This window comes from Hippocampus zosterae, chromosome 15, assembly GCF_025434085.1.
Source record: "Hippocampus zosterae strain Florida chromosome 15, ASM2543408v3, whole genome shotgun sequence".
NCBI classification, from domain to species: domain Eukaryota; kingdom Metazoa; phylum Chordata; class Actinopteri; order Syngnathiformes; family Syngnathidae; genus Hippocampus; species Hippocampus zosterae.
This window is the reverse complement of record NC_067465.1, coordinates 13,796,118-13,868,206: the sequence shown is the minus strand read 5'-3', so window position 1 is coordinate 13,868,206 and position 72,089 is coordinate 13,796,118. Positions and strand designations below refer to the sequence as shown.

Here is a 72,089-nt window from a genome sequence, read left to right as displayed (position 1 = left end):
GGGGTCAATAGTGAATGAGAATAAGGATTAGCTTCTTGAATAATTCCCATAAGAATTTTCTTAATTGGATAAAAATATGTTGCTTAGTTTGATATCACATCAATTTGATTTTCAAGAAATGTGAAATGCCTACGCCGTACTAACTTCAGTATCATTTATTGTGCGCTTGTGAATATTACGTTTGGGAATTGCAGAGTAACTCAAGACCATTTTGTGCTACCGAGAGTATCACAATACAGCGTTTGTGCGACAGTCAATATATTTAGATAAGAAAATTCACATCCAATCTCAAAATAAAAAGGTACTTCTCACAAATGTACCATAAAAATCATGTTGGATAAAAGGCTGGTAACTGCAATCATTCAGTTTTTTTTAATGTCCAACACCATTGCAATGAAGTGGGAAACGACATCTCAGCTTCCACATTTGCATACAAAAAATTCCAAAACAAATAGTTATTTCATGATGAAAAATATGTAAAAACATATAAAATATCTGACTGTTAAATTATATTTCTCATCTATTCCGAAGCAAGAAAAAAACACTTTCAAAGCTCAGTAAAAAAGAAAAAAATAGTTCAACAGTATTAACATTCATATACTGTAACTGGTATATATTTTCCTATGTGACACCAGAGAATAACCTGGTTCTGTGTGTGTGTGTGCGTACGTGTGTGTGTGTGTGTCTGTTAGTGCGTGTGCTAACAGCCCGGGACCCAACAGAAACAAGAGCTATTTATTTTAGCGAGAAGTCGAAGAGAGCAGAGACTAGGGATGAGATGGATCCTCTTGTGAACGCCTCCGGCTAACGACTCACACATCAGTTGATCTCACGCTGATTCCCTCACCCTCACCCTCACCCTCACACACACCTGCACACACACACACACACACACACACGCACACACACACACACACACACACACACACACACACACACACACACACACACACACACACACACACACACGCACACACACACACACACACACACACACACACACACACACACACACACGCACACAAGCACACACACACACACACACACACACACACACACACACATACACACACACACGGAGCAGATACAGTAGAGTGCAGCTAGCCAGTGACCAGCAAGCCTCCGTGGGCACACACATTTACACAGATGGTTCTTATACGAATGGATTAGAGAGCATATTTCCTCAATAAGTGGGAACAACATAGGCTAGCGCTGAATTTATTATGTCTTAATTGAGAAGACCTACGTGGATGTATATTTGTGTGCGAACAAGCCTCTGGTGTTTTTGGGGTCATATAATCTCTGTCAGGAATTGGAGATTGCATGCTGCCGGACGGACTAAGCTACACTTGTGGACCACCTCGGCCTCTGAAGGACAGGGAGTAGATTTGCATTGGAAATAAAAATTAGGTGCTTTTTTTTGCTACTCTTTTGTAAATATGTCGTCATGATGCCCTTTTAGTACTTGTTCGTATTACCGGTTTTGCTTTATTGGGCAAACAACTCATTATTGTGCCTGTTGAAAATGGACACTGGACAAACTGTGACGTATTTGTAAGACTGAGTGTTTTCTATCAATCTGTGAGTGGAAGAAAAAAAAATAATGAGAAGAATAATAGCTGAGATTTATATTGAACACATAACAGAGTTGGAATGGGGTAATTAAAGTTAAGTGTGTGTGTGCATGCTTGTGCGTATTCCAGTTGTACTAAGAATTCAACAATAATAAACGCTATTTTATAAAAGTCACATCAGTTTTAAATAGTATACAAAATGATGAGAGTGACAGATATTTGGGCAGAGCATTGAAAAATACTTGCAGGATTTACAATGACTTAATAAATAGTGAATGATTAGTTTCTGGCATTATTGGTTATTGTTATTATTATTACCACTAGTTTATTGATTCGGCTATAATCACAGAGCAGTAGTATTTTTTTTACAATATATTCTTGACAATGTTTGAATTTTAACTTCATCACATGCAATGATTGCAGCAAAACAACAGTCAAGACAATAAAAAAATGCATGCAGTACTGTATGAACATCTCAACTACAAAATACATAATTGCTTTTCGTCTTTTACGTCGATTATTTTGAATGAATAACCAGGAAAACAAAGCCAATATTCACCTGCATTTCTTCGAGACTCGAAGGCTATTTTAAAATTTCAAAATAACTGCTTTCAATAAGTTCATCTTTTGCACTGTAGCGTAAATGTCTGCCAAAGATGGCTCAAAGTGAGCGTGTGTGCCCGCCGGCATTGTGGAGGGGTTGGGGGAAGAGGGTTGCCGACCAAGGTGAGCCGCGTCTGGGCCAGCCGAGGACGAGCATGGGAAAGCTCGCGCGTCAATTTATCACAGCTAATGAGCTGGAACAGTGTTGCCTGAGCTGCCTTCCATGTCCGTCAACTCACGCTCGCACACGCACGCGCGGGCAAATGTGTCAAGGGCGGAATACATGTTTCACTCAGCACTCAGCCACTACATTCAAGCTCATTTCACACGTCTTTCCACGGTTTTAAACGCGCTTTTGTGTACTCAGTCCACACTATATGACCCTCATTAGTTACTAACAGAGGTGGCAAGATCAGTCACATCCTCACACTTTTAAATACGGACACTCCTGGGGAAAAAAAATTCTGTTTGGATTCTTTTACGTAGTTAAAAGTCAAAAAGTGGGGACTCTGAAACTTAAGTTCAGAAGTAAAAAGCACATATGAATTTTCACCATTATGTACAATATCGGTTTTGACAACTCTCATGATCAAATAAATAAATAAATAAACCAGGAGCTAGCTTGCGTTGGCTCTGGCGTTTGTGATAAACAAGTAAATCAATAAAATGATCACGTAGCGCTTTCTTGAAGTTGAAAATATCAAACAACACTCTCTCAAAAGGCTGTGCGATATCTTACTTCAGCAAAACTGTTGCGCCATCGTTGATGCTCCCTGGTTCATGTCCGATGTTGCCGCCAACTACTCGGTCAACCAATCAAGAGTCCAACTGCGATTTCCGTCATGTCAACAACCATTGAAAAAAAATGAACACGTCTAATTTGGTTTAGGAAGGAATCGTCAAGACATTGATCTTCAAACTCAGGGAGTCAGAGTAAAAAGTCGTCAGAAAAAGAAATATTCAGGTAAAGTACAGCTTCTTGAAAAATGGACTTGAATATTTGCACTTCAATCCCCATCCCCCTCCCACCCCGGGTGGTGGTGAAATCCTTTGATTGTCTTGCAAAACGTTTGCTAAATGTTTTTCCTCAGTAATTCTAACGGCAATGCAAATTTAGCCTTTGTGTATTATTCACACTTTCTTGGCATCAAAGTGACCCGCAGCATCGGCCGCTTGTAACGAACAGAGTTTAAACAAACAAGGTCGCAGAGCAATGAAAGAGCCGCAGGAAAACAGAAACAAGTGATGTCACACAAGGTGACTGACGACGGACTTCAGCTTGAAAAATATGCCGTCCCTGATTTTTTTTTCCTGCGCATGATGAATTTGGAGCTGCTTACAGCTTAACAAATGGAGGCGAAGCGGCACGGTTGTAAAGGAATAATATCCTTATTTTAAGTTCCGGCACGATGCAGCTGTTATCATTCGCCGTTATAAATGGCCGACTGCACATATCGTGAGGTTTCGCAGCTCCTCGCAGGCTTCTGCGGGAGCTCCAGCTGCGTGCCTCTTTACTGTAACACTAATCCTCGTGGCACATACATCATGCTATCAAATGTTTCAGTTATCATTTCTGGTGTGTGTGTGTGGATGGGATGGGTTCAAGATCGCATGACGCTCGGGTGGCAGCTGATTGCGGCGCAAGACAATTGTCAGAAAGTATAAACCCGCCTTTGTTGTCTTAAATAAATTGAGGTCATCTCTAGAGGGCCTGTAAATTATTCCGGCTAATCTATTTTACAACGCTCGAGGTATGAATGTGACGGCTGGCGACTTTATGCAACATAATCACATGATTATGAATTACATGTGTCTGGGCTGCCTTGTTTGGTTTGTAGCCTGATGCCCATGCATGAAATGTGGATCTTGAACTTGCATGCTGCAACTAAGGAACGGATACCTGCGCAGTGTCAGAGTAAATGCCCCCCCATCCCCCCCCCCCACACACACACACACAGTTCTGTACATGCTGTATGTCGCGGATACACACCTGTCCAAAGTCTGATGGGCGAATGATGAATTGGGAACTGAGCATGGATGTCCCTGCCAGATGAGGAGAGTTCAGCCAAAGTAACTTGTGGCACACATCCCACTGTGGAACATCTAAGGCAGAAGAATTCAATCAATCAGAAGAATTCAAAATCAATATCCCGGCCTGGGTGGCGGGAGTGGTTCGATTTTACACTCTGGTGTGCTTTAACATCCTATACACAGGTGATGAGACAAACCTCTTCATCGAAATCTTAAATCGTTATCTTGCAGGTACATTTTGTGGCAACAGTTGGGGTAAAGCCCATTTCTGCTCCGACTGCACATAGCAAGGTCAATAAATGCTTAGATTAGTGGTGAAGGAGTGAATATTCCCTGCAGACACACTCCAAATGGCGTGTCCCCGTGACCACTTATACTATTCATAACAAGCCTCAAATTCAACAAAGCATTGTTCACAAAATACTTAGCAGACACTATGACACTTAGAGCAGTGGGGGGGTCTACAAAATAGTTAGCAATAAATTATCCATCCGTCCATCAATTTTCTGATCCGCTTATCCTCACAAAAGTCACAGACCGTGCTCGAGCCTATCCCAGCTGTCTTCGGCCAGTAGGCGGGGGACACCCTGAACCGGTTGCCAGCCAATCACCAGGCACACATAGACAAACAACCATCTGCGCCCGCAATCACAACTAGGGACATTTTTGAGTGTTTTATTAACCCGCTACAAATGTTTTTGGAATGTGGGAGGAAACAAGAGTACCCAGAGAAAACCCACACAGGCACAGCGACAAAATGCAAACGCCACACAGGAAGGACGGAAGGAGTCTCTGCACTGTGAGGTGGACGTGCTCACCAGTCAAGCACGGTGCCGCGCGCAATAAATTCTGATATGTTTTTTGAAAAGTGCCTACAGACATACGGTAACTGGCTTGTCAATGAAGATCACATAAACCGATTGCTTCCCCCATACAACGATGCCAGCACCTATACGCGTTAGCATGAATTCCTTTCACGCTCTGATTTTCTATGGGACTCGTCCTTCTTGTGTTCAAGGGTATCTGAAGCCTATCTCGGGTGGCACCTATTGCCAGACAAAGGCTTCTCACTCACATTCAAGAAGTAGCATGATTTTGGAATGTGGTGGGGGAAACTGGAAGAGCTGAAAATAAATAACATGCATGCACCAGAAGCTCATGCGTATGCCACAACGAAGTGCTCTGCTGGATATTTGAACCCAGACATCCTGACATTGAAGCAGACCATTTTCTAAAACGGTTGACTAATGCATCTTCTTCCTGGTTCCACAGCGTAGCCCAAAAAGCCATTTCCGTCGAAACAAAACAACAGTAGTCATGCATTTGTCTTGTTTTGACTTGCTTTCGAGCAACAATTTGATGTACAACAATTAACCACGTCCAAAATAATACAGATTGGACCGGCCGGGATTATTTTGTGCCTGATCAAAGGAGCCTACCACCGTTTCCTTTTTCCAAAATTTTAGACTGATGCCCATCTCGATATCACCTTCCCGGTTCCACAGTGGTACGCTTCCAGCCAAGCCCTCAAAGACTTGAGCCACCCACGCAGTGACATCAATTGGAGAGATGGATGGATGCACAAGAATTTGTCACACGCATACCTTTTATGCGCAATAGCTTTTATAGGCCGACTACATCTGCGACCAGCTATATATTTGGTGCTACGTTCTAAAATCGGCTTGCTCCTTTGGTCCCATCGATGTGGGAAGAGAAGTGGGCGCGGTGACCTCACTGGTGTGTTTCTAATATCTTCCCAGAAATCCCTGCGGGCAGGATCATCTTGGGTGTTCTTGGGCGGACTCTGGTGTTGTTACATTTAACAGGTTCCCAGCACAGAGCAGAGGCAGGGAGGAGGAAGACGAGGAGGGGGAAGAAAAAAAAAAAAGAGGGCTACGGCGGTGGCGAGCCCACTGCCGAGAAGCCGGCTTGACCTGGAGGAAAAAGCACCCTCTGTGCATTGGCTTGAGGGGGCGGTGAGGGGGTTGAGTTCGACACTGCCCTCTCCCTTTTCTCCCTCTAGGTGGGGAGGAGGCACGGAGGTAATGAAGCTTAAGTGAGACCAGTGTCTGGTAATGTAATATACACAAAGCCCTTGTCAGGTCTGGATCCAATAATGTGTCATTTACCACGTCTGGAAGAGATTGGCCCAGATGATCGGCGTGAACCTTTGCCCGGGTGAAGAGTGCTACGCACTTAGCATCCTTCGGCCTGCAGGCCTACTAAATCGGCCCTCGCTTCACCTCGCTCCAACGCTAGCACCTCACCGCCCATCCCCTTGTCGAGGCTTTGGATGAGATACTTCATCCTCGTTTTGTGACCGCACTGGAAAGTTCGTCTCAGGTGGATCGTTTTGGTCTCAGCAGAGGAGAAGCGACGCTACTGAACTGCTGCTTTGAATACCGCAGAACCAACACAATTTTTGGTTACACTCCAACCAAAGAACTTCATACACTTCATTTACCAAAGGGGAATGAACAAGTGTACTGGGAATACAGGAAGATCATTGAAAGGTTTCCGACAGAATTTTCCCACACTGGAGACCAGACCACTTCTGGATTTGAATCGCGATTAAATACATACATTTGGTTAACCTGCCTTGCATACTGGGTTAGTGGTTATCAAGTCTGCCTAATTGCTCTCCATTCCTGGTTGGAGTTTGCAAGCTCTCCCCGTGCATGTGTCCCACATTTTAAAAACATGCATTTTAGATTCCTTGAGGGCTCTACATTGTCCTGCATCTGTTCGTACGTGCCTCGTGACAGGATGGTGAGCAGGTTGTGCCTCGTTTCTGCCCCAATGTCAGCTGAGATCCAGCCAGCGCATGACCATAATGACGACAAGCACTATTAAAAAAAAATGTATGGGGGCACTGATTGAAAGTCATTATATCAAGAGCAAAGATCAACTGGAACATCTCCAGAGTCAGAGTACTTTTACTTATATTTAGGTTTATCATCATAAAGTTACTTCCATAACAGTTGGAAATCCATTCCTTAATTCCATTATTTCTTCAGGGAAATTGTATTTGTTTATTTATTTATTTTAGTTCAACAACTGAGAAGTCAACCAGCACCACGGAAGGGATTGTGTTCAACTTGATTCAGCCATTATAAAAGTTTGGTCCAATGCCCTTCTGACCCTTTTCCTAACCTGCTCCATCATTTCAACCAATCCATCTGGCGTGTAATTTTAATGATTCAGTGCCACACAGAAAACATTGAGTGGTAATAAAAAGTCGTCCTAACTTAGCACTGATACCATCGCGATGACCAATTCACTTTTAAATCTAGCTTATATCAAACAATAACATAGATATTTTGAAATGTTTGGTGTTGCTAGTACAAATGATGTCGTGTTCGGAGTTCAGAGGGCAAGCTTGTTAAGGTTTAGGTGACGCAACTTTGTCAGCTCGTTGACATGCCACAACATGGTTTTGGTTAAAAAGCCTGACTCAGTTGCAGATCAGGTTTCACCTCACAGTAGTGCAGGTATATTTCTAGCTTCTGCTCTCTTGGGGGCCAGATTCAATCGCTGCTTGATCCGTAGATCATGACGGGGTGATTCTATATTATGCCATTTAAAGATTTCTAATGTTCCACAATACAGTGATACGAGAGGAATGAAATGAGATTTGGTGCAGGTATTAGTGTTTGGGGGTTTTTTTCTTCTAAAAATAGAATAGATAAGGTGAGGGGGTGGTCTCGAGTCACAACTTGAATCAAGTCGGACTTAAGTCACCAGGTTTAGGACTTATAAAGCAAGTATCATGGCAGGATATCTGAAGATGATTCGACTTGGATTTAAGGAGTCTGCTTTTGATCAAATTGTGAAAAAGAAAATTAGCGAAGGGACACGGGAATTATAACACATAAAGATCACCCAACACTGTAAACCGACAAATACAGGTAAGCTAGGCTAATGTTACAGTTTAGCTAACTGACACAAAGTCAAACATGAACTAAGCCTCATGCCGCTGAGGCATTTATTTGAGAACATAGCAAGGTGAGTATGTGATTGCGTTCGTACAGCTAACTATCTCAATTACAGATACAAAATGCCAAGGGACTCATGTGTGACTCAGCAAGATTGTTTGACTGCCCTTAGTACAACTGGCTGAGTACAAAGTCGCCCGCCTTGCTTCAAATTTAGTGGTTGAAGCGACACAACTTGTTTGATTTCTGCCACAGTAACGTGTGACTTGCTTATGACTTGCACATATGCGCCTTGCTTCCACTTCTGTACAGTACCCCCTTTCCATACTAGTCGCCCTCTGTGTAACAAATTCTCCGACTCCCAAAATGGTACCGGAGGCAATATGCCCAAAATGGTGAAGCGCCGCTCATGTGTAAGGAGCTGCGACCAAAGGCTGTTGCTGTTGCACAGATGTTGCCGTGCATCTAATTATCTGATTGTGCCACGCCACGAAGGCTTTGCAACAGGGCACGGACTGTTTTGTTCTTTCCAAAACGGACCAGCCACTATGCCTCTTATGCACCAATTTGCCAGAAATGCATTGTGAATGGGACTAATAAAAACAACAGAGACGCGCTTTTTGTGTCCTTTAAAATGAAGTTTGAGATGAGACAAGTTAATGATGGAGATTTGAAGTGGACAGAGGCGGATTTCACAACCGCGACTCTGCGCTTTTATGTTGTTTACATTTCCACATGCCTAATTACCGTATCCGAATGTGCACAGCCACAAAGGCCGCATCATGCGGCAATGTCCTGTTTCAGTCTGAAAGCAACGCGATGACAACGCGCAAGTGGCCCAGTAAAAACAAGAGGAACGTTTGCTTTTGTGTGTTGTAGAACAAAATTAGGGATGAGGTTAGGTCCCAACGGTGGGGAAAAAAAGTCAGTTAACTGTCTTGACGCTTGGATGGAAACAGGAGTGGAGACGATTTGAAACAGACTCCATAAATAGTGATGTCATCTGATTTCCTCATTTGTGAATGAGTGAACATCCTCTCCATTTTCTTTCAAATGGAACTGAGGATGCTATCGATAGCTATAGGATTACCGAACATAAATTCTGATTAAATTCAATATTTTCTCAATAGGACAAATGACCTGCATAGCCACTCACACATTTGCGTGTCATTTAGATTGTTATTAGCTATTAGCTCACACTGCTAATGATGGGGGCTGTGGGGTTTTTCTTTTGTTTTTTTTCCAAAAAGCAGTTTATCTGCACCTTGTAAGTGAGGGCGAGAGTGTGTGTGATAAGAGTGGTAATTAGAAACGCAGGGGTCGCCACTGTGGTTTGAAGAGCACAGGAAGCCTGAGGCTGGAAGGTGAACGGGTAAGGATTTACCGCTTCTACTTCCTGGTCGGCTTGGAGGTCTCGGGCCCCAAGCCTGAGGCCCACACAGGGCGTGTGGGGCTTGTAGAGAAGAGGCCCGGACGGCAACGGTACGAGGTGAGAAATACAAATCAAGCAAGAAGACAGTTGGGAGGAGGCACATTTCAACTTTTCCCCTCCCCCATGAAATGCATGTATTTTTTTTTCCTTTTTAAGGGGAAGAAAATGTAAATGAGGGAATACTGCAACCATCGCATCCTTTCCCCATAGGAGCGTTGTGGCTCCCTTTAGGCCTGAATAACTCTGATTTAGTGCGCTTAATAAACATGATATAGCGCTTCCAGTGATTGCTCAGACAGGCGCAGCATCACATAGATTCCCCTCACGTTAGCGTGTAGCCCTGAGAACGAAGCAGGAAACATGCGGGTTTCATTTCAGAGGGTTTCAATTACTTCAGCAGAGGACATGTTTTTTTTTTATTTAGACAAGATTATTACGAGCCACCATTCTGTCACATGAATTCTTGCAACATGGCGGGAGCTTGCACTTAATTAGAAAACAATATCAATGATGAATAAGAATTATGTTTTCGAGTTGGACAGAGAATTACACTTCTCACTAATTGCAGTGAATAGTGTACATTAGAAATTGTCTTTATTCGCACTTCAAGATTTTTTTGCGCTGTGGCTAGGGTTTACTTTCGTGAAATGTGGACAGCCACACTTTTCTTGAAACTCCATCGGATGCCCTCTCACTCAGCAGCACAGACACCCACTGTATGAAGCAGGGACTGCTTTTGATTTCATTGTCAAATATAGAAATGCTACCTATTAAAATATTGGTCTGTTTACTTTTGGCTAAGGATATTTGAGGGCCTCTGGTGTTCTGGAATGTGTTGAAAAATATGCCAAGACATTCAAAGTGCTCAAAATTGTAAAAAGTCTTCCAATTTGAAATATAATGACACCTTCAAATTCTATAAGCCGAAGCTGCCTGAAAAGTGTTGAAATAAAAATTCACTTTGAAATCATGTTGCTACAATTCCACTTTATTTGCACCCACCCCCCCAAAAAAACACTAATCTCCTTATGTATCCTAGTAGCCAAATGGGAAATTTTAGATTTTTTATTGATTTTTGGCTGTTCAAGTCAACATGTCTGTTTCTCAACCGGAATCTGAATTTCAATCAAGGAACGTTGTATGCATGTGTAAAATATTTGTGTGCCATTAAACTGTGACGAATTAATGACAGTGTGTACTAATGACATAATTTTCTTCATCAATCGCAGCGATAAATTTTTAGTTTAGGTTTTAGCTGGAGTGTGTGTACTAATCTTCCGACATGACGTCGTACACGCTTGCATAGGCAAATGTCACCAGTTAAATTACAATTTATTCAGTTCAGCGGTCGACGGAAACGGCAAACCGGCACAACTGGATGGATTTATGACGCGTCTGTCAGCTATTCCCTGGCCTGAAATCGTCTAGCAGCACACTGCCGGCTGCAGAGAGAGGCCTGCACGCGGCCGTCCACAGCTGGCTCTTATTACGCGCCCATACAGTAGCCATTCTTTTTCACTTACCCCCTCTCTGTTTTGTGATGCTTATTAGAAATGTAACATACTGGCCCGGGAGTTTGTTACAGATTTATGTGACACAGGTGCTCGCTTAAAAAAAAAAAAAAAAAAAGAAGAAGAATGGTACTGTTGCTGGTGCACAAATTACAACAGATCGGTGTGCGATGTCATGGTGACACTGCCATTTCTTTGGAAGCAGGATCTCACGAAAGCAATATACTCTTGAAGTAAAATTTTGATGCAGATCTGGGCAAAAGTACTTACATGGGGTATTGTTTTTTTCTCTTTTGTTCTTTTTTATTAACTTTGAAGACTACTTTAAAACCACTCTGCAAGCAATGATCTTTATTGAAACATTCTGAATATGTGCAAAATTGTTTTATTGGCCATTTTTTAAAGACAATTACGCAGAAAGTTCCATTTTAAAAATGTGACAAATCTTTTAGACAGATCAAAATAAGGTGTTTTTTTCGTTTGTTTGTTGTTTGCTGAATTCCAATTCTGTCATAATAATTTGTGAATGAATGATGAATGAATATTTTGTCGTGGTAGTCATTTTGTTAAAACAAAACAAAAAAAATCTGTCATTTAGTTGTATTCTATTAAAACAGGGATTTGTACTGAGCAAATAACCTCAAAATGACGTATTGATGACATATTTTGACATATTTTCAAAACATGATTCTTTTTCATGCATTTATTGGTCACGAAACGGGCTTTGTTTTGAGTTCTTTGAGGCTTGATGTGTGGTGGAGTGGGGGTGCGCCAACTGTACCTGACTATTGAAAGGGTGGATGCCTTAAAATGTTTGGAAAACACTCAACGCAACTTAATTTATAGAGCACTTCAAAAGCAACCATCGCTGCATTCAAAATGCTGTACATAGAGTAAAAACATCAAACAATACAAAGACAGTGAAGCCAATACACCAAAAGCCAAAAAGCAAGATTTTTTTTTTTTTTAAGATGAGCTTTAGTGGAAGGTCAATCGAAAGGGAGGGACCGGAAACGGAAAACGCCTCTGTCCCATTTGAAACTTCATTTAGTCATCAGTATCTCCTGTAATATATAAGACCATTTAAAGATTGAAAGGCAAATAAAATAATCTCTAAAATGTTCAGGTACCCAGTAAAGGGAGGTCAGAATTGGAGTTATGGGCTCCCACGTACGAGCTCCAGTTTGAGGGCGAGCAGCGGCATTTTGGAACAACTGGAGACGCTTGGTGGAGGGCTAGCTGACTCCCAATAAAATAAATGATAATAATCCATCTGAGATGTATTGAAGGCAGGGATAACTGTTTCTAAGTGCTGTTGTGAAAGGCATTACTGTAGCAGAGGGGTCCCCAACTACCGGTCCGCAGAGCATTTGGTCCCAGGCCGCACAGAAAGAACTTGCCTCAATTCCGTTATATTTATTTCGGAAAACGAAAGATGTTTTATTTTGAACAATACTAATTTGTTGTATTATTTCTGACACACCTTAGTCGCCTTGTCGCTAGTGTAACAACAAAGAGTTCCCTTGTAATGAACAAATGGACATGCAACAGTTGTGTAGAAATGTAATTTTGAGAAGAGTGTCATGTGAGTGCGCACTGGCAGCTTTGATAATATTGTGTCAAGGCGAGTGGGTTTCCACAACTTTCTCTTGATGAACTCTGACTGGTACCCGGAGAGTCTCCTGCTCGTCTGTCAGCACCAGATGAGCGTGAGCCTCCGGTGTGCCAACATGTTGGAGGTGGATCACGCTCACCGTGGGCATGACGGGGGTCCTGAAATGACTCCTGACTGATTCCTGGCTCACGGAAAAAAAGAAACGGAAAGCATTCTGCCGAGCAGAATTGACGGGTTCATGGACCGGGCTTTGAGTCGTAAGCTTTTCTCCGTCTTCAGGTTTCCCAGGCCGCTCGCTGTTAGGAGCGTCCCTCCCCTGTGCCCGTCTCGGCGCTCTCCAGTTACGTGGCATCGCGCCTCCTGGTTGTTATCCCTCAGCCTCCATCCTCAGCCCCGCATGCTGAGGAGGGGACACCCAATTCCTTTCATGTGGCCCTGGCCCCGTGTTCCTCCCGCGGCTCGGGATGATCTGCGGGCAGTGGTCTGGGCTCTAGCCCTGAGTGATTGATGACGGGGTCGCCCTCGCCTCTCGCCCTCCGCAACCAACCCCCGGCTCGGCGGACAGCATAGCGTTTCATGAGCTCATCCGTGTGGCGCCCAGGAGCTGCACCTCCAACACAAGGCACCGCCCGTCTCATCCCACACGACTCCCTGGGGTCCACAAAGCATGTGTGACCTGCCTTTAACCAGCCATCTGCACATGCGCCTCAAATGCATCACCATTGTTTCCCAAACATTCTGTAGCTCATACTTACACTCGGTTGTGATCTGTTTGCAGTCTCTCGTGATCATTATTTGGGCCTTTTAGTACCGTTAATTCTCACTTCATTTTCACCAAGTAACAGGGGTCTTCACTTCAGTTTCTATAGCTTCCACGTAAATCTGGTTTGCACATGAGTTGGGACCAATTGCAGAACAGCAGAAGTTCAACACAAAAGTACTTATACTAGTCAGCAGCGAATTCTATTCAGAGATGGCTTTATGTGTCCCCAAATGTATTTTTGACACAGTTTTCAAAAATGTCTTATTTTTCTAGCACGTCAGGTTTTTGAGATGTTTTCACTTTTAAAATTTTGACCTATAAAAACTTGTGCAATACAGATTTTAATGTTTATAGTTTATAACTATGATGTTGCAGAAAAAAAATCCAACTGTGGCAGATTGGCAAGAGTTTCATCTAATCAGTTGACTTGCATTTCTGATGGAAATAAATATTTTTAAAACATGTGTTGACCAGTGTTATTTAAGACAACGCCCAGTGGCTTCCTGCCTCTATCAGGATATTTAAAAAACGTATGAAAAATTAGGGCATCACAAACAGGTTCCGTGAAGGAGTCATATGGCCCTTTTGTCCTGCCGAGCGCAAATCGCAGTCGAACTGTGTGCAGGGGTGGAGTTTTCTTTGTTTTGGTATTTTGGTAGATGGGCACATGTAGGAAGGGGAGTTTGTGCTGTTGTGGAAGGGAACATGGCCGACTTGTTTGCCATCCAGTGGGAGCGGCTCTTTGTCTTTAAATTCAGCGCAGAGAGAGGCGTGCGGTCTACATTGCATGTAGATGTAGGAAATCACCGCGTACATTTATGAGGAACTGCAAGATGCCCACTTGCGGATGATAGTTATGGTGAAAATTTGGCTAGTATAGTTGTTTGCTTCAACCACTTTGTCATTGAAACAAAATGAAATACGTAAAGAGCACATATTATGCATTTATTTTTGTCTCTATTTAAAATATCATTTTTCTTATACATTTTCTTCAGAAGTGTGTGGTCATATGTGGCCCTCCAGTTGCACTGATAGAAAAATTGTGGGGCCCCCACCAGCATTTAAATTGCCCATCCTTGATGTAGGTTCTCTCAAAATGTATCCCACTGCTTAGTGGCTCTTCATCTTTGTTGAGCCACTGCATACTGAATTGGTTGTAACATGTCTAATGAACCAAAGTAAAGAACATCCAAATGCACCACACACAGGCATCAATTGCTCTGTATGTAACCCTGCATTGAAAAGGTTTGGCTATCCCTCATTCCAGACCTAATATTAAAAATCAAACCTGTGAATTTACTTCCTTTTCACTACAACTTGAGCACTTTTCAGAACCTCAGTTTATCAGGTCAAGTCTGTCCTCTCAAGGAGATAAAACACTTGGCGTGGATGACACGAGTGTAATCCTTTTGCGAAACCCTCTCAAAGCTAACGCAAACACAGCATGTGAGCAGTTCATACCCGACGAATGACCCTGCGCCCTCTCATCCCGCCGCCTACCTCGCCTCAGGACACCAGGAGAGCTCGGTCCTCCGCTGCATGTGAGACATTCCAAGAGGCAAAGGAATCTGGTTGAGGGGCGCAGCCGTGATCACCTAATCTCTCCGAGGCGGGCAGCACCTGTCAAGGCCAGAAAAGAAAAAAAAAACTGCACATCAGTGACAGCGCTGTGTGGACTTGAAACATGGTCTTCTGTATCAGATGATGCAGACTTAACAGCGCTTATCGTTTTACACAGCGTGAATGATGGTTATCCATAAAAACTGAACAGACGCACTGTCATAGCTGCGTTCTGAACTGGGAATGAAGTGAAACCTTTCCAGTCTAATGCCAACAAGGTAGGCTGTTGACTTTGAGTTTTTACAAGGGTCAACTACATTTTACACTTGTGTCACAAGTAATGATGTTCAAACTTGAGCATGCGTGAGGTGTATCTGTGTCGAGGTTACAAACAGCCTGGCCGCACAGCCACGTCAGAATATGTGCCACAAGATGCTCAGTTACCAGGGTACGTCTTGTTTTGATACGATTATTTTACATTACAAGCGTATAAATGCTTGTCATTCAAACATTCCAGCTTTGAAAGTTGAGAGTTTGACTGGGTTTTTTTTTGTTTTGTTTTTAATGTTAACATAAAACACATTTTTACATTGATCGTACAGTTAAGTGTCTACTGTGCACCATTTGATTTAAAATGGTCTGAACAGTCACGACAGGTTTTGAGATGGTGACACGGATCATTTTTATGGCATATTTTTGCAAGTGGAACTAATTAATGATCAACAGTTGTGTCGCCACCATGGTTTCAGGAGCACAAGAAGTGTAGCCGTTTTTATGTTTTATTTCTTCTCACACTGTGACAAGAAATTAATCATCATGCACAGAAAAAAAATGTGTTTAAATAAAATCATCATGATCCATATACATTTTTCAGTATAGATCGACTTAACTTGACAAAATAAAATTGAGTACCCGGTAAATTCAACATCCCGTTTTTTTTTCAGTGTACATTTCTTAGTACTGTACCAGTATTTTGCTTCTTTTTATGTTTCTGTGGCATTGAAGAATGTTAAAAATGTAGCAGTTGAGGCACATACTGTATGCAATGCAAATTTCATTCACATTATGCCATCATTAAAATGAAAGCATTTCTTGTTGATATGTTTTATTATTAACAGCAACTAAATAGCTTTGTTTTTGACAGTTAAGAATTGTGTCGACAGTTCAGTTTGATTGTGAAACATCGTATCTCAGTGTGGTTGTTTTCCCCCCCAATTTACAGAGGACAACTTCCTATTACACTTTTGTGACAGATAAAATGTGACTTTAAAGATTTCTTGCACAGGTATGAAAGGTTTTCTATTGCTGGCAGTTCATTATTTATTTAGATCTGTCAAAAAATTCTCCCCAAATCCGAACGAACCACAATACATTGTGTTCAACCTTTGAGGTTCCAATGTGTTAAAACATAGCTCGCAATGACACAAATGCTTTAGAATTGGAGGGACCTGGGCGGATGATGTCTAATAAAGCCTCACTGCTCTGTCCATTCTCATACTTGAGAAATGCCAGTTTCCTGGAAACACTGGCGAAATGACCCAATTGCTGCGAGAGCACAGCAGAGCGAGTCATCTGACCCAAATGAAACTCGATCGTCTGTGTAAGAATAGAGAACCAATGAAAAGACAGCCAGTCCATGATTCCTGCCTGACAACCAATCAAATATCTCACTCAGCTGTTCATGAGGGAGTCATGTGTACATGGGGACTGCCGAAGAGAGGGCTATCAATCAGCCGGGGGAGGGGGGGGGGGGTGCCCCCGTTGCCGTCCGCGTCCGCGCGTGTCCGAGGCGTCGGTTAAGTTTGCCACGGTGGCTCTCGGGACCTTGTCGTCAGACGTCTTACTGTTCTTATGGTGTTTGTGACGTGTCTCGTGCCGATAAATCGCTCGCTTCGCGCTCAAGTACAGTCCGTCTCAAAATGTCATCTATCACACTCTCTTCAAATCGACCACTTCTAACCACCGCAGCAAGCATCAGCAACTGGACAAGTCGAGAAGATGAAATAGCAAATGTGGGGGGGGGTTTCTCTTTTTTTTTTTTTTTGCTTTGTGATAAAAGTGGACTGGATTTCTCTGGGACTGCGGCCAAAGGAGGTCCAGTCTTTCCTCTGGCGCAAGGTCGTTTAAACTAAACCAACCATTCCTTTTAAATCCCGTATGGCATGGGCCGCAGCCTAATGTCTGACAGAAGGAACGTTGCTTTGCATGTAGCCTGATTATTATCTACTGCCCAAATTGCAAGCAGCTGGCTTGTTCTCGGCTGACGGTCCCATAGTTTACGTCTTGAAACTTGGAATGTGGACAATTATCACTTTCACTTTCTCACAAAGACCCCTAATGCAGCTTACATAAAGAAGTCGCCTGAAAAATCTTCCTGGAAAAAGGGGGTCCCGAGCCTCCAAACGCTCAGCTCAAGCCAACAAAGAATTTGCTTTAGTGGTCCTGTTACACGCGTAGCGAGAGGTGAGACAATCCATCAAGGATGGTACCGGCGTTGTTTAACCGTGACTCTTCAGCTGCCTGGCCTGTTTCTCTCTACCTCTGTTGTGATTTAGAGGTCACCGAAAGAGGAAACCGCAGAGAGGTTAGCCAGCTAACAGTTGGACTCCCTAAAAATTTAGGGAGTTTTTGCTGCCCATCATAATCAGATTTGTCACAGTATAAATTATATTCCCTGTGAGTTATGCTGCGTCTCGGTCAAACAGGACCAAATGTGGTAGTGGAGTGGGGATACTTCACCAAACAGTTTGTGCTTTGCCTAGAGGGGGAAGGAACAGTCAATCAGCAGACTGTTGTTTTACTTTGGGCACACAAATGTTGCCCGATGCTACATATTATTGCAACACATGGGGCTTCCGGCTTGGCTAATCTACAGCAACAATGTCATCATCATCACAGGAAATATTTGTAAAATAAACACTTCTTGGACATAAATAAAATACGTAGCTTGATTATGTGTGTTCACTTTCCATCCATTTGTATAGTTGGGTTGCTTTTTAGAATGTTCTGACCTCCTCAAAAGTCTTGACGAAGCATATGTTGAAGAAAGTTGGCATGTCAGGACCAGAGTGACATGAATATGTATGTTCGGGCTGAATCATTAATTGCATTTGCAACATAATCGCGATTTGATAAAACACAATTGACATATGACTGACTTAATCGCTATACAGTGGTACCTCTACTTACGAAATGAATTGGTTCTGGAAGAAATTTCTAAACTAGAAAATGTTGTAAGTAGAGACGCATTTTCCATGTAAATGCCCTAATTTGTTCCAAGCCCCCCCAAAATTCTGACATAAATATTTCCTAAAGCATAAAAATACATCAAATATGTAACAAATACATGTTACAATTAGATTATGGCACAATAAATGAGAGTTGTGCACAGTGTAAAAAACAAAGAATGGAGTAAAGAATAAAAATGATGGTCATTTAACTTTTAACTGTGTCCTCATCATTTGTCCTGTTTAGTTCTTGTTCTCTCTCAGAAGTGGTTTTTGCCTGGCGTTTTGTAAAGAACTGATCCAAGGACGTTTGCTTTTGTCGGCTTTTAACAATCATTCGTAAAAGTCCAAGGCAAACATCAGCTTAGTGAGCGATCGCCTGACTGGTGAACACTTTTTCTGGGTGATTCACTTTTACGCAAAACTATCGGAACACCTCATGGCCCTAGGGGCCAATAACGAGGACGCTGCATAGTCACATCTCGATCTATCTACACACATAGACACATTCAGTAGAGGTGCCTCTTAGCCAATGGGATGCCAGGACTATGCTTGGTAGTAGCCAATGGCAGAGCAGCTAGAAGTATGTTACGTTCATGAAACTCGGAGCTGCGAATATCAGCCCATACTACACTAAGTAAATTGGCCTCAGAGACTGAACTGTTAAAAATTTTGGAGGGCACTTACTTTACAACCCCCCACCCCTAAAACAGAACGATACAATAGCTCCTCTGCTGGAGGCAGACAGGTAGTGTAGTCAATTCTGATTATTTTTTTTTCACGACAGCTTTAATCAACGGTCAGTTCCCCCTCTAAAGTTAAATCTTAAAGTAACGGGTTATCATAAACAGGCATCTAATCCGAATATCCGCTCACTCTTCATGATGCACATTGGGCGGGCTTCTCTAATGGAAGGTGCTGTAAGTATTTCAAGAGAGCCGAATGTGCCAAAAGAGTCAAGTTGTCTTCTTGTCAAAAGCCGGTCAGCACCTCGCAAGTGGTCGAACAGTTTAACCTATAATTGCCACAATTAAAATAATACTCATATTAACAAAGCAAAAATTGCTTCCACATGCGAGAGGAAAGAAAAACAAAAACACATGGCACGGTTTGGCCCGCAGAAGTTTGGCACCAAAGCGCTGGCACGTCACACGTGAATGAAGCGAGCGTATGAATGAGCGACGGCGGCTCGATTTCAGAATGCCAGGCTTCTGGGGAAAAAAAAGGGGGTACGTGCCGCGCCCCTCAGTGCATGATGGGAAATTGTCATCATCGCACCCTGACTACGGATGAAACAACGTCAGTTATATTCAACTACACCGAGGTAACACACAAACCAATTTTTCACCTCTTAACAGATTTTTAAAATGTGAGAATCCCACACATGACAAGAAAAAAATATATACATTGTGTGTGCTTACTACTCTTCTGCAGCACTGCGGAAGCAGATAACCAACACAGCACAGTAGGCTCATCCATAAACATATCTCCATGATAATCACGAGACTTCTCCCCAAACTAGATGGATCATAGTTGGAGTGGAAAAAATTATAAATGAAGCTAGGCGAACTCACATTTATAAGATCTGTGTTATAAAGTCTATGTTGGGGATCATTTACTCTTCTACTCCTTGATCACTCAGAGAGAGAGAGCGAGAGAGAGAAATAGAGAGAGAGACAATTTATGCTGGTTTATCTTCCATCATGAATATTGAACGGTTACAATAATCAGGGGTGTCAAACTAATTTTTGTCAAGGGCCAGATTTTAATTACAATTTCCCTTGGAGGGCCGTTACGACTGAAACCGTACAAAGAAGTCAAGAACGGTTTATTCACAAATTGTTTAAGTTACTGTAATAAGGGGTTTGGTAACACGAAAATGCTTATAGTATCAGTCTTATTTATTACAAATGAGAATTTGAAATGTTGGTTGAGATTTTAGCAAGCATCATGAAAGTTGACAACTTTGATTTGTTTTCGCGGGCCACATGAAATGATGTGGTGGGTCATATCTGGCCTTGAGTTTGATAGCTGTGCGTTACATGAATTAAAATTACATCAGAATTATTTATTTTGTACGATGAGTGCAATTGACAAATTACATAGTGCTTTTATCTCCATCTGTCTTGTGTTGCTTTTCTCTGCTTATATAAAAAATTACTCATGAATTTGCCTCATGCCGAAAAGCAAACGGAACCAGAAAATCATCGCCACGTCTTGAATGTGTTTGTGGTGACCATGGATTGTTTCTTCCTTTTCAAGACATAGTGTGGCATACAGTGAGGGTGATATATTGGAGTTAACCAATAGTCACCATTGAAAAGGCAGCCCGTGGCTCCGCCCACTTGGTGTTGACCACTCACAAAAGGATTTGCCATTGTTCTAAAATTTACTGTCACACCACGGCATAATGGCCCAGGATCATTTTTCAGTGGCCTCTGATGACTTTGATCAGAGGAAAGGAATCTTGCTCACAATCTGTCCGATTATCAGTATATATGCCCGACTTTACATCGAAATGAAGTCAAAGTGATGGAAAATCTGGAGTCAGATCAGAAGGGAGGGAAAATATGCTCAAATTCAGCCCAATTGTTGGTATGTGTGTACCCTGCTTAAGAGGAATCAATTCAGAGATCAAAGGTCAAGAGAGAGATTGGAGGACGAGATGGGATGTTAATACAATAATACAGTGTGTTCGATCCCACACATGGACATTCTCCGGACACGCTGTGACGTAGCAGGGGAACTACGGTAAATATTGTACATTCCAGCCCAACATGGCGTGACCTCTTTTGTATTTTATTTTATTTTTTATTTTTTGCATGGAAAATTGCATGGGTTGACATCAAAGTCAAAAGTACACAGTCCAAATCAAAATGTCAACCGTGCGCCCAATAAAAATCATTGGAGCCCTCACTCCTGTGATGAGGAGAAACACGGGAGAGTCCAAAGTCAACACAATTTTCTCCCTTTCGTCGAGACCACTCACAGGTTTTGCCCTTTTGACGTTCCGAGTCTGAGGCGCGTTGTTAAACGAGACCTCCAGCAGCATTACTGCATGCAGTTCCATTTTTTCTTTTTTTTTTTTTTGGCAACAGCAACCTCATGTCCAGTAAGTGCCCTCCCAGTGTCATATTGATGTAGACGCCTGCTTCAGCTTTGGGGGGAGTGATCAGAGGAGTCCCGTGGACATAATTGCACCGCTGACCCTGGACATCAGTGATTGATTTCGAGTGTGACCATGAAACGCAACAGGAGTTCTTGTACTTTTGATTTTATTGGCCACCGTGTCAGTCTGTCTGCGCACTGCGGTGGAAGAAGAAAAGAGAAAGAAAAAAAATCCCTCTATTGCTACACTATAAGTCTTTGTACATGCACGCTGCGGGGGAATGGACAGTGGTATAATGATACATCGGGGTTTGGTAATTGAATTCTTCTGCTATTTGGAGAGACAACAGTATACGGTGACTCTCAGCTGGCCACAACGATATGGAATGTGATACCTAAATGAGGGTCATGATAAAAGTCATCGTTGCAGAGATTATACAGATCATTATTCAACTTGATATTGAGTTGCTTTTACAGAAAGATACCTGGTCTTAAATCCCCCTTTGCTTATTCGATCACTCGTAAAAGAGCAGGGCTGGGTAATCTGCAGCCCGCGGGGGAATTTGCTTCAGCCTGCCATGCAAATAATGCCGTCAATTCAATTTTGGTTTGTAAATAAAGTTAACGTGATCAGGATGCGTGGGCGTTGTTGGCGCAGAAAGCATGGCGGGGTATGTTTGTAAGTACACAACTGTAAAGGATGGTCTTACATTTATTGGAGAAGCTTTGTGTTTACCCGAGAGCAGTCATTCTTAACCTGGGGTTCGATGAGTCGGTCTCAGGGGTTCAACGGAGCCTCTACCGTGGTGGTTAAGACACACCCAACTCAACATGTCAATTAGTTACGACACACCCGCTTGGCCATCACTGGCTGCAGATGATCACATGACATTGCTTGTCCAATCAGTGCTGCGGGAAATTTAGTTCTCTTCGGAGTCAATGTGTGACTATCGTGATAGTACGTCGTACGATTAAAAAAACACAAAAAAACAAAGTTTACTTATTTCTTGAAGTGCTATTTACTTTTTTCAGTTTTTAATAAATGTTTTTTTTTAATATTTTCAATTTATAAAAATATCTACAGTATGTATTTATTTTTCACTATGAAGGGTTCGGTGGACGTGCATATTAACTGGTTGGGTTCGGTACCTCTAAAAAGGTTAAGAAGCACTGCCCTAGAGAGAAAAAAAGCACAACCTGCTTCGGTCAGAAAGGAGAACTTTATTGTCACAGCTAACTCGACCTGTATAGTAGGGTGAGTAATGTAGTCTGCTAGTCTACTAGTTTATTTTTTTGATTGTTGCTTGTTAAGGTAAATCAAAGATAACTGAGAATCAGGTCAAATTGTTGCGACAGCAATCTCGTTAGGAACGCCTTTGTAAGACTACCGGTACTTTGAAGTTTTGGAGGTGTTCTAAGATGCCCCAGGGAAAACGGCTGCAGTCAAGCCCACAACAATACAAACGTATCGAGAAGTAAGCAACCTGTGAGCTTGACTACTGATTCTGTGATATAAAGTTTCGAACGCGTGTTCATGCGGCCACCCCCTGCTGCCAACAGGTCAGCCCATCGATCGTGGGGGTCGGGCGCGGGGGTGATCAAGCAACAGACAGCGAGTCACATGGACAAAGGGACCACCAACCTTGATACATATAACCAGTAGGGCTGTCAATCAATGCTCCGGTTTCTCAACATGCGACTTTTTTTGTACTGAAAGCATAACACGTACATGTCAGCACGCATCAAATCTTTAGCTTGGATGAACCTCACCGGCCGTATCATGAAGCACAAATGCATTTCCTGATACCACACAATTTTCTGTGTCAAGTAACTGATGCGCAAGTAGTTTACAATGTGCTGCTTTACATATTAATTGACAATTTTTCATCCATACACTTCTATTTGGTCTATTTGTGCAAAAGCCCACATACCATCATTCATTACCCAGGTCACGTTTTGAGTTGAAATGCTTTTTTTTTTTTGGGTACAGCTGCAAATCATCAACGAAAACATACCAATAATTTCTATCGTCAGGAAGTTGTTTCAAAATTGGTTTGAGACAAAATGTACAGAAGGGTGCATTTGTCAAGAAAAAAAAATCTATTAAAAAAAACAGTTTCGCCACTTTTTCTAATTTGGTGAGTTTGATTCGGAAAGAATTTTGGCTCAACTTGTGTACTGGATCTAATGAGGCCATATGTGTGTATGTAATTGAACATTCATAGGAGAGGAAATCATTTTCGCTTTCATGTATGCTTCTACATCATGTCTTTGCGTGAAGCAGATTTGTCACACTCAATCACATCATGGGCCACAAAGGAATTATCATTCCATCTTCATTGTTACATAAACACCATTTCCCCGGGACTTGACTGTTATGATGTTCATATTAATTTGAAATCAGACGTGCCAATCAAATATGCGAGTAAACAACCGTTTATTCTTATTTTCACAAGGGAATTGGTTCAACTTCATGCGGTTCAAGTGTTTTTATCCCAAAATGAAAAAAAAACAAAATCAATGACGCAAAACCCCAAATATTTTTTTGCACCTATTCTGACAATGTCAACCAAAGCCAACCATTGTTTCGCCGATGAAGAAGACGTCTTATGCTCGCTCTTGAAGGTTTGGTGCAAGGGTCAACAACGATTCCCCAATGTACAAAATGCCGGGAAACGGTACGTAGGAGGCGTGCATCTACAAAAAAAAATATGTTGATTTTGCTTTGCAAAGATTTTTGGCTCAGCGTTCGTACGAGATGTTATGAAGTCGCACACGTAATGGAGTGTCCGCCGAACAGGACATCTTTCAGACATTCAATATTTGTCGCACAAATTGGCGTAATTAGACATTTACGAGTGCGGGATTACAACAGAGGTTAACACCCTCCCTTTCTGCCGCCACAGAGTGCACACAGTGCAACTGGGGAAAATGTAAAACACTGGCCGCATTTTTCTCCACATTTATGCATACTGGGAGAGGAGAAAAACAGCACCGCGGTTTATAATTCCCCCGATTTCCCTGGAACGAGCGAGCAAAATGTCAACGAGGAACATAAATTCCCATTTAACGGCCTTCCCGGGAGTTGGCCACATCGTCTGGTCTTAAGGAACTTTCCGACTTTCATTAAAAGCCACATTATTCTTGGTGAAAGGAGAACAACGTCCATCTCACGGAGGCGGCCGCGTATGTGCCCTGGAATGGAGTGGCACCCGTATACGACCTTCAGATTCAGAGCACGTGGAACGAAGGTGACCAGGGGTTTTCGCCACTGTCTCATCACACCTTCCTAAATGGTTCGTCTTGTGCAAGCATTGCTGTTGAGTGTGTTTTATGTGCTGTCGGAGCTTGCTTCATAATGCTTTGTCCACACGTGCAGGGTTTGAAAAGAAGGAACCACCCTATTGGAAGGTTAGGACGCAATGCATTCAGAAGCTGTGGAGCACACTACAAACATAGGTGGCGCTACAGTTCCGAACAGTAAGTCCAGTTCACTGAGGTGAAAGAAAAATGAATCAGAGGGCAAACGAACCCCTTTTGGGGCAGCCGTTACTACAGTGGACAGTTGACCATTTTATCAGGTTTCAGGGTGCGTGAAACGGTTAACTCATTCAGTACCAGCCAATTCTGGACCATGTCTGAAAAGACGTTTAAAAACGTCTTTGGGAGTGAATGAGTTAAGGATATGAATCAAAAAGTAATCATAATAAAGATGATCATAAAGACGCCTTCAATGATTTGATTCCTACGATGATAAAGAGGGGTTCGATGCATGCTGTTGTCATTATTTATGACGGAAATACGATGTGATCAACCCACACATATCAGAGGAGAGCAGAATCTGTTTGCCTGCACCTCGATCAAATTTACTACAATAGCGTGACGACCCCTGCGCGTCACAACTTTGACCTGCACACATCACACCATGGAGTGTCTGTCCATCCATCCACCCACTATCTGATCCGCTTATCCTCACAACGGCGTGCTGGAGCCTATCCCAGCTGTCTTTGGGCAGCAGGCGGGGGGACACCCTGAACCGTTTGCCAGCCAATCACAAGGTACACAGAGACAAACAACCATCCACGCTCACACTCACACCAACCAAGGGACAATTTAGAGCATAGGTGTCAAAGTCAAGGCCCGGGGGCGCAGATCTGTCCCACCACATCATTTAATGCGGCCCGCGAGAGCAAATCAAGCATGTCAACTTCCATGATGCTTGCTAACGTCTGTACCAAAATTTCAAATTGTCATATCCAATCAAAAACAACAGTGTTTGAACAAGACATTATTCTTGACATCTGATTTCAAAACAAGTTATCCATCAATTTGTTGTATGTAATATGTGGAGGTGGTTCAACATTTATATCGTTTTCTAAAATTCACAATCATAACGGCCCTCCAAGGGGAAACGAGTTTGACACCACTGATTTAGATTGTTCCATTAACCTGCCATGCATGTTTTTGGAATGTGGGAGGAAACCGGAGTACCCGGAGAAAACCCACGCAGGCACAGGGAGAACATGAAAATTCCACACAGGAAGGCTGGAGCCGGAATCGAACCCTGCACCTCTGTACGCTGAGGCCGACCAGTGAACCGGTGAACCACCGGGCCGACCATGGATTTTTTTGACAATAAGGAAAGAAATGCTCAAATTTGCCCCGATCACTACCAAGTAGTATTTAAAAGCACGGGCGCTTTAACCAACACAAAAGCTACTGTCTCATGCTTTGCACCTGGCGGAGTTAATCCGGACTTTTGAATATGTATTTGGAGAAATCCGAGAGGAGAGGAGGAATCCTTCTGGGAGAGGAAACGGAAGAGGGTGTCACTGTCGGTCCAAAACCTCAAACTTCAAATCATGGCACCCTTCTCAAAAATGGACAAATATGTCAGAATTATACAAAGAAGTTTCTCTTAGAAAAAGACAAGCAATGCTTTATCTTGCGGAAAATATCAAAAAATAAAGAACGTAAAAATGAACGCAAGCAAGAGTATAGCGACGTGGAGGGGAAACTTGGGAGGTGCTGGGGAGTAATTTAAACAGGCGACGGCTGTTGTGCAGACAGGAAATGAGAATGAGTCCAGTTCCTGAGATGGGACTGAATTGCAGGTTTGGGAGCCGGGCCGGTATCAGAAAGGCGCGGCTTGCGTGGCGTTGTCGAGGAGGTAACAGTAAGGTCATTGAAAGCGGCTTCTCCTTTTTCTCATCGTTTTGGGGGTTCGGCATTTCACTTCCCACATCCTTGCAAGATGGTTCCGGCCGCTTTGATTCAAAGCGTGACGCTGAGGCCGGCATTGCACTCCACCTCCCGCTGAGGCTGCTTGCATTAGAGCCGCTCCGCACTTTGATTTCAAGCTTCATCCGATGGAAGGAAGTCAAACGAGTCCTTTTTTTGTGTGCAATATTTCATCAAAAACAGGATAAAAAATATGCTTACTGCAGGACTGAGACGGCCCGATGGCACTCGATCTTTTTTTCGCCCGCGGTTTTGATTTAAAACAGACACGCGGTACATACGTCAGAGCAGCGCTCATGTTAAGCGTTTCGCCGGCGGAGCACGCAAGCCTGTTCTGGATTGTGTACGAAGCGTTCATCTCGGAGGAGAAGGAGGAGTGCCAGCCCACCATAATACAGCAGCTAATCAGTGTGATTACGTCTGAGTGGGCAGACACCTCAGCTCGCACGCGGCCTCCCCGTGTTTATTGGCGCTCGGTGATGTTGGTGGCGGCAGGCGGGTTAGCGTGCAGATGTGCGGCCAAAAAGCGCTGATAAATGAAGCATACTCGTAGCACTTAATTCACTCGGCTAAACGTCTCGCGAATGCACGACTGGAAGGTTTTAGCGTGATTGTAAAATATGTGGTAATCGAGTATTGAACGCAATCCCACTGGCGTTCTACAAGAAGAACAACGTTGGACCAACAACAAGGACTGATTGAGTTTGAAGAATCAAATTAAAAAGTTCCCTCCAAGTTGTGATTATGATTTAATATGAGATTTTTTTTTATTTCAAGGTCCTCATTCCATGTTTTTAACAAACAAGTGCCACATGAATCTGCATTGCAATAAACAATAAATTTGATTGATTCTTCATCAGTACTTTGGTTGTATCTGTTCGACTTGCGGTAAAATAAAGGTAAATGAATCATAAATTATTTTGAAAGACTGTCCTTCTTTTAAACTTAACCAAAGTCTACCAAACAAGTAACGAAAACACAAATTGTTAAATCATGAATCTGATAACAATAATGCAAACAAATGCCAAAGAGCACCTTTGCCAAACACAAGGCCTGCGGGCCAGATGTGGCCTGCCACATCATTTTAAGCGGCCCGCAAAAGCAAATCCAAGACGACAACTTCCATGATAATTGCTAAAAATCTGTACAAAAATTTAACATTTTCATATGTAATAAATCAGTGACATAATGTTATCATTTTCTTGTTACCAATCCCCTCAATACAATTAATCAAACAAAACTTGAATTGAACTTTATACTTGACTTCTTTCTACAGTTTCTGTTCTCAAGGCCTTCCAAGGGAAACGGTAATTATAATGTGGCCCGCAACAAGAATGAGTTTGACGCACCTGCCATACGACATACAAGGTGATACTTCACAATTATGTCAGTGTTTAGTTGATTCAAAGCTAAGATAAGGATAAATAATTGGTTTAATATGTTTGTTTGATTGGTTTCCGTATGTACGGTAGGTTTGTAGTTTTTAAATGATACAGTACAGTATAACAAATCGATACAAATTGTTTTTGGGGATCCCAAGCAGAACATATTGGCTGCCAATCTAGGGGCATATACAGTGAACCGAAACAAATTGTGCTGCATCTTGGAGCCAAGGAACCATGGGGGAGTGAGTTGAGTAGCTTCATTGAGACAAAAGTCGTGAATGGTATCCATTATAGGCATCTATCGACAATTATAAAAAAAAAAAATATGTTAGTTAATCACAGGTTTTGGCATCAAGGCTTGATCACTGTAGAGACAAACAATTCACACTTCACGTGCATGTTTTGTAAGGTTGGGCGCGGGGGCGGTTGTGCTCAAAAAAGCAATCTTAGCATCGGAGGAGCACACCAGCTCCACCCAGGAAGGTCCAACCTGAGATTTAAACCCAGAACCACCAATTGACATGCAAACCATCAGGCCACCGTGCTGCTCTTCCAATTTTTGTGTTTGAGTGAATTCATTTTTCCTGTAAAAACAGCACGACACTCCTTACACTCATTGAAGCATCGGCATTGCATTGGTGGTGAAATGCAAGGCCACATGAAGCAGCCCACCCCGCCGCTCCTTTGGCGCGCAGGCAAGAAAAACAGCCACATAAGTCCTTCCAGGCCCGCTATTATAAACAGGTGTCACTTTGGTGATAAAATATGACATGTTAATTGGCCGGCGAGATGCTTTGTCGAAGCAGATTAACACATCATCGCGCCCGATTTATTTTTATTGTGCCAGCGTCATTTGGGGCAGAGGTCACAAATGTCAGTAAAGTGGTAGCATCGAATCCTTTGCTGGGGATGTGGGTGGGGGGGCAGTTAGAGGGGGCACATATTGGACCTTGATGTCTCACTCCACTGGATGTTGTGTTGACAGACAACATCTGTACTATGCTGCTGCCTCTAATAGCTCGCACTGGATTGTTTTTTTTTTTAACTTAATGTTTCACAAGAACAAGTAGAGTCGTGTGACCCGATAAGGAATTCAATAATGGGTTACAGCTACGATAAAATGATATTCTTTGGCACGCATTTTTCAATGTGCTGCACATAAATGACATTTAAATGAATTTACAAACAAATGAATTTAAGACCAAAGAAATCAGATTTAAGTTGTGGCACAGGTGATTTCCATCAAGGTGCAGACAGACTTTTTCTGTGCACCGCTGGTGGATCGTATTGTCTTTCATTCATAAATCAGACAATAACGTGAATTGAGCACTCTGAATCATTGTAGAAATTAATTCACTGAATCCATAATATAAGGGTCGCATCTGTTTATTTTAAGTCTTCCTCTGAAAGTTTCTCTATATTTAGAATTGCCCGCTTTCTAGATCATGCTAGGTTATCCTTTGTGTAGGTTTCCCTGTCACTCTTCGATAGCTAATTACAAGCCATTCTGTGTTACCGATATCGCAAAAAAGCAATGTTTTTTGCGTGCTTACTGTTGTCGGACGTTAACTGGAGTTGATTCCCCAAAATGTGTTTTAAATGATTATTGTGTACCGCGCAGATGTAGATCACTCAACACGACGGCGTGCCGCAAACTCAAAGTACAGAGACCCTTCATGGTGCACCACAGAGCGGGGGAGCTGACATGTAGTGGTCTCCACAGGCCTGTGCAGGCTGTGTTTATGGACACACCCAGCACTTACCGTCTGTTTCTTATAAAGACTATCAAACGGGGGGGGAGCACCTGTTTCCGACACTTCCACTACTCACACACACACACGCACGCACACACTTGTGTTTTGCTGCTGTGTTCAAAGAGCCCTCGCAGGACAGCAAACACAAATGGGACCACTTTTGGAGCCACGGGAGCAAAGTGAATACAGCTATTCGGATTAATCAGGTTTGTCATTTATACAGAATCCCCCCCACCCGCTCTTTCCCTACCTCCCAAATATCTTGTGATAATAATTGAGGCTTTCTGTTTGAACAAAAGTACATGAAGTTTGTTATCTGTGACATCAATGTCAGTGATGGGCAGTCAATATTGTGCTTAAATTATGAAAATATTTTCAGGAAGGCATTCATTTGTTTTTGTCTTTTTTTTTGTTTGGCAAATAGGGCGGCATGAATAGATATGAGTTGCGAAAACACACGTGTGAACATGATAAGGTGAAAGCCTATAGGAAGTGGATGGAGCTGCGTTATCTGCAGCGATGTGAGAAACAGAAGAGGAACACAAACAGGTGATCAACGGTTTTGTTTTTTTGTCACCGTAACCTCTAAGGTTGAGCACAATTTGTTCCAGGAATCACACTGAGCTTGAATTTAAACTGTCATCAAAAGTCTGGGGTCACTTAAAAAAAATTCTATTTTTGAACGACCATTTTTCTTTTACTTTTCAATTTTAAAAAACCCATTAAATTAGACAGAAAGAATACAAATGAACAGACAAAACAAACAAACAGTGCTTTTCTTTCAGAAGTGAGCATTCTTAAATGTTTGTAACGTTTGTTTTCTTCCCATAGGTAATAATGCCACTTAAAAAAAATCTGTTTCAGGGGCAAACTAGTGGATTCAAAAAAACATTTTCACATTCTTGATTGTCATGCAAGTGTAAAAACAGTTGAATACACACCCTTAACTCTGATGACATATGGTGCACGAATGTGCACATGCTACAGTGGCTCTTCTTAAGCAGACAAAAAAGGCCCTATTCTTTAGAAGAGCAGCTTGTTGAATGTTCGTGTGACATTTTTCACAACTCACTCACTCCAGTAAAAACATAATAGAGAAGAGTTTGCAATGTTGTGAACAGATAAGCTAACCATTAGCCTAGCTTATACTTTTTTTTCCTTTTTTGTTTCATCTCTGTTCTCCTTTATTTTTTCAGTGCGGATGCCTTGTGGCATCATGCTGCCACTTCAAGGTCAGCCTTGGTACTATGACAAACATCATCATCAGGGGAGAAGAATGTTGGACATTTAGTTATATGTGTGGTGCGCTGTGTTAGTCACCTTGAGTACACCGCATGCTTTTTTTAAAAACTTGAGTGTGTGTGTGTGTGTGTGTGTGTGTGTGTGTGTGTGTGTGTGTGTGTGTGTGTGTGTGTGTGTGTGTGTGCGTGTGTGTGTGCGTGTGTGTGTGTGTGTGTGTGTGTGTGCGTGTGTGTGTGTGTGTGTGTGTGTGTGTGTGCGTGTATCAATCAGTGTCCCAATAATCTTTGATCATGTACTGCAACATGAATAGTCTATTAGAGTGATGGGGGACATTTTTCAGTGCAAGTCCTCTCCAAAAATCCAAAATATTACTTTACCTAGCTTAAATGTTTGTCTGACAGGGCTTTCAACTTTAGAGCTTACACTCTATGCGACACCATGTCTCCAAATGTAATAATCTTTCACACTGAGAGTTCACAGAACTTTCCAGTAGTTCTCATGTGTTCTGTACATCCCCCCCAACCCACCAGGAGGAGTCACTGGCCGGTTAGCCTCCCATAAAAGTGACTTGCAAGAGCCCCCCGCCCCCACCACCACCACCACCCTCCAATTCAAATAAATGTACAGTACAATCGCCACCGTAACCGGACTTAACGATGGCTCAGCAATTTTGTCGTGACAGTGGGAAGGTCACTTCGAGGTCAGGCAATGCATGCAGTCTCCCCCCCTTTATGTTGGTCGACCACGCTGTGTCGCAGTCTGAAGGCGACGCAACATGCCGCAACAGAGCACAACCTTGTCACGACGCGGGCAAAATAGGCGCTTAGCGATGTCATGTCAGCAGACCGCATTGTTTTCTCGTGTCATCTGGATGTCATCAGCTCTTTACTCGCTTTTCTCACTCGGCACCGCACAGGGTTAACGGCATGAGTCGCCCTGTGGACAATTACATGCAACGCGCATGCACACACACACACACACACACACACACACACACACACTCCGAACCATTCAGACAAAAACACACATTAAGGCTGCTACAGCCATCCTCCTCCCCCCAGTCCGAGTAATGAAAACAAGATGTTTCACGCTCCCTTCCATGGTACGAGTGCATCAAGCTCCCTCCTCCGCCTCCTGACCGCAGATCCTCTATAAATACTCTTATGACTTTCTTAAATATGTGACAAAAATACATTTACAGAGAGTTTATGGGCACACATGCGGTCTGACTGAGGTGCACTAGTGACAATGAGTTACAAGGGCGAGCGAGATGGTGTCTGAGGCGGGCATACACGCCGCTTGTATATTGAAGGTAATCCGAGTGCTTCAATAAAAGAAGAAAAAAAAGACATTTACCTCCCACAGGCTGCACCTGATCAATCTGCGCAATCTCCTTACAATTGGCCACCAAATTACAGCATAAACATGCCAGATAGTGATCTTGTTTACAGCAAAAAGGAAAAAAAAAAAAGAAAAAAAGAAAAGCCGCCCCATCGTGGAAGCACAGTCAGTAGCCAGTATTTGCCAGTTAGCAGATTGTGTTAGGATTGGCAGCAATTTTTTAGTTTGTGGTGGATCTAAGTGTCGTCCACTTTTACACTTGCTCCGGTCTACCATAAACCAAATGCAAGGAATTACCGTAAGTAGAAGTTGTTCTGGTTCATCCAAATTGATGGGAGAAAAAATGAAAGTAATAGGAGGAGGAGGAGTAGTAGAAGAAATCGAAAAATATAAAATAACGGTTGCCTTTACTAGCTGATTGGCCAGCAGCTGTTTGATAGCACCGGCCGACAATTGTTTCCTAATTTTAAGAAAAGATTTTGGGGGAGCACTGATTCCAACTCAGCTCTTTTTTGTTTCTTGAGCACATCAGGTTTTCATTCATTCATTCATTCATTCATCTTCCGAGCCGCTTGATCCTCACGAGGGTCGCGGGGGGTGCTGGAGCCTATCCCAGCTGTCTTCGGGCAGTAGGCGGGGGACACCCTGAATCGGTTGCCAGCCAATCACAGGGCACACAGAGACGAACAACCATCCACGCTCACACTCACACCTAGGGACAATTTAGAGTGCTCAAACAGCCTCCCACGCATGTTTTTGGAATGTGGGAGGAAACCGGAGCACCCGGAGAAAACCCACGCAGGCCCGGGGAGAACATGCAAACTCCACACAGGGAGGCCGGAGCTGGAATCGAACCCAGTACCTCTGCACTGTGAAGCCGACGTGCTAACCACTGGACTACCGGGCCGCCCTTCAGGTTTTCATAATTATGATAAAATTCTAAAAAGTAATATAGTAAGATATTTAGTCATATTTATGAAGCAAAGCTAAGGTTCAGCAAGTAGGAGGGTTTTTATTTCTGAACCGTCAAATCTTTAAATTACAACACAAGGTAAAAGGTGTACTGCACTGAAAAAAGTTTTTGTTGAAGTTACTTGTTTCTCATTTTATTTTTGTCATGTGGTTGGACAAAATAAAATACATTTTTAAAGTCGCCTATACAGTGATCCCTCGCTACTTCGCGATTCACTCATTGCGGATTCAGTGCATTGCAGATTTTTCAAAAATATTCATCATCACAAAAACAAACAAACAAACAAACAAACAAATCGCGAAAATGCCGCAAAAAGGTCCGCGAGAGGCAGCGAAAGTGAGCAAAACCACTGCAAGTCACATAGACCAAATATACAGTACTATATGCATATTTATTATTATTATTATATATATTATTATTATGTTGACTGTAGTTTATTTATCCACTAAACTAACCTATACATCTTATATACAGTATATACAGTATACAGTATATATACTTGTACTTGTACATCCATCGGTTCCGACTTACGGATTTTCCTCTTTCGCGGGGGGGTTCTGGTCCCCATTAATCATGATAAGCAAGGAATCACTGTACATCGAGGGTGGCCTAACAGTTCAGAGGTGCAGGGTTCCTGTTTAGAGTTTGCATGTTCTTCCCGCGCCTGCCCGAGTTTTTTCCGGGTACTCCAGATTCCTGCCACATTCCAATAACATACATGGCAAGACAATGAAAAACTCTAAATTGTCCTAAGGTGTGATTGTGCGCGCGCATGGTTGTTTGTGTATGTGTGCCCTGCGATTGGCTTCCGACCAATTCAGGTTGTAGTCCGCTTGCTGTCCAATGATACCTGGGATAGGCTCCAGCACACCCGCGACCCTCGTGAGGATAAAGCGGATTGGAAAATCCGATTTATTTAGATGGACGATACATCTACTTTTATATATATGTGTGAAATGTGTGAAATGTATTTCATATATATATATATAAATTATATATATATAAATTAAATATCTTAAAAACCTGTAGTGCTACAAAAAAAAGGAAATACATTTCACACATTTCACACATAAAACCCATTCTGCTTACAATTTGCTGTTGACCAGTTATCGGCCTCCGCTAAAAATTCCAAAAAGGGCAAATATTGGTGTGTGTGCGTTTCACACTGTTGCAGGTTCATGTTATCCAACAGAGATAAATTTAGGGTTACAGACTTAATAGCACACGTGCACTCATTGTAAAAGCGCCCTTGTGTTTAGTACCGCAATGGGTTACAGGCAGAGTTGGAAACGTGTGCTTGTAAAACACAACATGACGTTGATAGAATAGAGTAGCATAGCACAGGTGTCACTCAACGTTGTGGCCATGAGAGTCGAACTGCAGAGACGACAATCCAAACAAACATGACTACCGTGTAACACGTTTCACCGTGGAGCCTCGCACAAGCCCAGGGAGCCATGTCACCTTTTATTGCAATTATAAAGTGGAGCGGGTTCCTCCCTCTCAGGAGGAGGTGCGCGACCCCGTGAGAACACTCCATACCTGTTGGAGGAAACCTGGCTTTGTAATTAAAGCAGACGGGTTGTTTCGCTGGTGTAACTCTCATCCACAGATGATGCTGAAAACAGACTCCAGGGCAGATAATATATGCACGACGGAAGCGGCAATAGCTTTTTCGCATGCTAAACTCAGTCTGCGACAACAAAGTTGGATATCCAACTGACATGACAGCACTTGCTAAATCATCAGGATTTCTTACGAAAATTGACTTTTTATTGTTCTACATAGTCTATGTCACAAAAATGGGTCTCTGGAGTTCCTGCCCACCCATCAAGTGTGAAATGTGTCAATGACTGAGGTGAACATAATTTACGTAACTGTCCCGACACTGAGGTGCTGCATGATGAGCTAGGCTAGGTGAAGATCCATGGCCACATTCAAGCAACGAGTGCCAGTCTACATTGCAGAAGCGCTATTATTGAGAATCACCCAAACCCCTCACGAGTACAACCCCATTGAGTTTCATTGGCTATGACGATTAGCATGAGCAACCGCTGTTTGGTTTCTCATAAGCAGCACATACTTGATTGCTCCTTGAAGCTATCAACATGCGGTCCATGTCTCACAATCACACAGTGTAGTCCTGAAGTGCTGCCTAAGTTGAAGGAAGGATGGGTTGATGGACGATGAGGATTTTCATAAAAGTATGCCACAGTCAATGTTTACTTTACTATCAAGCCACCTGTTTTATATTGTGAGAAAATACACATATTGTGTCCTTTGTCATCTCTATCGACGGCAGACAAATATATACACATATACACACACACACAATAAAAAAAAAAAAATCCTCATCTCGACGAACTCTCGACGTGCCTCAGCTCACAGTCACTGTCAGTCGAACACAGAGAAGCTCCACCCCCTTTATTTATATGGACACGGAACACTTTAAGTGGCCATTAAGTGGTATTTCAGACTCGACGTGCTATGATGATAGCTCAGTTTACGACTGCAAAACATACAGGTAACCTTGGACTTGTCAGTGGAACAATCTGGCAACTTTTTAAAAGTAAACTTTCCATTCATTAACTCTTTCAGTATCCGTTTTAGGTGTCTCGCGCTGCCGTGGCTGGTAAAACACACATGGGCATGGACTTCTGCAGAGCGCTTTTTGTTTTGTTTCCGGTTTATTTATAGAGCAATTTAAAATCTGCCGTGACGTTAATCTCGCGAGAAAAAATGTAATCACGTTAAAAGTCATTTAAATTAATGCCAATAAAACACACTAAACTGACAAATATCTTAAATATGAATATATCTATTGCCTGACTATTTGCATCGACCATGCAAATGGAAGCTTACATTTTACAAGAAAATCAGCATAATGAGCAGAGATTCGACCCCAGGTGTGCGCAGTAATCATGAGTGCGCATGCGAGTGCATGCCTGTCTGTCCCTTTGCGAGCACTCGTGTGTGACGTGTGCGTGTGTGTGCGCGCATGTGCGCCGTGATTGACAGTGTTGTTTTGAAAGCTGTTTCTACACACTTTAGGTCAAGCGAGCATCTCCATTAGCTCAGTGTGGCCATTGTTGAGCGCTTCTTGACATGTTATAGCCCCCACTAGCCCACTTGTGCTTTAGTCATTGGGCTCTGTCAGCGCTTCGCTATGTGTAACAGGCAATTATCCACATTGTCACTTTTGCATTCACACCTGTGACACCGAGGTCACGGAGGTCTGGTGTCACGCAAATCGTATATGGCCCTCCTCACATTCAAAGTCTTGCAGAGTAAAGGCATCACCAAGGTGCGCCGATGCGGAGAGTCGCACGTTTGATGCGATTCTGAAGTGACCATGCATATCACAACCTTGCTGTTAGTTATGCCAAATGGCCAGAAGGAGATCAAGTGAAAGGAGAGGCTAACAGGAAAATAATGTCCCACGATGTACAGTTTAAATGTAAGTATAAAATGCCCAGGATCTAAAAACCAGTTGGCTGTTCCTTTGTACGTGGAAATGTTATTTAGTTAGTTTTTGTATTCCTGAATCTTGTATTTATTCATTCATTCATTCGTTCATCTTCCGAACCGCTTTATCCTCACGAGGGTCGCGGGGGGAGCTGGAACCTATCCCAGCTGTCTTCGGGCAATAGGCAGGGGACACCCCGAATTGGTCGCCCAGCCAATCGCAGGGCACACAGAGACAAACAACCATCCACAGCCACACTCATACCTAGGGACAATTTAGAGTGTTCAATCAGCCTGCCATGAATGTTTTTTGGAATGTGGGAGGAAACCGGAATACCCGGAGAAAACCCACGCAGGCCCGGGGAGAACATGCAAACTCCACACAGGGAGGCCGGAGCTGGAATTGAAACCGGCCGGTAACTCTGCACTGTGAAGTCGACGTGCTAACCACTGGACTACCGGGCCGCCCCATCTTGAATTTATTTTTATCCAAATACTTGAGTATTCAATTCCATTCTCAGCTGAACATCCGAATAACAAGCTATTAGATCGCTGCAGCTTTCATGAATTTTTCCAGTTTTTGAAAATACAATTGTTGTCTAATTTTCCTGCATTGAAGTCCATGCAGCTCAAATTGAATTTTATACCAGTTTAAAATACATCATCTGAGAGGTTACTTATGCGCTTTGGTCCTTTTGCTTTATGATTCGCGACAGAGTTCAAGTAAGACTCTGAATTAATGTCAGTGAGTGAATAACTGAGTCACTGATGGAAAAAATGTGTTTATTTGAGGGAAGCATTTATTTTCCCTTCAGGGGACGATGCAGCAGATTTTATGATTAAGCACAAGGTCACCTACTGTACGATATATCACACCTGCATTCATTGTTGAGGTGGCCTTGTGTTTATTACCGTGACGGGTCAAATGCAGAAGTGGAATTTTGTGCTTGTAAAACAAACATGACATTGATTGAAAGTAGAGCGTCACCGTCTCAACTTTCACAACAGCTCAGTGGCGCTTTACTCCCCAACCCCCGCTCACTCCCAAGTGACAATAAACAAGGGCAAACTTCACCTCTGCCACCATACAATGGTGGAAACATAAGCGGTCAAACACTCGAGCTTGTTGGCAAAGGTTAACTTCACTTTCCCATTGTGTAAATTTCAGGCATCCCATTGAAATAGAGCAGGCCTGGAAGGCAACACGTGAAGGTGACATTTGAATGCATAATATGAAAGGTGCTGAAAGATGCCTACAAGGATGGATGACAAGAATGAACACTCGCCGCCAATCACCATGGCAATATTTCACAACAACAACAAAAAGAACGTTAGTCACGGAAGGCAACGTAGTCTGAATGGGTGAGTTAAAACACCTTAATGACTCTCCAAGCAGAAACTTGGCAACTTTTTAGGACTCATGAGTAATGCCCATCGCCAGGCCGCTGGTTCATTTAAAAGACAAGCAATAAACGGCTCGAGCCAAGGAACTTTTTGGATTTAAACAAGGTAGGAACTCCATTTCCTTTGCTCATGGGGGTCCCGGAATGGAAATAAGAAGTAATGAAAGTAGCCAATGTTTTGTGGTCTTGCATTGAAGGTGGCACAAATGGGCCAAGGCCAGAGCAATGGTGGCACTACATAACCAAATCCAGATTTCTGGTTCGAAGTTCATAAAAGTCTCCTTGATTTGAAGTGCCCTGTTCAAACTTTGACCTTCGAATAATGCCAATTTCAGCTGTGACTAAAGAAACGTCACAACCTGCATTCGAAACATGTCCCTTCTCGTCTATGACTCTAAATCCATCCATTCATTTTCTAATCCACTTATCTTCACGAGGGTCGCGGGCGAGCCAATTGCAGGACACACATAGACGAACAACCATTCGCACTCACAATCACACTTCCGGACAATTTGAAGTGCCCAATCAACCTGCCATGTGTGTTTTTGGAATGTGGGAGGAAACCGGAGTACCCGGAGAAAACCCACGCAGGCACGGGGAGAACATGCAAACTCCACACAGGAAGACTGGAGCCGGAATCGAACCCAGCACCTCTGCACTGTGAGGCCGACGCGCTAACCAGTTGACCACTGTGCCGCCCTGAATCTAAAACCATTCATTGAAAAACAAAAAGGCGCTAAATGTACACCGCTGTGCAAACAAGTCCCTCGCACGATCGATTACATCCTCAAAACCTCTTACGATGTTCCTGTCACAAACCAAAAATATTTTAAACAGTGCCAGAGGAGACCCATGAAAAAAATAGGAGAATCGTGTAAACAACCAGATGTTACGGAATGATTATGAAGAACCGCGTCACCTTGGTTTTAGTTTTCTACGTCAGCATGTCGGTAAAGCTCATAAGGGTTTATCTGCCTGTGGTTACTATTCTAGTCTCGCCTACCATGAAATTCGATATAGTGTGTTTATGTGGGAATTATAAAAAGACAAGGTTGATAACAATGTTAAAAGACAAGCAATAAACATCTCAAGCGAGAAAAAAAAGTTCTGGGCATAAGCAAAGTCGGACCTCCATTTCCTTTGTTTTTTGGGGGGGGTCCCAGAATATAAAAACTGTTTTGTGTTTTGCATTTAATGTGGTACACATGGACTGAGGCAAGCAAAAGGGTGGCACAACTTAACAGAATCCAGATCTTAGGTTAGAAGTTCAGAGATGTGGCTTTGATTTCAAGTGGCGCATTCAAACTTTGACCTTCCAATAACTCCGACCTCGCTCGCAGCTATCCAAAAGTCGCAACCTGTGTGCTAAACATTTTCTCTGAAGTGACACATTTTTTTTAAATTCCCCTATAATCTCCATGTTTCCTCCACTAAACCAATCCTCATGTTTACTCCTCTTGCCTCAACCCCTCTTGTCTTTTTTTGTGAAGGGGGGAGGGGTGGGGAGGCATTTCCACAGTGTTCTGAGTTCTCCCACCAAGGGGACAAAGTGTGCCTCTAGTTCACGTAGCACCTCGGGCAATGGGAGGGGAACAAGAGGTGGCTGACCAGTGACAGGGCAGCGCCGTGGATGGCGTGTGGGAGAAAATTGCAGGGTTGCCGACCTCACGGGGAAATAAGAAAAGGCTTGAGAAAATACGCAACAAACAGGAGGCAGGTCCCAGGAGGCCGATCACAGTCACTTTCAGCTCGAGGTCATCGTAGAATTTCGAGTGTGAGAAATAACCTGAAGGTCACGGGACGGATCACACGGGCAGCTTGGAGACCGGCAGCCATATTTCTTTTAAACAACTGGCAATAAAATCCATTCGGAAATGAGACCAAAAAAACATGTTGTCTGGCAACCAACCGCGGTAATTTGTCATTGTTTGTGTTGTTGGCTAGTGCCATTTATTGTAAGACATTTCATTGTATAAAATCTGGAAAATAGGCTTGGCTTGATCACTAGGGAGTGCATAAATGTGTTTCTTGGGAAATAGTAAGGTATTAAAATGTGAGTGGGAACTGAATAGCCTCCATTCATTTGATATACACTTTTCTATCGCCTGTATATGGTCATATTGGCCCGCTCTAACCGGGACATAAACTTTTTTTTTTTTTTAATTTTGTCAGTAGCCCATTTTTGGCGGTAACAGACAAAGAAGTGACCAAAGCTGACCTGGCAATTTCTCGGATTCCAAAGTACGAAGTACTGCAATCGGCAACTCAACATAGCGGTTCTGAAAGCTGTGGCTGGTTTTGGATCAGATATTTTGGGATTCTTTGGGAGAATGGAAATGATGGCCCTTTTCAACCATGCTTGTGCTAGTGTTAGTTAGTGCGCACATGCACACCAGTTCTTTCTTTTTGCACCACCGAAATTGGCTCCAGCTTTAGCTCCGGTGCTTGAAATTGGTGCTGAAGGCCCAATTATTTGTTGGGCCAGACTGTCACCGACTACGGCAAGGGGCGGGGGGTTATCATGACGATCGCAATCACAGTATAGAGGAATGACTCCCTGGACACAAGGACATTTTGCACAAAAGCTTGAGCGGTGAACTCCGGCATAATTGTGTCCCACCAGAAGAGCGATTGCGGATGTGCCCAGATAACATGCGATCTCCGATTCGCAGCCAGCCTCGTGATCATCTACAATGGTTAAGAAAGACACAAGCATTTATATGTGCCCTGAGATTGGATTGCATGTCCCAGACACCGTTATGTACTAAATAACAAATATTGATGCCATGTTAAACTGCCTAGCAGATGCTTACAGTGCATATTTATTATTATTAGCCTTATTTTTAATAGCGCAGGCAAACGTTGACGCAAAAAGTGATGTTTGGATGCTTTACAATGACATACCTCCCACTTGGTTCTTTGGCGGTGAAACACAAAACACGTTCTTCAGAAGAACTTGTTAAGCACCAACTAGTACTGGCCCTGACGCCGAACGAGCCCCAAGTTTTTTAAAAGGAGAAAGACTGAGCCTGGTGATAACAGAGCTTATAGAAGACTTATTATGTCTTTTCTGCATTATGTGCCATCCTTCCACAAAGTAAAATAGTAGCAATGTGTCTTGTTAAAATGTGAAATGTTTTGGTCCAAATTCCCAAAGGGTCCAGAATTAGACCACACTTCACACCTTCTGTGTTTTGAGATCTGATTCAGTCTCGCGCAAAAGAGCCACTGCTGGCCTCGTCCCCTTTACTTCAGGATGGGCCAAAGCAAGTATGAGTTTGAGTTACCGGGATGACTACTGAGCGTTATTCCTGGTTAAAAACATATTCTGCCCAGGGAAGTATAGAAGCCATATATCGTACCTTAAATCATACCGAATCACGGATTCAACTTTGAACTTGATGTTTATGTGACAGTTACACAGGAGATGACAGAAGATGAAGCTGCAAAGACGGATTTCTTGCATGCCGCGGCACCGTTGCTCTGCTTCGCTTTTGGCTAGAACATGATATCTGTTCCTTGTTGTTAGCTTGCAAAAATAAAGTGAATAAATGAATAAAAAGATTCGTCGGGATAGTTGCCAAGTCATGGTTGCGTTGGCCGTGGTTTTGTTTAAGGTAGCCTGGATCATATGTAAAAGTCAGGCCAAAATCTGATTAAAGCAGGGGTGTCCAGGTCTGGTCCTCGAGAGGCCCTATCCAGCCTGTTTTCGATGTCTCCCTCCTCCAACAAAACTGACTCTAGTGATCTTCAGCAAGCTTTGCAGAAGCCTGTTAATGATCCTGACCCTTTGAAGAAACGGACCTGGGCACATTTTCTGACTTTTGCAGTTGACAAAAGATTTATACTTGTTGGTTTACCAAGGTAGGAACTCCTTCATTTGATCATTTGATGGATGGGCAGACGCTCCCGAGACACAATTATTTGTATAGAGGCAATTAAAAGTCACTTTTCCATAATATGCCCCTTTTCAAGTTATCAAAGTCATCATTAGCCACAAAGATGATATTGTCTGATTGGGTCAAACTGATGAATGGTAGCATTGACCAGCAGGCACAGGCATTAGTGAGCCACAAAGGGGGTAAAGAACAAGTCATCCGTCTGGGTGCAGAGTCAGAGGACGTCAAAGGGTCGAAAGACAAATTTTGCCACGGGCAAAAATGAGACAGTTAGCATGATGGATGTTCTCCGGCCTCTAATGAAGTTCCTGTCTCGTACGAGGCCGCAGTGAGGGGAAACAACAACGAAGGGACCTTAGAGAGGCTTCATGGAGTGGGCTGAAGGGCTGGTGGGAGCGTTGAGTTATCTCATGCTAACTTAGTTAGCTGATCGGCTCCGGGGATACAGGAGAAGGGTCAAGACCCCGACCAACGTCCCCCAAGGGACCGAGAAGTCCACATTCCTGACAGACTCGGGAGACCCTCCTCTCCTGGAATGGTGGCAGGGGGTGAGAGAGTGACAGAGCAGAGGAAAATGGTGAGAGAAAGATTCATGTCCTTTCCATTTCGCCTCCTCGCAGAACAATGAATGCACAAACGCGCTCTTCTCATCGCTTCCACATTTTCCAAGCCGTCAAACTCAAGACATCATCGGTGACTCATAAACTCACACTGACCTATGCACCACTCATTCCTGCCATTATTTATGAAATATTTTTTGGGCAGCCTTTCTAAAATAGCCTCTCTCGCTTTCTCTTTCTCTCTCTCTCTCTCTCTCCCCACTACTCCCCTTGGCGAAGTCATTTCCAGTACAGCGGCGGCTGGCGCCTGCGGAAGTCTGAGGAGAAGAAGGAATTCTTACAAGTTGTTTGGCTGACGGCCACCGCAATAGCGATGTGAGCGAGTCAAGTTTATCGCTTACATGTGCATGCAAAAAAAAAAAAAAATTTAAATCAGCATAACGTATAGCTGTGTTTTTGCGAGATGCGGCCTATGGAGAACTTTATGAAGTTGCACCAGATATAGTGACAGTGATAATCATATTTTTCATCCATCTTGTCCAAAACCTTTTGAGGACTGATAGCAGCGCTGGGCTGAGAGCCTACGACTGCCTCCGCTTATGATTTGTGTCCTGAATATGAGAATGTAAAAAGTTGCCTCACTCCCACATTGTCAAAAGTTGGCTTCATTTCTGTGACTCTTTGTAAGAGTCTGTGTGAATTCCTTGAGGATTTGTTGTTTGGACCTGTTTCCAAAAAAGATCAGACGTGATGCTATGTTCGTATACAGGATGATGTTTGGGTAACGCCAACAACAACAGATGGGTTTCATTTTGAAAGGTGACATTAGTGGGGCAGAAATGGTACCTCACAGTGTCATATTTCCATGTAAAGATTATGTAAGATAGGTCTGAGTATATGTATGGTTATGTGATATGTTCTTCAAGAAAAAGTTTTACAATGATTTATAGACTTATGCCATGCAACTTTTGGCCTCTGTCTAATGTTGGAATCCATTGATGGCTAGGTGCAGGCAGCTAGGTATACTTTCTATTTTCTAATTGTTTGAGGGAAATGATGGAACTACCCACTTGGTTCTATAAGGGTCGTCAGTGAGCTGGAAAGGCTTCCAGCTGACTTTGGGCGAAAGTACAACCCCTACTGGCCCCCAGCCAATCGCAGAGTCACAATCACAGTAGAACCTTTCTCATTCACGCCAATGGACAATTTACATTGTTCACCAATATACAGCCCGCGGGCCGGATCCTGCCCGCCTCCACATTTGGTCCGGCCCCCCTGAACAATACCAGAGAGTCTTTTGATTTATTTTTCATCGATATATATTTGTATTTTATCATAAAATTTGGCTTTTGCAATAAAATATTCCTTAGTTATGAACTATTTTCATGATTAACTATTAGCTAGTAACAATTTCATAAACACATATAACGTGACATTTGGTCCATCCTTCTGCGGTCTGTGCCGTTATCTGGCAACCCCAGAAAAAAAAAATCCTAAACCCGTCCCTCTCAAAGAGAACATAATCATGGCGAAAAGGTGAGGTAAGAGAAAAAAAATATTCGGAATACAGGGAATTTAACCCAAAGGAGAAACGATTTTTTTTTCCAATGCAAAGAAAAGAGTGTCTGTCTCATCTGCCGGTGGCGGTATTCAAAGAATACAATCTGCGGAGACACTATGAATCCCGTCACGACAACAAGTACGATTTTTTTGCATGGGCAAATGAGAGCAGACAAACTGTCAACGCTAAAAAGAGGAACGTTGGCTCAGCAAAATACATGTGTACGCCAATCTCAGCTGAACCAGCCATCTGTTCGGGCTAGCTTTCGGTTTGCTCAACTGATAGCAAGCAGCGGAAAGGAGAGTTTGTCAAGAAATGCATGAATGCTGTCGCGGAGGTGGTGTGTCCCGAGAAGAAAGACGTCTTTAATACCGCAAGTGAATCAAAAAAGGTTACTTGATTTTGTGTGGGTTTCTGGGAAACAATACATTTTTACGTCTAGGTACTCTTGCAGTCACACTTTTGCTGTTACAAACTGACCCCGGCACACCCATCACAGAAGCGAAAAGTTATATGGCCCTCACAGGAAAAAGTTTGGGGACCACTGATTTAGCATTTTCAATGGGCTAACATATAACATAGAATATTGGAGAAGGTAGGCGCAAGACAAAGACCGACGTCAAAAGACTTGGTAACCACGACTTCACAATGCTGAAAATGAAGTAGGGGTGTACAGATCAAAATTTTCCAGGTTGATCAATGAAAAATCGTATTTGTAATCTCACAGCAGAAGAGGACAGGATGGCTTTCAAATGTCTATAGGGGCCGATAAGATATGTGGAAAGATCACCCAATCACAGATTACCCAATCATCAATCCTTCGAAATTGAGAAAATCAGCGCTGATTACAATCCCCAGATGATCGATGGGTGCACCCCTAACATTAGGTAAAACAGTTTCTGGTTACCTTTTATGCTGGCAAAACCTCCATCTCACCTCCAAATTTTGGATCAAATCCCATTGGAATTACATTTGCTATGTTTGCATGGTCAAATATTCTCACATTAAAATAAAGGATTCTGATCTGATTCATATTGGCAGCAATTTAGATCTGAATCTGGGAACTGCTTCGTTTATGTGGGATCTTATTACTCTACGTTGCTCCCACATTATTTAGCCCTTTGCCGTCATTGCAAATAAACTAGGCGAAATACTGTTTTGTTTCATTTTGTTGCATTCATATAAACAAAAGCAGATTAGGAAGCCCTCTCTTTGCATTGGATTGTATGTTTAGAATCATATTTTTCAATAGCGCCGGTCAAATATGTCAAGTCTGGAGGGAATTAAGGAAGAGTGGTCTGCCCTCTGATTAATCAATGATCTTGTTTTGAGTCGTGAAAAAATTAGTTATTTTTAGAGGCAGCTATTCATAGACATTGCACTGTGATGCCACTTTGTCTGACCCTACAACAAAATCCCTGCGACTCCACCCACTGCTCAGGAAGCCCAGGAGGCTCAGAGGATTTAAAAGGAGAACTTTGAGTACGTTTACTGCCAAATGTAAAGTACCGAGATCACGTATTATATTGTTGCTCACGACATTTTTTTTTTCCAAAAGTATTCCCCACACCATGCGTGAAAGGTAAGGCATCATTTGTTTTCATGACGCCGAGCCTCTCGTAAGTAGAAAAGCAGAAGCGGAGTGCACAATCTCGCCGTTTTGCTTCACTTCACATGTCTGTCACGGTTCAGAGTCAGTTCAAGCGATGCCGACGGCGACTCCTTGCGTAGTACGTTCTTTTGTCCGGTCTCCACTAAAAGACGTTGCCGTTCTTCACTTTGACAGCCCTCATTCTGCTCGAGAACCCCCCTGCTTCACCATCTAGGAATGTATGGGAAATAGACGAGCTTCTTGGAATGCCACGTGCAATCACTGCCAGCCAAAAAGAAGGGAAAGAAGGAAAAAAAACTGTGGTGCATGATTCTCAATCACTCTTCAATTGTGAATTTGGCCGTCGGGGGTACGGTCACCGGGGGTAAGTAAATCTGCCATTGCCAGTAATGACACAGTGCTGTCTCTGTGCCCACTCAACCCCCGCTCTACCCGACTCCCCTCGAATAAGCTTGGAAGCCTGCAGTATCTGGCAGCGGCGGTGGGTGGAAGGGATATTCAAACTTTAACCATGGTTTAAAAATAGCCCGCCTCCTCCGAGACAAAAAAGAGAGCCCTGCTAATAATCACGGCTCTGTGCTGGCTGTCTGAAGCATCTGGTCTGCGAATGTGTCATTTTTTTTAGGAGGGGCCTGGGAAACTGTAGACACCATGCTGCTTGCTGCCCAGAATAAGAAGCATGGGAATAATTGAATGGACCTTTCCAACCCTCCGCCCCCTCGATTCGTGTGGGCCACTAAACGAGCTTGTGTCCGGGATCGGATCGGCCTCCCTACCAGCATAAGTCACTCGGTGGCTCGTTTTGGCAGGAACAGATGATTTTATGGTAAGACGTTAAGAAAAGCCAAGCGACACAATCGGGTCGACAAATCATGGAGATGGGGAGGGGGGTGCCAGACGGAGCAGCAGAAAGAGTGTGGTTCATGACCCGGATGTCAAATAAAGTCACATCGACCGAATTAGAAAACTACATCACTGTTCTTGAATTTCTGTCGCGGGACAACGTTTACGTTGTATATCCTTTGTGTGTTCGCTGCTCAACAACCAATGAGAACATGTTTTACTGGCAAGCAGCAGTACCTGAGCCTAACCCTTCAAAACACTTGACCAAACATTTCCTATTCACTTTGTAGTGATGAGGACTTGTGCTGTTACTTTCCCTTCATTCACCAACTGCTGGCAATCTTAAAATAAAAATGTACGGACTTACTCCTGAGAATATATGAGGTCATGGTTTTACAGGTGAGTTCATTTCCTTTGGCAGCAACATTACACAAAGTCTATCAGTAACTTACATTCACGCAGTACAGTCATCGGTGCTGAAACTATTTGTAGCAAAGACTCAAATAAAAAACAGTAAGTCAGGCTGTTAACTGAATGTGACTTCTTGTACGACATGAATACTTCTCAGTACGCCACTGTGCAAGATAGCACATTGTGCGCTAATACTAATCTCAAAATTTCGCATGGAGGGTCCTAAATCATTGACTCCATGAAGGCATTAAGCTCAAAATCAGGTCATGTAATCATCCAATAAACTATGAATTATAGGTATTCCAATGTAAAATATGAACGCAATACTTTGATGACGTTTGTGTGATTTCGCTGTCCATTAATAAACTCCTCCGATTTCCTTGAAACTTTTTAAAAGAATGAGATTTTCTGTGTTATCCATTGTGCTGCATAAAGTAAGTAGTTAAACCGTGTTTTAAAACAAGGATCTCTGAAACCAGTTTCCAAAACGTGCACTACCACTTCAGATCAAATTCCTCCCATTCGCCTTGTTTTGAAAATAATAAACAAAGTGAGAACCTTCGACAGGAATGTTGGGAGAATATGCTTGACAATAAAAGGCAATTTTTCACATTACTGACACATACTGTAAATGTCACTTGAACATGTTTTTAGTGTTCCGGCCATCTAATCATTGTCATTTTTGATGCCCCGGCATTCCTGTATGGAGTTTGCAAGTCCTCACCAAGCCTGTGTGGCTTTACTCCAGTTTCCTCACACATTCGCAAAACATGCATGGTAAGTTAATGGAACACTCTGAATTGTCTGTAGGTGTGAGGGTGGATGTGAATTGTTGTTCGTCTCTATCTTGCCTACTGCTCAAAGCCAGCTGAGATAGGTTCCAGCGTGTCCGCGACCCTTGTGAGGACAATCGGCTCAGAGAGAGAGAGAGAGAGAGAGAGAGAGAGAGAGAGAGAGAGAGAGAGAGAGAGAGAGAGAGAGAGAGAGAATATATACAGAGAGAGAGACAGAAGAGCCTGATTTGCTCAGGTAAAATGAGGAACAGATTTGGAAGGGAAAAAAAAGAAATCTAGAAACATTTTTGCTTCTCTGATTAAATCACGGGGTAAAAATGTGTTGATCACTGTTATGTTTACCATACTAAAAAAGTATGGTCTGATTAGTGAAACCTCAGCCAAACTGCAAAATGAGGAATGCAACAAGTATTTGGATTCAAATTGTCTATCTGTCAGGATTAACTGGGCTAACAATTAGCCTTGACAAGAGATTGAGACACTGGTTAATGAGTGCTGTCAAACAAGCACACAGTATGGGGGAGCAGTGCCAAATGGATGTGGGGCTATGTTTCAATGAGAAGGATATTGTGGTTCATATACAATGCATTGGGGGCGGGGGGCAATCAAGGATAATACATTGGAATAGAGACAAAATTTGAATGAATCAAAAAGCCAGAGTGTGGCTTTGGCTTTTTTGAAGGATAGCATTAGTCTTCATCACATATTTGCATCTGACAACATGATTGATGATGCTAAACAATCAGTTGTGTGTACAAAGTGGGGTTTCAAAGTTTGCTGACATCACCGTGCGGTAGCACCACAGCTTGGGAGTGACGGACTGTGAACGAGGCGCTTGATTGCTCACTGGAGCTCGGCCCACTCAGGGTAAACCCACAGCAGCACTGGCAAGAAAAGCCACAACATGCAATGGCTTTAAAAAAAAAACAGTTAACTGTACAAATTTTACCATTAAATATACAGTCTGCTACATTGTATATTCAGAATAATTTAAGGAGATATTCAAGCTATGGCTCGGGGATCATCTGTGGCCCACCGTCCATTTTAAGCGGCCCGCGACATATTCCAAAAATGACAATTCTAATATATTTGTTTTACACATGGTTGAGCTTTTCTAAATAGGTAAAGATGCAAATTATATTTACAGCTAACAAGTAACATTTCTCTTCATAAGACTGTGGTGAATAATGATATTGAATTTTTAAACAGCTGCTTTTTAAAAATGCCACTCTGCTCTCTATCCACGTCCAAATTGTGAAGATCCCACGTGAATGATTCCAGAGTAAGTGCTTTAAAAAAAAGTTGTGATTTCGACAGATTGCTGCTATTTTGTTTCTTAATCTAGAGATGTTATTCGGCTGCTGTTCAGTGCAGGGGCAGATGCTTTCTGGTGGATTAACAGGGTCTATGGCCACCCCAACATCTTCTAAAATCCTGAACTGTTTGCCTTACGGAAAGTTGTTCAGGTAGCAGTTTTTCTAAAAGCACTGCATTATATAAACAATAAGCAATTGCTTGATTGACTGATTTATGTGTGTTTGAAAAAAAATGAAAATTAAGAATCAAAGGGAAACTTGCATCTTTCGATCTTTCCGTATGTGGTCCTTGGAGGAAAATGTTTGGACAGCCCTGACTTAAGGTTTTCTAGCATTGTACTGACAAAAACATTGCTTTTGGGCATTCCATGTTCACTTCTCTGTCTGTTCGTCACATGATACACCTTTTCTATGAACAAGAAATTGAATAAAACTTGGAAGCCTGGTCATTTTTTTTCTTTGACTGTATTAGGCCATCATACATTTCTATGGGTTCACACGGTCATAATGCTCCCTTAGGAAAACTATAACCACCATGTGTCCAGCAATAAAAATGAGTTTGACACCCCTGCTCTAAAATGCCAACTGATTATCATGCGGCGTGTAGTGTGTGAGATTTTTTTCCAACCAAATATAATCGGGGGCGCCAATCATGAATGTTAAGCCTGTTGATTATTTACGATGGCAAATCTTTATGTGAGTGCTCAACACCAAGTTCTGCTAAGCCACAGACTCCTAGAGATGTGAAATGCAAAAGCTACTGAATCTAACAGTTAGCCTCGCTTATGAAGTCTCTTCCTCTTCTACTACATGTAAAGGACAATTGTCAGTGGAGATATCATAATTTGTGTGGTGTTAAAAAAAAATCTTGTAATGTAGAATAGAATAATGTTCTATGGTTAAGCGAATGTCTATAAAGGGTTTAATGTGTCACATGTGGTTAGCCTATAACTGACAGCGGAGCAGTGAGAGTCAACTACATCTCATCATTTGCATATTGTCATGAAATGCTACATGAACTGCATGTTCATAATTGAAAGGTCCTGACAGAGTTCCTCGTTTCTCCTCTCGGACATGTCTTGGGAGGACACTGGCAGGGGTGAGCTCTGTGTTTGTAATCGTGTATCCACTTACGAGCAATCAAAGCTCCATTACTACTGCATTTTCAGGCATTAGAGATGTCAACATTGTTAAGGCGTGTGTATTGTTTGCTCAGTCAAGGAAAATTAGAAAATGAATTCCTCTGGGCAGGAGTGGAGTGTGTTCACAAAGGGGGTGTGGGGGGGCGGTAAAGTGAGGGTGGTGCACATGTGCAGGGTCAGAGGGTGGGTGTCTGTGTGCTAAGGGAGGGTGGTGTGTGTGTGTGGGGGGGGGGGATGCCAAATTGTGCTCAGTCACCAGTGGATCATTTTCACTGAGACAGCTGAATTGTGGGAAAAGAGGAAGCGTGGTGGCTCTGCCATTTGTTTTGCTTGTCAGAACCTCCCACCCAGACGCGGCTGAGGGTGCACTGATTAAAAAGTAAAACGCACTTTTACGCACCAACGTCCTGGAAAATGTAGCCTCCGCAAACACATCTCGCCACACAGGTATGACAGGGAAATCCTTTAATATCTGTACAAGCAAACCATGATAGCTTAATTTTATTGTGGTCATTTAGTGGATGACCCTTGACAATGTACAAACACTCCCCAATGTATTACTCATAAATCGGTCTACACAAAAAGTGACTTTTCATAGCTGTGGCAGCCAATCAAAAAGCCCATGCTGCTTTACATTATCTTTCACAAAATATACATTTGTGGGTATAAGAGAGGGCCACCTAGTCACCACCATTCTCAAGCTGTGCCAATAAAGCATATACACTAGACTATAGATTGTGTTTTCCAATAATACTTAACTACATTTATAATTATTTCCTTCTGCGGAGGAAAAAGCAAAGCGTGGGGAGTCTGTGTCATGGTCATACACAAGTTAAGTCAATAAATAAAAGTAAGATCCTCGAAAATATGCTTGCCTTTCATTTTATAATTACACTAGTCAAGAATGTATTTATTTTTTTAATCAAAGATTCAAGAACACTTTTCTCGATGAATGTTTTGTGCTGATTCCGAAACTGCAACCATTTTTATCTTGAGCATATTGTTGTAAAAATTACAATCGTAAAAGCTTGTTTAGGTCCAACTTAAAAACAAAAATTAAAAATATCTCAAGTCTGATGTGCTGCAGGACAAACGTAAAGACAATTTTGAAATCAGCATCAAAAAATGTTTTAATTCTGATTTTGAGAAAACTCCAAATATTTCCACTTTCAATTCTTTTTAAACAAATATCCTCTTTAATTGATAAAAGCAAAGTTTTTTCTCAGCAATTTAGAAACCAGGGTCAAAATAGAGGAGTAATGTAGAAAAATTGAATGTGCCATTTGTAGAGGTTAAAAAAGCAGACCAATGTAACTGCAATTACTGAGGTCATAATGGAGATTGATAGGTTGATTGTTCGTATCAAGATTTTATTAGTTAGGCCTCATATTACTGTATTGCAGCAAAGTTTGTCACAATAGTGTTATTCCCAGCAGTGCACTTCAATCTCGAGTCAGTGGTGGTCTCGGGACAACCGAGGTGCCAGTAAAGCGGCCCATTTAACTACGGGCAGGAGGGCCAGCAGATGGGAGTCGGCCCCCGAAGCGCGGCTCAGCGGGGTCAAGTCGCCCTCCCTGCCATGCCAGTCAGCAAGGTGTGTGAACTTTTGCCTCGTCCCGCTTGCTCCGTCATGCGGCAAATGGAGCACATCAGCCACACTGTTTGGGGCGGAGGGGGTTGCTCGCAGGGGCAGGCGAGCACCTCACACAGGCTTCCTTTGTGCTCGGGGCAGCGGCTTGCGTTACTCAGGCTGGGCTGGGGTGTGCCGAATTAAGGAAACGGGTGGAGTGGATTGGAGGAGCGAAGAACAGTGTTGGAGTAATTACCACGTGTGCTCATTATCATGCTCACGTTGATGAGCAGCTCAATTCTCACCGAAGGTGTCACCTGGTCCGCATTACACTGACAATGACCTGTAATAGCACCCAGGCCTCTCTGGTGGGATTTACACTGCATGGTTCAAGTGAGTGCTCTCAAAGAGCAAAATTGGAATATACGACAGGGCAGCAGAAGGGAAAAAAAATTTAAAAAGAAACGTAGCAAAAGCATGGGCACTTAAATATGGTTTGAATTGCTACATTAGAGGCATGTCCATCATGATATCAGAACAAAAAAAGTTGGTCACACACAGTTCACAGTTGTGGAAGTTGTCAGCCGAGGCCAGCCGAGCACATTGCAACATTTCATAGTTGTAATATTTATGTATAATTGTTTACTTTCATGTTGTCGCTGCCCGGCATTTATGCGTGAGGTGTGATTTACTGTACAGGCATGCTTTGGTGTGCATTTACTGTTTGGGTTTTAGCATGGTTGAGCCAAATGCAGGGTTGCAGGAGAGATGAGGCAGTTGTGCATAATGTACTTTTTTATAAGTCTTTTCAAAAATACAACACCTAACAAGGCTTGTCTAAATACTCAACTGACTTAATTGTAGCAAACTGAGATCCATATAACAAAGAAACAAAATTCACACACCACTCCAGGACAAAAAGCAGCACTTGTCTAAACCACAAACAATGTACCACTACTGAAAGAAAAAAAAAAAAAACAGGGAATGAAATCAAGAAAACCGCAACAAGCAGGAACACTTAGACAAGATACAAGTGGCTGAGGGAGCTGATTGGTAGACGTAAAGAACAGGGTTGAGGAGCACCACGAAGAAAAATTAAAAACTAAACTGACAAGCTCAACAAGACTTGAAACATGACATGAGACAAAACTAAATATCATATAAACAACAAAATATAGTGATCATGTCATTCACATGTGTTGTATTTATTATTTTTATTAGTATTATTAGAAAAAGCTGACGTGTTATAGGAAAAAAAGTTGTTGACCAGTGTTAAAGGTAAATCTATGCTAATCTGGCCCACATACGATGTTTCACATTATATTATCATTCAGCTATAGGATTTTTATCAAAAGAATTGTATTGATGTGCTAAAATGCATCTATGCATTTTAGCAAACATATACAATTCATTCCCTTTTATGTAACATTTGTACTGTCAACTTTAACCGGAGATGAAGGAATACTTTGTTTTCCTTTAAGTGCGTGTTGAAGAAGATTTTGTGTGTTGAATGTGTGTGTTGTTTTTATATACGCTGTGTGTCCATATGTACTTTATCTCCGGCGATAAATGGGGATTCACTGCTATGTTCAAAAATTGACAAATTGCATTGGACGTCGCTCATTTCTCTTTCGGTCTGTGTTAGAGGTTTTTTTAACTTAGTTATATTTAAACGTGTAAATGAGCCAAGGGGAGGCGCTTATCTGTGTCTTTCTTCAGAATTGACCTTTTGCCCTTTATCCTGATACATGTGCAAAGTTTGACACAGGAGTGTTTTAACAAAAGGAACGTTTCTCTTTGCTCACCTTGATTTTGCATTTTGAAGGCTTTTATCTGTGCTGCAATGTTGTGATTTCACAGTGTGGAAGACCCATGGTGGCTCGATATGCAATGTCAACAACTACAACAAGGTATTTACCTTCTTGTCCCCTGCTTTGGTGACATTTGAGTAAACAGAGCTCACTGGGCAGCTCCACTTCCTGCTAACTGCAGTAAAATAAAGCAGAGTGAGCCGTTTAAAAAAAAAATAATAATAATTTTTAAAAAAGATTTCAAGATACGTTTACATTTTAAGAATAAAACTTCGGTTAAGTGTGTCGCACTGAAGTGATCCTCTTCTCCAATATATCAGTCATGAAGTGCTTGGCTATGAAGTGATGGAATGCAAGGCTCATAAAGAAGTATTAGGGCCGTACTAGAAATAAAGGATTCAGTGGTAAAAAAACAACAGCTGGATTTTTGTTAATTTTCTTTGGGGAGGGAACAAAAAAAACCCTCTTGGAAGAATACTGTAGTGGTGTATTTTTGCAGAAAAAAAATTAGATGAATTTCATCCAATTAGGCTAATTGTTTAAAAAAAAAAGTGAAATACATCATCATCTACTAAATCTAGCCAACCTACCGTGTTTCACATAATATGTTCACATTAAGCCAGAAAGTAAAAACCCTGTCACTGTTTGGCTCAAGCCACAGAAGCTTCAAACGGGTTTTTGTTTTCCAGACCTGGATTTGACACCTCTGCTGCTCGGTAACGCTAAGCTAACCTGGGTAGTTTTGTATTTCCTCTCCCTTGCTAGGATAGTATGAGAAGCCAACAGTGAAAAAAAAACAAAAAACAAAGGTGTTGATATATAGTACTGCATTGCTGGACTTTATTAAGTTCTGTGTTTTCCTATGTTGTGTGTGGGTGTGGGTTTTGTGCACTCTAAAGCACACCTAAAAGCATTCAATTTTCTCAAAAGCCGACAATGCGCCTTATTAATCCGATGCGTCTTATATATGGATCAATATTCAGATTTCTTGGACGTAGTATTTTAAATGTTCTGTAAAGCGTTTTGTTACAGCTGCAGAGGTTGTGAAAGCACTACATAAATAAAGCTGTATTGTGTTGTATTCACTTTAGCGTAGCTCCATCTAGTGGACGTAACCTCAGCCACTATTGTAGCTTCTATTCTATGCACCTTATAATGCGGTGCGCTATAAATATGAAAAGTTTTAAAGTAGGCCATTCACTGAAGGTGCGCCTTATACGCCGACACGCCTTATAGTGCGGAATATACGGTCCATTTTTTTCTTGTATTATAACTTCTCTCAAAGAAAAAAATGGTCTCATCAGATTTTACTGAAATCTCTTTTGTGTTGTGTTGTGCCTTTGAATTAAAAAAAAAGTGTGTGCACTATGTATATTCTAATTAAATCAGCAAGAAGAGAGAGCATTGAAGGAAAAGGCACAGATTTTGTCAATCTGCACGATTGATTTAATTAGCTGCAAATCTCACGCAGTGACCCCCGTAATCCAGTTTTTTTTTTTTTTTTTGGGGCCGTTTTTCACCCGCTAAAAATTAAAGTTTAACTATAAATAGAGGTGGATAATGCAGTTGACCCAAGGGGTTAATTCTCTGGCTCTTGGATGCTCGCGGCCCCCCGGAGGCCCTCGCTGCGCGCTCTCCTCGGGTTACAATACCATGAACTCGAGAAGCGGCGCAAGGAAATGAGTTCATATGGAGAAATGAAGCGAGGATTTGGTGCGCTCGGGCACCTTTGCAGGCACTCCAAAGATGAGAAGCCGGGAACGGGCTGGGCCTAAGTCCTAAGTTAAGACCCCTCGCTTTCACGCGTTCACGTCATGAGATCGCTGAGAAATGTCAAATAAAAGGAGAGAAAACGGTGGAGCTCGGTATTAAGATGATGGTTTCCACTTTCCGCCGTGAAATAGCGCACATTCTTGGGGCACAAGTCAGGTGAAATGTTTCAATTAATAACAGATGAAAAGACTTGTTGAGAGCAATGTCCCCCGCATGCCACGCCGTCCTGCTGAATAATTGCTTCTTCACCAAATCCGCCAATGTTTTGCACAATCGCACATTACGTTTGAACATGAAAGGCCGCGGATTAGCGTCATACAGTAACGTGCGGCGCCAGAACAAATATACACCTTATTTTATGGGCCTAGCAGCTTCGGCATTAATCTTTCGACATTTGCTCAGCTAATCAAAATAGAGTTGGATAAATAGAGAAATGTGGCCTAAGTACACATCCAGAAGTCAAACAGCGGATGACGCGTTGTGGCTATTTCATTAAGGTGACAATCAGGAAGTCGCGGCGCATGTGATGTATGCAACACGCTGAAAGATCACGACGTACGCCAACTCGCGCAAACAAACACACGTGTCCGCAAAGTCAAACTCCACCATAAATTTACACACACGCACACGCACAACCAAAAAGGTAGCACTGATTGCCTGAACAGCTGAGCTAAGCTGTGGTCTGGAAAGTCCATTCAAAGAGCTACTGTGGTGGAGCGTCAGGGCTAAAAGTGCATCCTCCGGGTGGGGAGTTCTGGGGGGGGGGGGGGGGGGGGGAAGGCAGCTGGAGGTTTGTTACTGTGGGCATCAAGTAACAAAGCCACTCGGTCCTTTACAAAAATTAATGAGAGCAATGCTTGTATGGAACATGTTTAGCCCAGAGCTCAAATGAGCACTTCCTGTATTGCTTTGGTTGACAAAACATACGGGCGATAGTGTAGCATCATCTCCTGTGGGAAATTTGGATGTAGAACAATGAGTGTAAACTACGTCGTATAGATATTAACACCAGATTTTGCCAATCTTTTACGAAGGATGGGCAACTTCAATACTGGAGCGTACATATGACCAAGCACACGCACTTCCTAACCAGACCAAAATGCTATTTGGAATGTCATACATGCAAAATACGTGCTCTTGATACATTTCATTTTTGCTCATACATTTTTCAACACATATTTAAACCATTCACTAAACTAACGCAACAACAAATGGTTTGAAGCAAATCAAATAACTACTTCATGTAAGCCAGTGACGAGTTGATTGTTGCACCAAATATTCAAATCCCGATGCAAAAAGAAGGGCAAAAGAAAAAAGTCATCGAGCTCCACCGTGTTGCTGTGAAATCCGCGGCGATGACTGCGAGTGGACAGTAACAGCTTATACCTTATGTTGGTGTTTCCAAATCTATCCACTAAGGGCTAATTATGCGATTTACTGGGATATCCATATTTTGTCTAACCCCGTTTTGCGACCAGCCTTCAGCTATGACCACATTAGAACCAGATGTTCCCTTTGAGTGCCATTAGAAATGTATCTTTTGAGCCCCACTGTCACACAAGTTGGTCTCTGTATACCAGGAGACAGACGGTCTCTGGTTGGTAACCATTTCAGTCAAGGTTGAGGCGGATGCGAGCGAAAAAAAAACTCGTCGTGGTGGCAACATTCTTCAACATCAAAAGTTGTCCTTTTGGTTTATTTTAACCGAGAAAAAGGCAAGATCACATGGACCCAACTCACGGAAAGCAGGATGCAAGGTCTTTTGAAAGAGGTCGCAGATACAAACATTATTCAGTCACTCGACTGATCCCCCTCCAGCATAAATGTACACTGGGACAATTCAAGTAGCTCTCTTTCCAATTAAATGACTTAGTGGAGTTAAAGCGGTAGCTGGGCTAAACCGTGCATGTAAATGAACTAACAGATGCTCTCCTTAAGCTCTCCCTCGATGCATGCTGTGCACCGATCCATTGGTGCGTGTGCGCGGGTGTGCCTTTATTGGATTAAAATAAGAGAGTGTGTATTAACTGAAGTCCCCCCCAGGGAGATCGATGCTCTTCTCTTCGGACGCATGATTTTCTGGGGCCTTCCTGAAGCAACCTGGGAACCAAACCGAAGCCAGATGCAGGAGAAGCAGCAACGTGACGGGCAAGCAAATCCCTGCCAATGGAACTCAAAAAGGATGCACATTTATCAAACGATCACCAAAAAGCTTTACCAAAAAAAAAGTATCTGTATAAAAGTATAAAAGTATCTGCAGACTGTATATTCTCACTTGAACTATTTAAAGACCGACACGCGGCCGTGGAGGCTTTTTCTGCCCGAGGTGAATGATGGTCAAATCCTGGGGTGCCCAAACTTTTTTGGCCTAAAATCTACTTTTCGATTCATCAACCTCTCGCGATCGACCCGTTACCGTGCACGCGCGCATACGCACGCACTTACACGCGCATGCCATGATGCGCAACAGCCAGATGAACGAGACAGGAAAAATAAAGTAGACACAAGAGTTGATGAGTTTGTGAAAAGGAAATCACCGCCTACCTTAGTGGGACACCTGACTCGGAGGCATGCGACGCACTTTTGCAGCCTTTTAACTGTCGGAGCTCCCGGGCGCATTTTGAAATGCTTCTCTCGGTCCTCCAGATTGTCATTCTTTGCGAGTGCAATTGGTGAATTGTACAGGGAATGAACTTTGACCGATAATAATAAAAATAATAAAAACTATATCCCAACAGTTCTGATCGCAAGCTGCAGTCGCAGACTGCTTTGCGCTAATAATTTCCGGTGACGTAGGTCACGCGCCACCGTCGGTGACCTGCTTTATTTTATTTCATTTTATTTTTAAAATAAAATAATAAAAAATTGTCAAAGTGAGACAGATAGGATGATTTAGTGTGCAGTGTGCATTAAAACAAAAATATATGACTAACATTCATGGAGACACACAAATGTTTGTTTGTTTTTGTTTTTGTTTTCTCTACACTCCTCGTGATCGACTTAGAACCAGTCCGCGAGCTATCGGCTGATCACAATCAACTTTGGACACTACTGGTCTAATCCATCCAAAATGGTTGATTGTTGTCATACTATCTTTGCCGCACCCACATCCCTGGCCCATGTGACAATGTGTGAGTGCGCTGTCTTAATTGGGTTGAACTAGTACAGGTGTCACCAACATTTTTGAGGGTGAGAGCAACTTCATGTGTACCGATTGTGTGAAGGGCTACCAAATTGATACACGTCTGAAATAACATATTTGTCCAAAATACCTTCAATAATATGAGGATGTGTTATTTTTAATACTTGATGATTTAAATTGTCAGACTTTGACCGTGTTTCGAAATGTCTCACAGTACTGCCAATGTTTGCATTTTTAAATCATAATTTCTACTAGCAAATCACAATGTCCAGGCACTGGCGGACTACTCAAGTGGTCTTCACGGGCTACCTGGTGCCCGCGGGCACCATGTTGGTGACCACTGAACTAGTATGTATGCCAAGGGAGCCACTGAGTAGAAAGTTTTTTTTTAATAGATGTACTTGTGAATATATGCTCCCCTGACTTGCTGGTTGTTACCCTCTTTCATTCCCCCCCCCCCCCCCCCCCCCGACCCCCACCCCCATTTCACTTTAGGGGCTCCGCAAAAAAATAAACAAATAAAACTCATAACATGTAAGAAAAAGAAAAAAATATATTCTTAAAGGATAAACTAAGATGCTGAATATGAAACAATAATGGATACGTCTCATCTTATATCATCAAGCTGCAGGGACAGTGTCGATTCTGGCATGGCCACCACCACAAGGCTCGATGTAGGAACCAGCTTTCAAGCCTCCACTACTCAATGTTGCTTCACGATCGTCTACAAACTGAACGTTGGTGTGTGCTTCTCCCGAGAGAAAATAACAAGCAAGGAAAAAGAGCATTTTGCTCTCTCCTTCCTTTGAGCGTTTGCTCTCTGTGTGGCCTTAGAGGGAGCGGCACACACATCCTGCCTCTCAGTGTGATGCAAGGTCAGATGGTCAAAGCAAAGGAGCCAGCGGGAAGACTACAGTGTGTCCATCTGCTGACTTGTCCCGTTGAAATGTGCTGCATTAAACTAGAGTTGCTGTGAAAAAAAAATTGTATAACGTAGAGACCTTAAAGCCAAAAACACTCTTAATTTCTGTATAATGTAATCATGTATTGTTGTAACTGATAATGAATATAGCCAGTTTCATTTTCAACTGCAGTATCACACACAATGCCGTTGACTATTCTTCCTGGTTTTTATTTTATTTATTCACTATCCACTGCTGATAGATAATATTGCTGGTAAACTCGCGACAACGAAGATCAGGTTGTATGCCTGTGGCCATATTTACAGAATGTGCTTTTCATTTATTCTAATTTTGCTCATCTGCCAACTCACAGTCCTTAAATACTGTTTGCAACTGAAGTAAACAAAATTGTCCAATATGAATGAAAAACAATCACAAAAAAAATCTTCTTCCAATACTTGCATACATTTAACCCTTTCATGCGCCCTGGAACCTGATAACATGAATAGCTGTGCACTGTAGTAACCGCTGTCCCTGAAAGGCTTCATATCTAAAATTACTTTTGATATTGTAAGAAGAGCAAATTTCCCAGAATTTGAGTTTCACTCAGGTCAAAATTTACTAGCTGACTTTTATTTTTTTGTCAGGATGCTTTTAGATTGCCCATATGGGTTCCTCAGCACCAACCCTCTGGAGAGCTCAGCTGCACAGGAAGAGGAAGTGAGGAAGACATTTCAGTGTGAAGCGACACCTCACCACGTCTAACAACTAGTCTGCAAGATGTGACGTGCGAGGAGAGGGGTTAGGCCCAGTGCTGTCCCTCCTGTGAGCCCTCCCTGTCTCTGGAGACAGGGAACATTTCATTAAAGGCGTCAAGATTGGTACCAGACATTTTTAAATGTTCCCCCTGCCTGACCCCTCTCACCCTGGCAGAGGTCAATGCAGCTTCTATCAATCCTGTGTGCTGAAAGAGACATGCTTTTGCAGGTGTGCAAGTGTGTGTGTGTGTGTGTGTGAGTGTGTGTGTACAAATTCAATCAAACGGGTGCTTTGGTACAATTGTATACCATAAAATCCTGCCATGGTGGAGGTGATATATGAGCTGAACCCACTAAATATAAACCAAAAACAAAATGGTAATTGGATATCCTGCAGAAAATTCCATCAAAAAATTGTGAATTCTGCCTGCGTGGGTTTTCTTCGGGTACTCCAGTGTCCTCCCACATTCCAAAAACACGCATGATAGGTTCATGGAACACTCTAAATTGTCCCTAGGTGTGATTGTGAACACGAGTGGATGTTTGTCTATGTGTGGCCAGCGACTGGCTGGCAAGCAGTTCAGGGTTTACCCGACCTGCTGCACAAAGACAGCTGGGAAAGGCTCCAGCACACCCCCAACCCTTGTGAGGATATGCAGATTAAAAAATGAATGGATGGATGGTTTGAAGGACTGAAGAGGGAAAAAAAGCACATTCTAAACGAACTGGTTTATTGACTGGATACATTTTAGACTTTTAAACCGTGCATAGCAGCCCGTTGTTTTCTTTTCTATAAAAACAAGTATGATTTGAGACAAATCTCTCCCTTTTGATATTAACATTACGAGACGAAGTGGCGGCGCCATCATTGGGGATTTTGCTGGCTAGAACAGCACACTTGAGTTAGCCTGCTTTGTTAAAAAGGGAACAATTGGAAGAACAACTGTGTCAGGCTGTCAGGATCAAGTGTGCAGAGTCATGTACATCTACTGTCCTTCAAAAGAAGCTGACGGCTCTTGCGAGTGCCTATGGAACACTTGAGCGCTGCTACTGCTAGCTAGCGCTGCTAGCACTGTTGAAATTGCTCACGCTGAAGCCGCTGCTAAATGGGCGCGCGGGTGCTGGAGCCTATGCCAGCTGACTTCAGGCAGAAAGTAGACTACACCCTGAACTGGTAGCCACTCTGAAGTTTTTTTTTTGGGGGGGGGGGTGCCCTCATTTAGCGATTGAAGGTATTTTAGGACATCGTCATGATGAAGTCAGTAACAACAGTTAGAAGCAAACGGCCCCAATGAGAATCTGGAAGACAAATCCAATCAGCCGTTACACAGAAAAATGTTGCTGGGAACTACTAAAAACTACTACTATAAAAATACCAAGGCATTGATGTTGATATATTCTTTGATCGGGTAAGGTTTATTTTGAAGTTGGTCTCCTTACCAGTGTGTTACTGTCATGCATAATTGTTGCTCTGGTTAGCTTGACTTCTTCTCGACAGTGTACACGTAAATAACGGGTACTCGAGGCAGACAAAATTACTCGCCAATTCGTTTCAGCCCGAACAGATACGTCTACAAATGCTTCACTGTATCAAAATGAGAACTGTTAACACGTCTCCCTGACAAATTCACAAATAGAAAACACGGTTTTGGTGTGTTAAGGAAAAGTTGAGAATTAATGAGAATGTGATCGAGATTGAGAAAATCTCCAAATAAGACACATGTTTGTTTAACCTGGGGATGGGGAAAGATTCATGGCTCATAGTCAGAATTTGACTGTAATTCATTTTATTCGTACCTACAGTATCATGCCGACTTGCTGTCTCCCTTTCTTTGGTAAGGACATACTTTTAGTTCTGCATGAGCAAAGTCTTTTAGCACGTGTTCTCTGCACCTCTTTTCAGTGCGCCCCTCGTGTTGAAAAGATGCCTTCTTTGTCTGGCTCTTAAGTGAGATACACGTGGTCGTAAATGGCAGCTCCTGTCAGCGGCATGAACTCTACCGCCAACCTCGCAAGTGCACTGAAACGTAAAACTTGGAGTCGAGGCGCTGCAAATATTAGCCCGCCATTCTCACACGCAGCATTGCACAATACTGGAGGCCGACCAAAAACAAGCTTATCGACTGTATTAAGTCATGCCTTGTTGAATTTAGAGTTTTTTGGGTTTTCCCACGCACTCGCCAACCCCATATTCAATTCGATCTCAATCAGCGAGTCCATATGTTGCAAACTTTTTTTTTTTTTTTTTTAAAGCATGGGACTTATCAAGCCGTTCCATTAATCATGCTTGTCGCCAGCTCTCCCACCAGTGTCCAACAGACTCATTAGCTAACACTGAAATGTGGTAGTCATAAATCCTGTCAGGGTGGAGAGGTTGGGGTGGGGGGTGGTGCGCGTTGGTATGCGACAAGCATGGGAGAAATGACTAGCTCGAAGGAGGTGATACACCGGAGGAGGACACAACAGGAGGAGGAGGCGAGGTGTCAACAAGGCGCAGCCTCCAATCTTCAGCGCAGGTCGCTGGGCAATGGGACACTGACAGTGGGAGATGAATGGGAGGGAATTATCTACTCACTCGGCCAGATAATTGCTCCATTTGGCCCTGAGTTAGAGAATGGTTTCTAATTAGCTCCCTGCAGTCCCCTGGAACCTTCACTCCTCCTCCGACCCCTACACCCCTCCCCAAAAAGAAAACACCCTCACACATGTTGGGAGGTTGAACCAACTGGGCCGCTTTGATGACACCTGAAAAAAGTCTGTGCCAGTTGGCAACCCGTCTCATTGCAGTGATTTAAATTCTCTTTAAAAGCGAAGAATAAGTTCAGTGGAAACAGTTTGGCAGATTTGCATAAATCCTCCTGGCCTTCGGTCTTTGCCTTATAATGTTTAAATGAAGAATTATGCTGATCAGACACACACACGCACATATTTTAACTTTATTATTGTTATTATTATTATTATTATTATTATTATTATTATTATTATTATTATTATTATTATTATTTGCCCTGCAAGTGGCTGGCAACCATTTCAGGGTGTACCTCACCTATTCCCTGAAGACAGCTAGGATGGGCTCCTGCGTGTTCGTAATCCTAGTGAGGATAAACAGATTAAAAATGTATTATTGATTTTGGTTATTATTATTATTATATCATTATTATAGGTGTTTAAAAATCCCCAACCATATTTATTTTTATCTAGCTTTTTCAAGCACTTTAATAGCTGTCACATTTTTCAAAAATGCATTTTTTGAATTATCAAACAGCATTGTATTGCAAAGAAATCATGTTTGTTTGTCTTTCATTAGTTTATACATTTATGGAAATCTATTTCATGCAAGCTTCGGTCCAAATTTCAAAGTTTAAGCAAGCGTATTTAACTTTTATTCTCATTTGAAATTCTGAAATCTAAACAAGTCAGTCACCATTTGGGTAATTGTCACTTCATTAATGACAAAAAAGTGTCGCCCCCTGATGTGGGGACATGTCGCTTGAAGTATCAGCAGGGGGCCATATACAAATCACCTTCTGGAATTAGCATTGGGTTTATTTGCTCTCAACGTTTGGCAAACCCTGCTTCCTCTAATCTCGTTTGAAAGCATTTGTATTCCCGCCCACTGTTTTCTGGGCTGCGGGTTAATGTGTATGAATCGACGTGTTGCACAGCTCATACTGGTTTAACCTTTGGAAGGTTTTCTGATTTTGAGCCAGGATGATGTGGATACCTTGCATGACCTAAACATGGCACTGAAATAAAGTTGGGCCCATATCAAAGATCAAGTAAGTCTCAGAGGGGTGGATAACAGCGATGGGAGCAGTGAAAGGCGGTGACAGCTTTAGTGCACATGCCTGTGGCCCCTGCCAGGGTCCTGAATGGGGACCCTTGACATTTGGAAGCCCACGAGAGTGGCCCGAGTCTGGGCGGGGCGTTGGGGTTGAGTGGGGTTAAAGTGGGTGATGATGGCTGGTCGGATTGGAGAAGTTGGAACATATTGAGATAGGCAGTAACACCAAACCACGGGGGGCAGCCTTAAAAATGCAATGGTGGTCTTTGTCTTGTAAAATAGTTAAGATTCAAAATGTTTTAGCATTAAAAAGTCGACAGATGTTTCGCTTTCAACTTGCCCTCGGCGCAGAGATAAATGGGGAAAGTAGTCATACGTAATCTGAATCAATCTTGTTAGCTCAGAGACATTTTGGCAATCCTGTTGAGTGAATAAGGAAGAAAGGACAGTCGGCTTTTATGTGGCTGGTGAGGACAATCAATAGTAATTAAATAATCGATATTATTACCGGTATTTAAAATTAATGCATTTATTTATCTGAGTTTTTTGTTTGTTTTATTACACATTAACACATTACAACACAAACATCCCCTCACCCTACAAAAAATAAAAAATATCTGCCAAAATCTCCCTTTTTTTTTTGTTTACATTTTGCCAGGTATTTTCTCTGTTGTACAAGAAATACTTGAAAAATTATAAAACAGTCAAACATTCTTCCTGAAATTCATCTTATTTATTTTAAATGTTAAGGGAGCAAAATTGTACTCATCGCATAGGTTTCAATTCATCTGCCAATTAATCGGTTATCAAAATTTAAAACCGGAACTATTGTTGCTGATAAATAGCATGCCAACTTAATTTTTCATTGCATTAGCATTCAACTAGCGAGGCCAGGCATTTTAGTTTGGTTGTCCTAAAAATGTGTATTTTTTTATGTTACTCGTGGTCTATAAATTGTTTTAAAATAAAAATATTGACAGTAATTGTTACTTTACTACTGCATTAGCATAAACTGGAAGTTGTGCCACTATGTGCTTTGGGGGTGGAGGTGGGGGGGTACGGTGAAGCAGGTTGGGTGAGTGGCTTAAACATCTTGGGAGCGAGATAACCATTCACCTCAGAGACACCTTAGTATTTCAAATAATCTTGGCGGCTTCATGCCCTTATGGATTTTACCACGCCTGGCAGGATTTTAGGTTCATATTTTCAGATTTGTGGAATTCCATCTCATCTGTCAAGTGTTTGTTTGAAGTGATTAGCGATATCCCTCTTTGCGACCACAGGCACAGAGAGCGTAGGAGACTGCACTGGCAATAATGGGAATGGCGTCCCGGGAAAATAAACGGCAGGCAATGATCCCTGAATGCAACAGAATCCTTTGTACAAACCTCCAAGGTGTGACATATTTCACACCCTGCTTGAACTTGACAATGTTTCAGGTCGTACGGTATGTGGACTGCTTGGGATACAGTGTTTCGTCACTATATTGCAGCTCATAAAATGAGCCCCTGATATATCGCATATTTTTAAACTATTTTTTTTTTTTACAGTCCACAGTCCGAGTCTTATTTTAAAGTTGCGCGCCTTCAAGCTAGTACAACATTGTACCCAAACATGCCGGGCAGAATTGAGGCCTACTTCAAAAGCTGCAACATACGGTAATTAGGAACAAAATGAAGAAGATGCCTCTTGAATTTTAATTTTAATTTTGTTCTGCCTCACAGAGCAGAGGATGCTTGTTTTATGATCTGTTTGTATGCATTGCCGTTCCGTGTGTGTTAAAATGGCTTAAGGTTTCTAACTAGCGTAACACTGCTAATTTCGTTTAGCGGGTCTATGGTATTTCAAATTATATGATAGCATTAAGCTATCAAACTTTTGTTAGATGAAATTAATGGTTTGGTTGGACATTTTAGTCTTTAAAAATACAATATTTCATTCTCTTTTGTCCTGTCACTTTTATTGAAAACTTTAGCTGGGAATGACACAAAAAAAAGAGCTTGAAGCAATCACACTTATTTGGGGAACACTGCAAGTGATTGTGTGTCAACAGATGCTTAGGAAAACTTTAAAAATGCATACTTTAAAGCATGCAGCAGATGTAAAACCTTTTTGAAAATTCTTTCTGGTCTATCTCGCTGATTTGCTGGGTCTGGAAATTATAACACGCGATAAACGGGGGCTCACTGTACGTGTAGACACACACACACAAATACACACACTAAAGTTTTGGTCCAAAGCCACGGCTACATGACACCAAGACATTAGTCATTAGCTTTATTTGACAGGCAGGGATTTATCCCTCTGCGTTAAATCACAATCGAGCATAAAAGTTCACCCGTGACATGTGTCTTGTTAGCTAACATTTGCACGCGCTCTCATGCGGACGCCTCCAATCCGGCCGACGACAATATAACACGGGTGCGGCGGCGGGAAGGCGGCATAAATCAGGCGGTAACGCCGGCGTTGGCGAGTTGAGAATGTGTCACGCGTCACCTCAGGGAGAAACGAGTATAGCAGAGCTCAGCAAAGTGCACACCGCTGATAAAGCTGGATTGTCTGGCCGTAATCAGAGCCAGATGTGGTCAGGCCCTCGCCATGGTGGTCCCACCACATCTGCTGTGTCGGAGTGGGGGGGGGGTGTGAGGGAGGCGGGGCCACAGCTGGATGACCTCTGACCCAGAGGAGGGAACCACGAGCCAAGGCTGACAGCTGCCATGGACGAGGCAGGCGACCCGCTATCATCTCCTTCACTCATGTGCTTTACGCTGCAGACGTTCTGCTCAACTCATCCACTTACATTCTTTTTCTTTTTTTTTTTTTTCACCTAGCACCGCATGTATTTTGTTCCAATGCTCGCAGGTCAGCTTTTTTTGCTGAAAGGAGGAAAAACGCAAACATCTGTTGCTCACTGGAATTTTCATATTACAGAGATTCAATGATAAAAGCGCATAGTCAGCATCTTTATGTACACCATTTCCACTTTTGTTTGCGCTGCTTTTTTGGCTTTTTCTAAGTTTGGTCTTGAGACAAAAGGTTGAAAAGCGTCCGAAAGGCTACGACTACGGCAGGTAAAGCGACTCTAGCACTATTTAAACGTTTACCATTAACCCAGAGGCTCACAGCCTGGTGATGGACAGCCTTGTGGTTGAGGCTGGCCCCAGGCTATTAGTAGATGATTGGAGGAGTTACTTTTCCCGTCACGTCCTCCACTTTCCTTGGAGGGGGGGGGGGGGAGTATATTGATGCGATTCAGCTGTTAAACTGGGAAAAGAAGATCTCTGCTGAGGTTAGACATTTACTCAGATTTCGGTCAACGAGTGTACTGATTAAAAGTCTTCAGTTTGAAGGATTTACCCATCTGGACTCCTCGTATGTATGGGTTGTTTGTTACTATAGATTACATTTTGTTGTTTCAAATGATAACAACATGTAACAAACCAAAATATCCAAATTTAATAATCATAAAAACCTTGAACATTTTGACTGCGCTAATCAATACACCGTGCTGCCTGCCCCTCCCTTTTTTTTTAACTGGCAGACAAAAAAAATATATAACGTAACTAATTACCTCCGTTGACTATTTTTCACGATCATTGAAAGGCCAACTGTGAGCTCAATTGGACTCCATTCCAAACCAAAAAAAGCCAGCAACTACTGAAGTAATTTTTGGTCGATAACCGAGTCAGTCAGTCCTCCCTCAAGCATCTCCAGCTGGTCCAAAATGCTGCTGCTCGTCTCCTAACTGGAGTTCATAGGAAGGAGCACATAACTCCAATCCTGGCCTCCCTACTTTGGCTCCACGTACATTTTAGACTTAATTTTGACATTATTCTACAGTATTTGCCTGTATATCATTAAATGGTCTCGCCCCTGCTTAGCTCTCTGATCTGCTCTACCCCTACACACCTAACCCGTGCCTCAGGACGGCGGACCAAATGCTACTGGAGGTACCGAGGACGATGTAGAACCAGAGAGCGGATAGAGCGTTTTGCCAGTCCTTCCCTGTGGAATGACCTTCCGTTAAACGTTAGACAATCTTTTTCTATGTCTTTAAAGCTCATCTAAAAACTCTGCATGAGTCTTGGCATTCTCTTCCCGTTTTATTGTGTTTACCGTTTTCATGTTATTAATGTATTGTTCCACTACCTTTGTTTACATACTGTATGTCTGATTTTTAATTTAGGCACAGCACTTTGTGTGCAGCTGTGGTTGTTTATAAAGGGCTCTATCAATAAAGTTGACTTAAAAGTGTGCACAAATGAACAATTGGTCCATCACAGACTCTCGGCCCCAAGTCACTGTCTGATGAAATACCGTAACACCTTGTGATGCACCATCCTCTTGGATCAATGAAGTAGTTCACTTGTAGATCGCATTTGGGATTTTTGCTAACCAAAAAAAGGAACCCAGCAATGTCTGTTCCTCTGCAGTCGAGCAAATAAATGTTAGAAAAATAGATGCAAAAATACAGGAAGAACTGGCGTTAGTGAATTCAGTTGCTAACCAAAACAGCAGCACTTGGATTCATATGGCTTCTCAAAATAATTGAAGTATAGAGTCTCAATGACTGCCAGATGTTGCAATGAATTTTTTTTAGGCAGTTGATGAAATGTCTCACAGCCAGACATGAAAGAGTTAACCGTGGAGCCCATTAGAACACTCTTGCTAACCGAAATAGCAGCACTGAGCCATGTAGAAAGCCTGAAAATGTAATATTAAGCTGTCCTGGCTGATGCGTGTATTTGGGTCATAAAAGTGATTCTTAAACTGCTGGCGCAAATGAACGACTTGCTCCTCTCTGCTATAAATAAAACAAATGTCCCTGCTCAACCGTAAGCGGATGTTAGGAAACCAGGCAAGTTCCACGCTGAACAGGCGCATTCCATACTGACTCTTTATGTCGACAGTCTGAATATGTTTTATATGTTTCACCACCTTCAAACCCACACAAATGTCAGGCACTGTCCATTAACATTACAGTCAATGCATATCTGAGCTCCTGATGGATACAGAGGGAGGGGCAGGCCGAGAGCCTCACTTAACTCCCTGGACGTCAGAGCCGCGCGGTGCCGCGGCCGACGCGCCTTCTTCTGCACTCAACGATGGAGCCGCCCTGAAAAAAAGACATTCATCTGTCCTCACGAGCTCCAAGATGAATGAGGCGCTGCGTGAGCTATGCTTCAGGTGCCTCATATTTTCTCCTCAGCGCCCCCTCATTTTACTACAGCGGAGGTATGCATTTATCAAGAGGGAGGCACTTAAATCACTGCTCGCAGCCAAGCTCGGAGGTTGGAATGCCAAGGCTGATATGGCTGAATACACTTGTGCATTGTGTGAGCAGGACGCTTGCTTCTCAGTGTCTCATTTGAATTTGGGGCGGATTTAAAAAGTAATGTGCTTCATCTTTTCCTGTCGATTTTTAAATCAAAGGAACCTGAAAGCTCGAACAGCAGGTCGTTTCCGCCGTATTTAGAAACAACTGGACACGGAAAATGCATTAGCCATTCCAGACTCAGTACCATAACCACCCCCCTTACAAAAAAAAAGAAAGTAACATGTTCACATTTTTAGCCGTAACCTTTTATAGAAGTGTAAACGACAGGTTCATAAAACACATGCAGGATGCAGATTACAGCATTCGCCTGCGAGGCGGGTCTCCTCACATAAACAGTAAACACAACTAACTGTCATACACGTTTGCTGTTGATATGGACTGATTTTCCCGATTGTAGAAGGCAGGAGAGCGATGCCTTTACTGCACTTGTGGCTAAGCTAACGTTAAGTTCCATTCACGGGTCCAGTGATTGTCCCACTGGTATCCCCAAAACGACAACTTGAATAAATCTAAAGTGTCAAACATAAGGCCCACAGGCCAGATCTGGCTTGCCGCATTATTTGATTAGATCCATGAGAACAAATTGTGTTCTTCAACTGAACTTCATGTTCCTTGCTAACATCTGTATCAAAACAGCAAACTATCTTCACTTTTAATAAAGTGGAGATATCGCCGGTATTTTCTTTTAAATTACCAAATCTCTTTCTAAAATAAATTGAACAGTCGTTGAACTATTTCCCCTCATTGCTGAAGATTTTACGCTTTGCTCGAGCGGCCTTTTACCAGAGAATGTCTGTGGGATTGTGCGACTTCAGTGTTGTTCAACTTTAGCGCTTCCTCTGTATTACAAATGGCCAAAACGCCGCTCCGTAAATCTTTACCTTTGGACGCCACTTCTAAGAAGCAGTGAAGTATGATTCGTGCAAAGTCCCTTACGTAAGAACTACCGCTGGACCACGGTAAAAGAAACGGGGGCCGCAGATAGGGAGCACAGAGGCCCCTCCTTCCCAGCTCAGGCATTTCCTTCTGGGATATTCCCCTCTTGTGACCTCAGAGGAGAAGCAGGAGGGACGGTGAAGAGGAAAAAGTGAGCGAGTCGAGCTGGTAGCGTCCGTCAGAGTCAGCCCCGGCGTAAGGGAGAGTAAGCGAGCCGGGGTGACCTTTGACGGATGTGAGTGACAGGCCGTCGGGGCAGGATGGGTTCGATGAGGAGCGGCTGGAAAAGAGGCCCTTTTTCTATTGTTCTGCGCGTGACGTGGCCTGCCACGCTTCAGCGAGGGCAGGTGCTTGAGGGTGTCAAAATAGGAAGACGGGCGCTCAGGCTTGGCCGCCGTCCATGCTCCTTTGACACATGACAAAAAGACAACACTTTCACCTCGCTACACAAAAGAATACCGCAAGTGAGATGGGGTTAGGAAGCATGGTACCCTAGTGGCTAACGTGTCTGCTTTGTGATGGGTTTTTTCTTCATTTTATTTTTGATTTGAAAGGGACAATGCACACTGATGAACACTTAGCGTGCCGAAGTTAGCATATAGCTAATTTACTGTACATAGTCCCTTGTCAGGTGACATACAACATAAAAAAGATAGGTAAGAAAATCCCTCAGTAGTTCACATATTTACATTTTATCACTCGCGAAATGTAAACCTTACATTGCGGGGATTTTGGAAGTGACCACCGATCAGTGAGCTTAAAAAAATTTTTAAAAATGATAACCTGAATAATTATTTTTCGTTGAAAAAAAATGCATGTTGTTACTCAGATAGATATTCATCTTCTCCAATCAGTGGTTCTTAACCATGTTAGAGGTACCGAACACAACCAGTACATATACACATTCCCTGAACCCTTCTTGAGTAAAAACTAAAAATTGATTATTATTTTTTATTTATTTATTTTATTTTTTGGTATGACATAATATGTCAGTCACACGGTGACTACTGAGCGAACAAAATTTCCCGCAGCACTGATTGGACAAGTAATGTAATGTGATCATCTGTAGCCAGTGATGGCCAAGCGGGCGTGTCATCACTAATTGACATGTTGAGTCGCTGTGTCTTAACCTCCATAGCAGAGGATCCGTCGGACTCTTGAGACTCATTCACCGAACGCAGGTTAGGAACCACTATCATTTTTGGGAGGCGGAGAGTGAGGGGTTGGGGAGGGGGGGGTATTGATCTGCCTTGTTGCTTTAATGTACTGTATTTGGTTTGGGGTCAGTTGGGCCTTTCATGTAAACTGTCTCCATTGGCGTGTAGTACAGTTGCCGCTGTACTACACGTTTGTTTGCTGAAAGCAAAACAACAACGGGCCTCAAGAAATTTTTGGCTGGACAACTAATGAACAGTTCCCGGTTATTTCGGTGTGAAAAGGCCTTCTTGGGAACGAGAAAAATAATCCCGCGCTCTGCAGGCAAAATGAGCCAAGCTGTTATCAAAGCCCCCCAAGTGATTATTTTCCACAAGATTTTCCTGTCAGGATGTTATGAATGTCTCCGTGTTCGGTGGTGGCTGATAAATGGCATCGCTTTTCTGCGCTGATGTCATCCAGCAGCCTCCAGCCTCCACTTCCTCTCCGAGCAAGTGAGAGTGTGAAGGGGCTCGATGCGGCCCGATGCGGCGACACCGTCAGTCGCGCGCTTCATAATCCGCACCACATTTCTGCACAGAAGCAATCGGATCCCTCACCATTACGCTGCCTATGAGGG

At 42.7% G+C, this 72,089-nt stretch overlaps 2 long non-coding RNA genes across 2 annotated transcripts; both read left to right on the top strand.

Annotated features, from left to right (window-relative positions):
- Positions 1-45,630: 45,630 nt before the first annotated feature.
- LOC127587667 (uncharacterized) lies at positions 45,631-47,002 on the top strand. Its single transcript, XR_007958823.1, has 3 exons — positions 45,631-45,765; positions 45,970-46,159; positions 46,421-47,002. It is a non-coding gene; the product is annotated as an uncharacterized LOC127587667 (long non-coding RNA).
- A 3,906-nt stretch (positions 47,003-50,908) lies between these two features.
- LOC127616333 (uncharacterized) lies at positions 50,909-57,699 on the top strand. The gene is made up of 3 exons (XR_007967090.1): positions 50,909-51,895; positions 53,732-53,781; positions 57,499-57,699. It is a non-coding gene; the product is annotated as an uncharacterized LOC127616333 (long non-coding RNA).
- The last annotated feature ends 14,390 nt before the right edge of the window (positions 57,700-72,089 follow it).